This window comes from Schistocerca gregaria, unplaced genomic scaffold (genome assembly GCF_023897955.1).
Source record: "Schistocerca gregaria isolate iqSchGreg1 unplaced genomic scaffold, iqSchGreg1.2 ptg000240l, whole genome shotgun sequence".
NCBI lineage: Eukaryota > Metazoa > Arthropoda > Insecta > Orthoptera > Acrididae > Schistocerca > Schistocerca gregaria.
The window spans coordinates 2378268-2450356 of NW_026061752.1; the positions used below are offsets into that span (position 1 = coordinate 2378268).

General features: G+C 26.7%; 1 long non-coding RNA gene across 1 annotated transcript; it reads left to right on the top strand.

Annotated features, from left to right (window-relative positions):
* The first annotated feature begins 21871 nt into the window (after nt 1–21871).
* On the top strand, nt 21872–48166 carry LOC126305066 (uncharacterized). The gene is made up of 2 exons (XR_007553306.1): nt 21872–22953; nt 48080–48166. It is a non-coding gene; the product is annotated as an uncharacterized LOC126305066 (long non-coding RNA).
* The last annotated feature ends 23923 nt before the right edge of the window (nt 48167–72089 follow it).

Sequence of the window (72089 nt, forward strand, 5' to 3'; positions counted from 1 at the left end):
AAATTGAAAATGATAACAAATCTATTCTCAACATTTGAGCCATCAACTAACATCTTTAATTTATCATTAAATTGAACTAGAACATTTCTAGGACTATTATTAATCCCATCACTATTTTGACTTACACCATCACGAATTAACATTATCTGAAATAAACTAAATTTAACCTTACATAATGAATTTAAAACACTTCTTGGACCAAAATCATTTAATGGAACAACATTCATTTTCATCTCAATTTTTATTATAATATTATTTAACAATTTCATAGGATTATTCCCTTATATTTTTACCATACTAATCATATATTTACACACCTTGTACCACAAGGTACACCGCCTGCATTAATATCATTTATAGTACTAATTGAAACAATTAGTAATGTTATTCGACCAGGTACATTAGCAGTACGGTTGGCAGCAAATATAATTGCAGGACACTTATTATTATCCTTATTAGGAAACACAGGACCATCTATAGCAATAAACTTAATCTCATTACTAATTATTGGACAAATACTTCTATTAATTCTAGAATCAGCAGTAGCAATAATTCAAGCCTATGTTTTCTCAATTCTAAGAACTCTATATTCTAGAGAAGTATATTAAACCTATGTTAACAACTCACTCAAACCACCCATTCCACTTAGTAGACTATAGACCTTGACCATTAACAGGAGCAATTGGAGCAATAGTCCTAGTATCAGGACTAGCAAAATGATTCCACCTATTTAATATTAACTTATTCATAATTGGATTTGGAATTACCCTACTAACTATAATTCAATGATGACGAGATGTAGTACGAGAAGGAACATATCAAGGATTACATACAGGATTTGTATCAATTGGATTACGATGAGGAATAATTTTATTTATTGCATCAGAGGTATTATTTTTCGTTTCTTTTTTTTGAGCATTCTTTAGAAGAAGATTAGCACCAACAATTGAACTAGGAATACTATGACCTCCAATAGGAATTCAACCCTTTAACCCTATACAAATTCCATTACTTAATACAGCTTTTCTTTTAGCATCAGGAGTAACAGTAACATGAGCACATCATAGTTTAATGGAATCTAATCATACTCAAGCACTACAAGGATTATTCTTCACAGTGTTATTAGGACTATACTTTACAATACTTCAAGCATATGAATATTGCGAAGCACCTTTTACCATTGCAGATGCAGTTTATGGATCAACATTCTTTGTTGCAACAGGATTCCATGGTTTACACGTAATTATTGGAACAATCTTTTTATCAACATGTCTACTTCGACACTCAATAAATCAATTTTCACCAAGACATCACTTTGGATTTGAAGCAGCAGCATGATACTGACACTTCGTAGACGTAGTATGATTATTCTTATATATCTCTATTTATTGATGAGGTAGATAATTGTTTTTCTAGTATAAATAGTACATTTGACTTCCAATCAGAAAGCTTGATATAAAATCAAGAAAAACAATTCTAATTCTATCAACAAGAGTTTTCATTAGATTTATTATTCCAATAATTGTTATAATCCTGGCAACAACACTATCAAAAAAATTAATTAATGATCGAGAAAAAAGATGACCATTTGAATGTGGGTTTGATCCAAAAAGATCAGCACGAATACCATTCTCAATACGATTCTTCCTAATCGCAGTAATCTTTTTAATTTTTGATGTAGAAATTGCACTAATTCTACCAATTGTAATTATTTTTAAAACTTCAGACATTATAATCTGAACAGTATCAACAATATTTTTTATTCTAGTTCTATTAGGAGGACTATACCATGAATGAAACCAAGGAGCATTACAATGAGCAGAATAAAGGGTTGTAGTTAAATATAACATTTGGGTTGCATTCAAAAAGTATTGATATTATCAATCAACCTTAAATAGAATAAGAAGCGAAATATTGCAGTCAGTTTCGACCTGGAAGATTGGTATGTACTACCCTTATTCTTATTAATTGAAGCCAAAAAGAGGCGTATTACTGTTAATAATATAATTGAACTATAATAGTTCCAATTAAGGAAATGTAAAGCCAATATGAAAGCTGCTAACTTTTTATATTAGCGGTTAAACTCCGTTAACATTTCTAAAATTTATATAGTTTAAATAAAACATTACATTTTCACTGTAAAAATAATATATCTATATTTATAAATACTTAAAAGTAAAAATACTTCCTTAACATCTTCAGTGTCACGCTCTAATTATAAGCTATTTAAGTAAACGAAAAACAATATTACCAAAATAAATATTCAAAAAATAAAAGTTAAAAGATAAATCTTGAAATTAGAATCATATCAACCTTGAATATAACCAATTAAATAAATAAATAATCTATATAAACCTTGACCACCAAGTAATTCACCTCAACCATAATCAAATGACTTAGATGAATAATAACCTATTTTTAAAGGAATATATCTAATAAACTTAGTTGAAAGAAAAGGTATAAATCATATAGAACCAGCAAATCTAACAAAAGAAAGTATACTTAAAGAAAATAAATTATGAGAAAAATCAAAATTAGAAATAAGATAACCTAAATAAGCACCTAAAATAACAACTGTAATAGTTAAAAACTTTAAATAATAAGGTAAAGCAATCACATGAGGAATAGGATAAAATTAATCAAGATAAAAGACTACCACCAAAAACAGCAACAAACAATAGACCAATTATTCCAAATGAAATATAAGAACCCTTATCATCAAAAGAAAATCTAGAATAAAAATTATTATCACCAGATATTGAATAATAAAACAAACGAAAAGAATAAGAAGCAGTTAAACCAGTAGAAAAAAAATAAAGAAAAAAATTAAACAATTAATTCATCTTAAACAAACCATCTCAAGAATTAAATCCTTTGAATAAAATCCCGCTAAAAAAGGTATTCCACACAAAGATAAACTAGAAACATTAAAACAAACTGAAGTTAAAGGTATGAAATTAACAATTGATCCTATAAAACGAATATCCTGAGAATCCTTCAAATTATGAATTATTGAACCTGCACATATAAATAATAAAGCCTTAAATAAAGCATGAGCCAATAAATGAAAAAATGCAAGCTTTGGATAACCTATAGCCAAAATTCTTATTATTAAACCAAGTTGTCTTAAAGTAGAAAGAGCAATAATCTTCTTTAAATCAAACTCAAAATTAGCGCCCAATCCAGCCATAAATATAGTTATACAACCAATTAAAAGTAAAAATCAACCACAATTATAAGTATCCAATATTGGTCTAAAACGAATTAATAAATAAACACCAGCAGTAACAAGAGTAGAAGAATGAACTAAAGCAGAAACAGGAGTAGGAGCTGCTATAGCAGCAGGAAGTCATGAAGAGAAAGGAATCTGAGCTCTCTTAGTTATAGCTGCTAAAACAATTAATATAGTAATGAGCTTTATTTCAAAAAAATTAGAAATAAAATCATAATAATAAATATAATTTCAATCACCAAAATTTAACATTCATGCAATAGAAATTAAAATAGCAACATCACCAATACGATTAGAAAGTGCAGTTAATATACCAGCACTATAAGATTTTACATTTTGATAATAAATAACTAAACAATAAGAAACTAAACCTAAACCATCTCAACCTAATAAAATTCTAATTAAATTAGGACTAATAATTAAAAAACCTATAGAAAGAATAAATATTAAAACAATAATAATAAAACGATTTATATTCTTTTCACCAGATATATAATCCTCTCTATAATAAATAACCAAAGAAGAAATATATATAACAAAAGATATAAAAATAAGAGATATTCAATCCAAAATTAAAGTTATAACAACTATAGAACCATTTCAATTGAAAAGCTCTCACTCAACAAAAACTCTATAATCAATTATTAAATAATAAATACCTAAAATAAAAATTATAGTTCTCGAAATAAACAAAGAAAAAAACTCAAAGAACAAATAGAAAATAAACTCACAGCCTAAGATGAAAAACTTCATATCATTGATTCCACAAAACAATATTTTTAATTAAAATACTTAAGCAAACTAAACAAAGAAATATTCACCCTTTAAACAGAGAATATTTAAAGGCAATCAATGTAAAAGTAAAAGATGATATTCACGAAAATAACCAAGAGAACAAGTATAAACACCAGAATAAAAATTCCCATGCTGAGAATAAGAATATATATACAAAGTATAAACAGCTCTAAAAAAAGATAAAAAAATCAAAGCAAAGAATCTAAAAGAAGATCAAGATATAATTCTATTTAATAATCTAATTTCACCTACCAAATTTAAAGAAGGAGGAGCAGCCATATTTGATGATCTTAAAAGAAATCATCATAAAGCCATTCTTGGCATCAAATTAATTATACCCTTGTTAATTAATATCTTCGTCTACCTAAACGTTCATAAATAATATTAGATAAACAAAATAAACCAGAAGAACATAAACCATGACCAACCATTAGAGAAAGAGAACCTACACAACCTCATCAATTCATAGTCATCAATCCACCAATAACCATTCTTATATGAGCAACAGAAGAATATGCAATTAAAGACTTTAAATCAACCTGACGAAAACAAATAAATCTTACAATAACACCCCCAGATAAACCTAAAGACAATCAAAAATAATTAAACTTTAAACCCAAATAAGAAATAACCTTTATAACACGAAAAATACCATAACCACCTAACTTTAATAAAACACCAGCAAGAATTATTCTACCTGAAATAGGGGCCTCTACATGAGCCTTAGGAAGTCATAAATGAACCAAAAACATAGGTATCTTAACTAAAAAAGCCAAAATTATAAATACATAAAACATAAAATAATAAGAACCAAAATCAACCAATAAAGGAAAATATAAAGTATTAGAAAAATCATAAACCTTAAATAAAACTAATAATAAAGGTAATCTAGCAACCAAAGTATAAAAAATTAAATAAACACCAGCCTGCAAACGCTCAGGTTGATAACCCCAACCCAAAATTAAAAGTAAAGTAGGAACTAATCTAGCCTCAAAAAAAAATATAAAAAGAAAGAAGACTTAATCTAGCAAATGAACAATAAAGCATAATTATTAAAATCAAAACCATAAAAACAAAAAAATTAGAATGATATGAACTTAAATAAACTGAACCTCTAGCAGTGATTATTAAAGAACAAATCCAAAAACTAAGTAAAATTAAACTAAAAGAAAAATAATCAATACCAAAATAATATCTAATTATATTCAAATCAGCATATGAATAAACACAAATTATTAAAACAAAACCCGACAGAAACATTAAAGGATGAACCAACCATCAACAATTATTTAATAAACAAAGAGGGATCAAAAAAATTGTTATAAATAAATACTTTAACATAAAGATAAACCAAAAGAATTAAAAAAATCATTACCATGAGAACGAATTATTGAAACTAAAATAGAAAGACCTAAAGCACCCTCACAAACAGAAAAAACTAAAAAAATAACAGGAAAAAAATAATCATAATCAAACTCAATAAGAAAAACAATAACTAACATAAATAAAGAAAGAACAATATATTCTAATCTCAAAAGAACCATTAATAAATGTTTACGTTTAGAAGAAAAAACATAAACACCAGCAAAATAAATCAATAAAGAAGTAAAAATAGAGAATATAAACATTAGTTTTAATAGTTTAAAAAAAACGCCGGTCTTGTAAACCGGAAATAAGTCCAGCCCCCACTTTTAAAACTTCAGAGGTGGAAAAGCTTCCATCATCGGTCCCCAAAACCGGTATTTTAAATAAACTAACCCCTGAAATGATCAAAATTATAATTATATCATTATCAAATGTAATAAATATTAATTTTATTAAATTAAGACACCCAATATCAATAATGCTTTTTATTATCCTTCAAACCTTCCTAGTTGGATTAATAACAGGAACAATAATAGAAAGATATTGATTATCATATATTTTATTTTTAACATTTCTTGGTGGTATACTAGTATTATTTATTTACATTACAAGAATTGCATCAAACGAAATATTTCAGCCTAAATCAATCACTATAATTATTACATTAATAATGTGAGTATTTATCATATTAATATTAATTATTCTAGATATATCTATATTTATAGACTTTTTCAAAAACACCGAAACTATAAATATTGATAATTCAATCAATTATCAAGAAATAACAATATCTTTAGAAAAATTATATAATAGACCAACATTCATTATTACAATAATAATAATAATTTATTTATTTTTAGCACTACTAGCAGTTGTTAAAATCACCAATATTAATCAGGGACCTATTCGTAAAATAAGATAATTACTAATGAATAAACCCTTACGATTAAGACATCCTTTAATTAAAATTATTAATAACTCTTTAATTGACTTACCTGCCCCAACAAATACTTCATTTTGATGAAATTTTGGATCCCTATTAGGGTTATGTTTGGTAATTCAAATCGTAACTGGACTATTTTTAGCTATACATTACACATCAAATATTGAAATAGCATTCAGTAGTGTAGTACACATCTGCCGAGACGTAAATAATGGTTGAATTATCCGAACCTTACACGCAAATGGAGCATCTATATTTTTTATTTGTATTTACTAACATGTAGGACGGGGAATTTACTATGGATCTTATATATATATACATACCTGAATAATTGGTACAGTGATTTTATTTTTAGTTATAGCAACTGCATTTATAGGATATGTCTTACCCTGAGGCCAAATATCTTTTTGAGGTGCAACAGTAATTACTAATTTATTATCAGCAATCCCTTACTTAGGAACAGACTTAGTCCAATGAGTATGAGGAGGATTCGCTGTTGATAATGCAACATTAAATCGATTCTTCACATTCCATTTTGTATTACCATTTATTATTGCTGCTATAGCAGCAATTCATTTATTTTTTCTTCACCAAACAGGATCTAATAATCCTCTTGGACTAAATGGAGATATTGAAAAAATTCCATTCCATCCATACTTTACCTTTAAGGATTCTATTACATTTGTAATAATAACATCATTATTAATTATACTATGTTTAATTAATCCTTACCTATTAGGAGATCCAGATAACTTTGTACCTGCCAACCCATTAGTAACACCAGTTCACATTCAACCAGAATGATATTTCCTATTTGCATATGCAATTCTACGATCTATCCCTAATAAGTTAGGAGGTGTTATTGCATTATTTTTATCAATTAGAATCTTAATAATTTTACCATTTTATAATAAAACACCATTCCGAGGCATTCAATTTTACCCTATTAATCAAATTTTATTCTGAATTATCGTAGTTGTTGTATGCTTACTAACGTGAATTGGTAAACGACCTGTTGAAGAACCTTATATTATAACAGGTCAAATCTTAACAATTATTTACTTCACATATTTCTTAATTAATGTCCATGTCGCAAACGCATGAGATAAATTAATTAAGGAATAAAGTTAATTAGCTTAGGAAAAGCATATGTTTTGAAAACATAAAATTAGAAGTTTAACTCTTCTATTAACTTTTCTCAAAAAATTTCACTAAACAAATGAGATAAATAAAATCTTTAAACCAACAAAGAAAATAAAAAAATTCAAAGATAAAGGTAAAAAACTTTTTCAAGCTAAGTACATTAATTTATCATAACGGAACCGTGGTAATGTTCCACGAACCCAAATAAAACCAAAAGATATAATAGCAAGCTTTATAAAAAATATAAAAGAATAAAAATCACCGCCCAAAAAAATTAAAGCCAATAACATTCTTATGAAGACAATTCTAGTATATTCAGCTAAAAAAATTAAAGTAAAACCACCCGCACCATACTCAATATTAAATCCTGAAACTAACTCAGATTCCCCTTCAGCAAAATCAAAAGGAGTACGATTAGTTTCAGCTAAGCAAGAAGCAAAACAAGCTAAAGCTAAAGGAAAAGAAATAATAATAAATCAACAATAAAGCTGATAGTTTATAAAATCAAACATATTAAAACTACCAATTAAAATAATTAAAAACAATATAATTAAAGCTAAACTAACTTCATAAGAAATTGTTTGAGCAACAGAACGAAGAGAACCTAATAATGAATAATTTGAATTAGAAGATCAACCAGCAATTATAACAGTATAAACACCTAATCTAGTACAACATAAAAAAAATAAAAAAGAACACATATAAGTTAAATAAGGAAAAATTACTCAAACGGCTAAAGAAATCATTAAATTAAAAACAGGGGAAAAATAATAAAGTAGGTAATTAGATATAATAGGAATTGGCTGCTCCTTACAAATTAACTTAATAGCATCTCTAAATGGCTGAGGAATTCCAACAAAACCTACCTTATTTGGACCCTTTCGAATCTGAATATAACCTAAAACCTTACGCTCTAATAAAGTTAAAAAGGCAACACTAATTAAAACACAAATAACCAATAAAAGAAAATTCAAAATAAATATAAATAAATCATAAAGTATCAATACTATTTGTAGAAAAAATCTACATAAATGAATTCTAAATTCAACACATTAATCTGTCAAAATAGTAAATAAATTAATATTAATCAATATAACAAAAAATATTTTAACCATATGGTCCTTTCGTACTAATATGGATTAACAATCTTAGGATAGAAACCGACCTGGCTCACGCCGGTCTGAACTCAGATCATGTAAGAATTTAAAGGTCGAACAGACCTAATCATTGGGCTCCTGCACCCAAAATTTTTCTTAATCCAACATCGAGGTCGCAATCTGCTTTGTCGATATGAGCTCTCAAAAACAATTACGCTGTTATCCCTAAGGTAACTTAATCTTATGATCATAAATTATGGATCAAAATAACAAACATAAATAAATGATATAATAATGAAGAGTTTATCTATTCTTCATGTCACCCCAACAAAACATCATCATTAAATATAGAAAGACAAACAAAAAACTATATAAAAGTAAAATGTCAAGCTCTATAGGGTCTTCTCGTCCTAAAGAAGAATTTAAGCCTTTTGACTCAAAAGTTAAATTCAAAAATTTATTAAGAGACAGTTGATTTCTCGTCAAGCCATTCATTCCAGCCACTAATTAAGAGACTAATGATTATGCTACCTTTGCACGGTCAAAATACCGCGGCTCTTTAAAAATACGCTCAGTGAGCAGGCCAGACCTCAAAATATAAGCAAGAGGACATGTTTTTGATAAACAGGCGGAAATCAATTTTGCCTAGTTCCTTATAATAAGTTCACAAGGTAAAAATTTCATACAATAAATAAACTAATTCTATCATTATTACAAAAATTTTAAAATTAAATTAATAATCTTAATAAAAAACCTAAAATATTTATAAAATCAAAATAAAAAATAATGAACTAAAACGTAATCTTAAAGATAGCTGGTTTAAAGCTTACTATTATATTTCTATAAAATAAATTATAGGTTATTAACTTCAAAGCTTATCCCTTAAAGAATAAATAAGTTAATATTTTTACTTAAAAAATTAAATAAAAACAAATAACTTTAAAAAATTAAATTTTTTGTTAAGAAACTAGATATCTTGGGAAACGATTAACATCTCATTTCTATAAATATTTTAATAATAATTATGATACATTAACTATAAATTATTTATAAATCAACCCAAATCGAGACAAGTAAAATAAATACTAAAATTTTGATAAACCCTGATACAAAAGGTACAATAAATAAAATCTACTTAAAAAAATTTAAAATAATATTTCATAAAACACTTACATTACCAATAAACTATAATTTAAAAAATCAATTCTATAAAATATACTAAGACAAAAATACAATAAAATTATTTATATTAAATAATTAAATAAACAAAAAATAAATATAATAAAATAAATAATCAAGATATCCTGATTTGCACAGAAAAATTTTCAGTGTAAATGAAACACTTTACTAATAAGTTATATCTTGAAACTCTTCCTAGATACACTTTCCAGTACATCTACTATGTTACGACTTATCTCATCTAAATTGAAGCTACTTTAAAATAAAATAGAATAATCAATAATGAGAGCGACGGGCGATGTGTACACATCTCAGAGCCAATATCAGTTAAATTAAATAAATTAAATTACTATCAAATCCACCTTCATTAACAGTATTTCACTATCAAATCCGTTATAAACAAAAATCTATTGTAACCCACCTCCTCTTAACTATAAGCTGCACCTTGACCTGAAATATTTCATAATTATAAATCTTGAGAATTATAACTCTAAAAAGATTCTCTGATAACGGAGATATACAAACAAATAAATTAAGTAGAGTAAATCGTGTATTATCAATCATGGGGTAGGTTCCTCTGAATGGAATGAGATACCGCCTAATTCTTTGGGTTTAAAGACCTTAACTAATAGTACCCTGGTAAATATAATTAACATTTAAAATAATAGGGTATCTAATCCTAGTTTTTTATTTAAATTTCACAGATTCATAAAAAGGGCCACAAATAAATTTTAACATTTCACCTTACAAATTTATATTTCAACCCTAATAATATAAACAACTGTTTTAACCAATAATATTCACTTGTATCAATCGTATAACCGCGGCTGCTGGCACGAATTATGCCGATACTAAATCAATTGCTAAATCCAAAATCACTTGATAATTAAATCAAATTACTGCAAAAAGAACATTTAGTCTAACAAAACTTACATATAATACAAAGAAAAAGTGAATAAACAAGCAAGAATAAAACTTTTAAAAATAAAAAATAAGAAAATTTTAAATCTATTAATTCAGGAAAAAATAAAAGATTCAAATATTTAAAAAAAAAAGAAAAAAACCACAAACATTAACAAAAAAAAGAACGCCCCTATGTATGACCACAACAACTTCTCTATTATATATAATTAAAGATTAATATGGAACATGTATAGCAATAAATGTATTATATTCTTTCTTATATAATCTTTCTTTTCACTAATAAATAAAGAAAGATTAAATAATATAATAAATATATTTTATACAAGTATGTAATGTAATATAATATGTTATTAATATGAATTCTTTTTTTTATATTAAGTTAACTTTCATATATATTAGTTAAATAATCTAATTATAGATAATTTACATAATTATATTATTATAATTAATATAATTATTTATATTAATTATAATATTTTATATTTAAATTAATAATTTTATTTATTATATCCAATTATAATAATATTAAATATTAAATTACATATTATTATATATATTATATTATAATAACCTATTTTAAGCTAAAAACATAAGTAGCTATAATCCTAAGTAAATAATTGCATTAAAATAATCAATTGATAATGGTAAGATGAACTTATAATACTTTAATTTCAATTAAATGTAATATATTAATATAAATTATTTATTATATATATATATATAAAAAAAAATAAAATGAGCAGGATAAATTAATCCTAATTAAACCAAATAATACATAAAAGAATTTCAAAAAAAAACTTTCGATTTATATATTAAATAAATGAAGTGCCTGATTAAAGGGTTACCTTGAGAGGGTAAATAAAGTAAATATAATTACCTTCATTAAAATTACATAAGATAGAATTAAACTACCTCCTTTAGTATCAAAAACTAACGTGCATCATACACCTTAATGTAAAAAGGTAAGCTAAACAAGCTAATGGGTTCATACCCCATTTATAGAGGTATCAATCCTCTCCTTTTTAATGACCAACAACTCTACAAAACTTCTCTTCCTATCAACATTAATGATAGGAACGATCCTGTCCATTTCATCAAATTCCTGATTTGGGGTTTGAATAGGACTTGAGATCAACTTACTTTCATTTATTCCGCTCCTAACAAGAAATAAAAATATAATAATAAATGAATCATCAATTAAATATTTTATTGTCCAAGCAATAGCATCGACAATATTATTATTTTCAATTTTGCTGATTCAAATAAAATATCCCATGGGATGGGAAACAGAATTTATCCCATCAATAATAATTAGATCTAGACTATTATTAAAGATTGGAGCTGCACCTTTCCATTTCTGATTTCCAGAAGTTATAGGAGCATCAAGATGAAATAATTGTTTAACATTAATAACATGACAAAAAATCGCCCCAATAATGGTCTTATCTTATTGTATTCAATTAAGAACTTTTATTTGAACAATTATTATCTTAAGAATTATTATTGGGGCAATAGGAGGTTTAAATCAAACATCCTTACGACAACTTTTAGCATATTCATCAATCAGACATCTAGGTTGAATAATTAGATCATTAACAGTCAGAGAAAACATCTGAGAACTATACTTCATTATTTACTCACTATTAACATTAATTATAGTTTTATTATTTAAGCAAATAAATTTATTTTTCATAAATCAAATTTATTCAGCCAGAAATATAAAAACCGAAATTAAATTAATAATATTCTTATCTTTATTATCTTTAGGTGGACTACCAACATTCCTTGGATTCTTACCAAAATGAATTGTAATACAATCATTAATAGAAAACAATATAACAACTATTATAACTATTATAGTTGTAATAACTACAATTACACTCTACTACTATATACATATTAGATTCTCAGCTCTAATTATATCATACACAGAAAATTCGTGATCTATAAAGATAAAGTCCCAAAAAACAAGAATCATTCTTCCTATAACAGTAATAATTTCAACAATAGGATTGATTTCAACATCAACCTTAATTTCATTATACTAAGGACTTAAGTTAATCAAACTAATAACCTTCAAAGTTATAATTAAAAGAATAATCTTTTAGGCCTTAGTAAAATTTTACACCTCTAGAATTGCAGTCTAGAATCATAATTGAATATAAGACCTAAATATTATAAGAGAGAAAACATCTCATAAGTAGATTTACAGTCTACCACCTAAAATTCAGCCATCTTACCGCAAAAATGATTATTCTCAACAAACCATAAGGACATTGGTACTTTATACTTCATATTTGGAGCATGAGCAGGAATAGTAGGAACATCAATAAGAATACTTATTCGTGCTGAACTTGGCCAACCCGGATCTCTAATTGGGGATGACCAGATTTATAATGTTATTATTACAGCTCACGCATTCGTAACAATTTTCTTTATAGTAATACCTATTATAATTGGTGGATTTGGTAATTGACTTGTTCCACCAATAATTGGTGCACCAGATATAGCATTTCCACGAATAAATAATATAAGTTTTTGATTACTACCACCTTCACTAACCCTTCTTCTTACATCTTCTATAGTAGATAATGGTGCTGGTACAGGATGAACAGTTTACCCTCCTCTAGCAGGAGCTATTGCACACGGGGGTGCATCTGTAGATCTAGCTATTTTTTCACTGCACTTAGCAGGTGTATCATCTATTCTTGGTGCAGTGAATTTCATTACAACAGCAATTAATATACGATCAGAAAGTATAACTTTAGATCAAACACCTTTATTTGTATGATCTGTAGCTATTACAGCATTACTTCTCCTTCTTTCACTTCCAGTTTTAGCAGGAGCTATTACTATATTATTAACAGATCGAAATATAAATACATCATTCTTTGACCCTGCAGGAGGGGGTGACCCAATTCTATATCAACATCTATTTTGATTCTTTGGACACCCAGAAGTTTATATTTTAATTCTACCGGGGTTCGGAATTATTTCACATATTGTATGTCAAGAAAGAGGAAAAATTGAATCATTTGGAACATTAGGTATAATTTATGCTATACTATCAATTGGACTAATAGGATTTATTGTATGAGCACATCATATATTTACAGTAGGAATGGATGTTGACACACGAGCATATTTTACATCAGCAACAATAATTATTGCTGTACCTACAGGAATTAAGGTATTTAGATGATTAGCTACATTATATGGAACTAAATTCAAGTTCAATCCACCATTATTATGAGCTCTAGGATTTATTTTCCTATTTACAATTGGTGGATTAACAGGATTAGTATTAGCAAATTCATCACTTGATATTGTATTACATGATACATATTATGTAGTAGCCCACTTTCATTATGTATTATCTATAGGAGCAGTATTTGCAATTATAGGAGGTGTCATTCAATGATATCCACTATTTACAGGATTAACTATAAATAATACATGATTAAAAATCCAATTTACAATTATATTCATTGGAGTAAATTTAACATTCTTTCCTCAACACTTCCTAGGATTAGCAGGAATACCTCGACGATACTCTGACTACCCAGACGCATATACATCATGAAACGTAGTATCAAGAATTGGGTCTACAATTTCTATTGTAGGAATCATTATATTCATTGTAATTATATGAGAAAGAATGATTACAAACCGAGCAATTATATTTAGAGCTAACATAAGAAGATCAACAGAATGACTACAAAATAACCCTCCTGCAGAACATAGTTACTCAGAATTACCATTAATCTCTAGATTCTAATATGGCAGATTAGTGCAGTAGATTTAAGCTCTACAAATAAAGGTTTGACCTTTTATTAGAAAATATTTATTAATGGCAACATGATCAAATTTATCTCTTCAAGATGGAGCTTCACCATTAATGGAGCAATTATCATTCTTTCATGATCATACTATGGTCGTATTATTATTAATTACAGTAATTGTAGGTTATGCCCTAAGTTATATATTATTTATTGCCTATACTAACCGTAATATACTTCATGGACATTTAATAGAAACAATCTGAACAGCTTTACCAGCAATTACATTAATTTTTATTGCCCTTCCATCATTACGACTATTATATTTACTTGATGATTCAGTAGATGCAATAATTACAATTAAAACCATTGGACGACAATGATATTGAAGATATGAATATTCAGACTTCATAGACGTAGAATTTGACACTTATATAACACCACAACAAGACCTAGAAAATGATGGATTCCGACTACTAGATGTAGATAACCGAACAATCCTACCAATAAATACAGAAGTACGAGTATTAACAAGAGCATCAGATGTTCTACACTCATGAGCAGTTCCTGCATTAGGGGTTAAAATTGATGCAACGCCAGGTCGGTTAAATCAAGGAACATTCACAATTCTTTGGACAATGCTCAGAAATCTGTGGAGCAAACCACAGATTTATACCAATTGTAATTGAAAGAACTTCAGTAAATTTATTTATTAAGTGATTATCTAAGATAATTTAAGGAGTTAGTTAAAATAAATAACATTAGAGTGTCAATCTAAAGTAACTAAAAAAATTAGTACACCTTGAAATTCATCAGATGACTGAAAGTAAGTAATGGTCTCTTAAACCAAATAATAGTAAATTAACGACTACTTCTGATGGGGAAATTATATCCAAATCCCTCAAATATCCCCTCTTATATGATTCTCACTATTCATTATATTTTCAGCTACATTAATCTTGTTTAATCAAATAAACTTCTTCTCATTTAAACCTAACCTTATTAAAAGAGCAGAAAAAGGAACAATTGAAATAAAAAACTTAAATTGAAAATGATAACAAATCTATTCTCAACATTTGACCCATCAACTAACATCTTTAATTTATCTTTAAATTGAACTAGAACATTTCTAGGACTATTATTAATCCCATCACTATTTTGACTTACACCATCACAAATTAACATTATCTGAAATAAACTAAATTTAACCTTACATAATGAATTTAAAACACTTCTTGGACCAAAATCATTTAATGGAACAACATTCATTTTCATCTCAATTTTTATTATAATATTATTTAACAATTTCATAGGATTATTCCCTTATATTTTTACTAGAACAAGACATTTAGCATTAACATTTGCAATTGCCCTACCTATATGGCTAAGATTTATATTATTTGGATGAATTAACCATACTAATCATATATTTACACACCTTGTACCACAAGGTACACCGCCTGCATTAATATCATTTATAGTACTAATTGAAACAATTAGTAATGTTATTCGACCAGGTACATTAGCAGTACGGTTGGCAGCAAATATAATTGCAGGACACTTATTATTAACCTTATTAGGAAACACAGGACCATCTATAGCAATAAACTTAATCTCATTACTAATTATTGGACAAATACTTCTATTAATTCTAGAATCAGCAGTAGCAATAATTCAAGCCTATGTTTTCTCAATTCTAAGAACTCTATATTCTAGAGAAGTATATTAAACCTATGTTAACAACTCACTCAAACCACCCATTCCACTTAGTAGACTATAGACCTTGACCATTAACAGGAGCAATTGGAGCAATAGTCCTAGTATCAGGACTAGCAAAATGATTCCACCTATTTAATATTAACTTATTCATAATTGGATTTGGAATTACCCTACTAACTATAATTCAATGATGACGAGATGTAGTACGAGAAGGAACATATCAAGGATTACATACAGGATTTGTATCAATTGGATTACGATGAGGAATAATTTTATTTATGGCATCAGAGGTATAATTTTTCGTTTCTTTTTTTTGAGCATTCTTTAGAAGAAGATTAGCACCAACAATTGAACTAGGAATACTATGACCTCCAATAGGAATTCAACCCTTTAACCCTATACAAATTCCATTACTTAATACAGCTATTCTTTTAGCATCAGGAGTAACAGTAACATGAGCACATCATAGTTTAATGGAATCTAATCATACTCAAGCACTACAAGGATTATTCTTCACAGTGTTATTAGGACTATACTTTACAATACTTCAAGCATATGAATATTGAGAAGCACCTTTTACCATTGCAGATGCAGTTTATGGATCAACATTCTTTGTTGCAACAGGATTCCATGGTTTACACGTAATTATTGGAACAATCTTTTTATCAACATGTCTACTTCGACACTCAATAAATCAATTTTCACCAAGACATCACTTTGGATTTGAAGCAGCAGCATGATACTGACACTTCGTAGACGTAGTATGATTATTCTTATATATCTCTATTTATTGATGAGGTAGATAATTGTTTTTCTAGTATAAATAGTACATTTGACTTCCAATCAGAAAGCTTGATATAAATCAAGAAAAACAATTCTAATTCTATCAACAAGAGTTTTCATTAGATTTATTATTCCAATAATTGTTATAATCCTGGCAACAACACTATCAAAAAAATTAATTAATGATCGAGAAAGAAGATCACCATTTGAATGTGGGTTTGATCCAAAAAGATCAGCACGAATACCATTCTCAATACGATTCTTCCTAATCGCAGTAATCTTTTTAATTTTTGATGTAGAAATTGCACTAATTCTACCAATTGTAATTATTTTTAAAACTTCAGACATTATAATCTGAACAGTATCAACAATATTTTTTATTCTAGTTCTATTAGGAGGACTATACCATGAATGAAACCAAGGAGCATTACAATGAGCAGAATAAAGGGTTGTAGTTAAATATAACATTTGGGTTGCATTCAAAAAGTATTGATATTATCAATCAACCTTAAATAGAATAAGAAGCGAAATATTGCAGTCAGTTTCGACCTGGAAGATTGGTATGTACTACCCTTATTCTTATTAATTGAAGCCAAAAAGAGGCGTATTACTGTTAATAATATAATTGAACTATAATAGTTCCAATTAAGGAAATGTAAAGCCAATATGAAAGCTGCTAACTTTTTATATTAGCGGTTAAACTCCGTTAACATTTCTAAAATTTATATAGTTTAAATAAAACATTACATTTTCACTGTAAAAATAATATATCTATATTTATAAATACTTAAAAGTAAAAATACTTCCTTAACATCTTCAGTGTCACGCTCTAATTATAAGCTATTTAAGTAAACGAAAAACAATATTACCAAAATAAATATTCAAAAAATAAAAGTTAAAAGATAAATCATGAAATTAGAATCATATCAACCTTGAATATAACCAATTAAATAAATAAATAATCTATATAAACCTTGACCACCAAGTAATTCACCTCAACCATAATCAAATGACTTAGATGAATAATAACCTATTTTTAAAGGAATATATCTAATAAACTTAGTTGAAAGAAAAGGTATAAATCATATAGAACCAGCAAATCTAACAAAAGAAAGTATACTTAAAGAAAATAAATTATGAGAAAAATCAAAATTAGAAATAAGATAACCTAAATAAGCACCTAAAATAACAACTGTAATAGTTAAAAACTTTAAATAATAAGGTAAAGCAATCACATGAGGAATAGGAAAAATTAATCAAGATAAAAGACTACCACCAAAAACAGCAACAAACAATAGACCAATTATTCCAAATGAAATATAATAACCCTTATCATCAAAAGAAAATCTAGAATAAAAATTATTATCACCAGATATTGAATAATAAAACAAACGAAAAGAATAAGAAGCAGTTAAACCAGTAGAAAAAAAATAAAGAAAAAAAATTAAACAATTAATTCATCTTAAACAAACCATCTCAAGAATTAAATCCTTTGAATAAAATCCCGCTAAAAAAGGTATTCCACACAAAGATAAACTAGAAACATTAAAACAAACTGAAGTTAAAGGTATGAAATTAACAATTGATCCTATAAAACGAATATCCTGAGAATCCTTCAAATTATGAATTATTGAACCTGCACATATAAATAATAATGCCTTAAATAAAGCATGAGCCAATAAATGAAAAAATGCAAGCTTTGGATAACCTATAGCCAAAATTCTTATTATTAAACCAAGTTGTCTTAAAGTAGAAAGAGCAATAATCTTCTTTAAATCAAACTCAAAATTAGCGCCCAATCCAGCCATAAATATAGTTATACAACCAATTAAAAGTAAAAATCAACCACAATTATAAGTATCCAATATTGGTCTAAAACGAATTAATAAATAAACACCAGCAGTAACAAGAGTAGAAGAATGAACTAAAGCAGAAACAGGAGTAGGAGCTGCTATAGCAGCAGGAAGTCATGAAGAGAAAGGAATCTGAGCTCTCTTAGTTATAGCTGCTAAAACAATTAATATAGTAATGAGCTTTATTTCAAAAGAATTAGAAATAAAATCATAATAATAAATATAATTTCAACCACCAAAATTTAACATTCATGCAATAGAAATTAAAATAGCAACATCACCAATACGATTAGAAAGTGCAGTTAATATACCAGCACTATAAGATTTTACATTTTGATAATAAATAACTAAACAATAAGAAACTAAACCTAAACCATCTCAACCTAATAAAATTCTAATTAAATTAGGACTAATAATTAAAAAACCTATAGAAAGAATAAATATTAAAACAATAATAATAAAACGATTTATATTCTTTTCACCAGATATATAATCCTCTCTATAATAAATAACCAAAGAAGAAATATATATAACAAAAGATATAAAAATAAGAGATATTCAATCCAAAATTAAAGTTATAACAACTATAGAACCATTTAAATTGAAAAGCTCTCACTCAACAAAAACTCTATAATCAATTATTAAATAATAAATACCTAAAATAAAAATTATAGTTCTCGAAATAAACAAAGAAAAAAAACTCAAAGAACAAATAGAAAATAAATTCACGGCCTAAGATGAAAAACTTCATATCATTGATTCCACAAAACAATATTTTTAATTAAAATACTTAAACAAACTAAACAAAGAAATATTCACCCTTTAAACAGAGAATATTTAAAGGCAATCAATGTAAAAGTAAAAGATGATATTCACGAAAATAACCAAGAGAACAAGTATAAACACCAGAATAATAATTCCCATGCTGAGAATAAGAATATATATACAAAGTATAAACAGCTCTAAAAAAAGATAAAAAAATCAAAGCAAAGAATCTAAAAGAAGATCAAGATATAATTCTATTTAATAATCTAATTTCACCTACCAAATTTAAAGAAGGAGGAGCAGCCATATTTGATGATCTTAAAAGAAATCATCATAAAGCCATTCTTGGCATCAAATTAATTATACCCTTGTTAATTAATAATCTTCGTCTACCTAAACGTTCATAAATAATATTAGATAAACAAAATAAACCAGAAGAACATAAACCATGATCAACCATTAGAGAAAGAGAACCTACACAACCTCATCAATTCATAGTCATCAATCCACCAATAACCATTCTTATATGAGCAACAGAATAATATGCAATTAAAGACTTTAAATCAACCTGACGAAAACAAATAAATCTTACAATAACACCCCCAGATAAACCTAAAGACAATCAAAAATAATTAAACTTTAAACCCAAATAAGAAATAACCTTTATAACACGAAAAATACCATAACCACCTAACTTTAATAAAACACCAGCAAGAATTATTCTACCTGAAATAGGGGCCTCTACATGAGCCTTAGGAAGTCATAAATGAACCAAAAACATAGGTATCTTAACTAAAAAAGCCAAAATTATAAATACATAAAACATAAAATAATAAGAACCAAAATCAACCAATAAAGGAAAATATAAAGTATTAGAAAAATCATAAAACTAATAATAAAACTAATAATAAAAGTAATCTAGCAACCAAAGTATAAAAAATTAAATAAACACCAGCCTGCAAACGCTCAGGTTGATAACCCCAACCCAAAATTAAAAGTAAAGTAGGAACTAATGTAGCCTCAAAAAAAATATAAAAAGAAAGAAGACTTAATCTAGCAAATGAACAATAAAGCATAATTATTAAAATCAAAACCATAAAAACAAAAAAATTAGAATGATATGAACTTAAATAAACTGAACCTCTAGCAGTGATTATTAAAGAACAAATCCAAAAACAAAGTAAAATTAAACTAAAAGAAAAATAATCAATACCAAAATAATATCTAATTATATTCAAATCAGCATATGAATAAACACAAATTATAAAAACAAAACCCGACAGAAACATTAAAGAATGAACCAACCATCAACAATTATTTAATAAACAAAGAGGGATCAAAAAAATAGTTATAAATAAATACTTTAACATAAAGATAAACCTAAAGAATTAAAAAAATCATTACCATGAGAACGAATTATTGAAACTAAAATAGAAAGACCTAAAGCACCCTCACAAACAGAAAAAACTAAAAAAATAACAGGAAAAAAATAATCATAATCAAATTCAATAAGAAAAACAATAACTAACATAAATAAAGAAAGAACAATATATTCTAATCTCAAAAGAACCATTAATAAATGTTTACGTTTAGAAGAAAAAACATAAACACCAGCAAAATAAATCAATAAAGAAGTAAAAATAGAGAATATAAACATTAGTTTTAATAGTTTAAAAAAAACGCCAGTCTTGTAAACCGGAAATAAGTCCAGCCCCCACTTTTAAAACTTCAGAGGTGGAAAAGCTTCCATCATCGGTCCCCAAAACCGGTATTTTAAATAAACTAACCCCTGAAATGATCAAAATAATAATTATATCATTATCAAATGTAATAAATATTAATTTTATTAAATTAAGACACCCAATATCAATAATGCTTTTTATTATCCTTCAAACCTTCCTAGTTGGATTAATAACAGGAACAATAATAGAAAGATATTGATTATCATATATTTTATTTTTAACATTTCTTGGTGGTATACTAGTATTATTTATTTACATTACAAGAATTGCATCAAACGAAATATTTCAGCCTAAATCAATCACTATAATTATTACATTAATAATGTGAGTATTTATCATATTAATATTAATTATTCTAGATATATCTATATTTATAGACTTTTTCAAAAACACCGAAACTATAAATATTGATAATTCAATCAATTATCAAGAAATAACAATATCTTTAGAAAAATTATATAATAGACCAACATTCATTATTACAATAATAATAATAATTTATTTATTTTTAGCACTACTAGCAGTTGTTAAAATCACCAATATTAATCAGGGACCTATTCGTAAAATAAGATAATTACTAATGAATAAACCCTTACGATTAAGACATCCTTTAATTAAAATTATTAATAACTCTTTAATTGACTTACCTGCCCCAACAAATATTTCATTTTGATGAAATTTTGGATCCCTATTAGGGTTATGTTTGGTAATTCAAATCGTAACTGGACTATTTTTAGCTATACATTATACATCAAATATTGAAATAGCATTCAGTAGTGTAGTACACATCTGCCGAGACGTAAATAATGGTTGATTTATCCGAACCTTACACGCAAATGGAGCATCTATATTTTTTATTTGTATTTACTTACATGTAGGACGGGGAATTTACTATGGATCTTATATATATATACATACCTGAATAATTGGTACAGTGATTTTATTTTTAGTTATAGCAACTGCATTTATAGGATATGTCTTACCCTGAGGCCAAATATCTTTTTGAGGTGCAACAGTAATTACTAATTTATTATCAGCAATCCCATACTTAGGAACAGATTTAGTCCAATGAGTATGAGGAGGATTCGCTGTTGATAATGCAACATTAAATCGATTCTTCACATTCCATTTTGTATTACCATTTATTATTGCTGCTATAGCAGCAATTCATTTAATTTTTCTTCACCAAACAGGATCTAATAATCCTCTTGGACTAAATGGAGATATTGAAAAAATTCCATTCCATCCATACTTTACCTTTAAGGATTCTATTACATTTGTAATAATAACATCATTATTAATTATACTATGTTTAATTAATCCTTACCTATTAGGAGATCCAGATAACTTTGTACCTGCCAACCCATTAGTAACACCAGTTCACATTCAACCAGAATGATATTTCCTATTTGCATATGCAATTCTACGATCTATCCCTAATAAGTTAGGAGGTGTTATTGCATTATTTTTATCAATTAGAATCTTAATAATTTTACCATTTTATAATAAAACACCATTCCGAGGCATTCAATTTTACCCTATTAATCAAATTTTATTCTGAATTATAGTAGTTGTTGTATGCTTACTAACGTGAATTGGTAAACGACCTGTTGAAGAACCTTATATTATAACAGGTCAAATCTTAACAATTATTTACTTCACATATTTCTTGATTAATGTCCATGTCGCAAACGCATGAGATAAATTAATTAAGGAATAAAGTAAATTAGCTTAGGAAAAGCATATGTTTTGAAAACATAAAATTAGAAGTTTAACTCTTCTATTAACTTTTCTCAAAAAATTTCACTAAACAAATGAGATAAATAAAATCTTTAAACCAACAAAGAAAATAAAAAAATTCAAAGATAAAGGTAAAAAACTTTTTCAAGCTAAGTACATTAATTTATCATAACGGAACCGTGGTAATGTTCCACGAACCCAAATAAAACCAAAAGATATAATAGCAAGCTTAATAAAAAATATAAAAGAATAAAAATCACCGCCCAAAAAAATTAAAGCCAATAACATTCTTATGAAGACAATTCTAGTATATTCAGCTAAAAAAATTAAAGTAAAACCACCCGCACCATACTCAATATTAAATGGTTTTCAGAAATTACTGCAACCAGTCGCCTTTTATGTAGATGTATTTTATTTAACCATGACCGGTTTCGAGCTGCCTAGCAACTCATCATCAGATGGTATATACATTTAGTGCTTTTTTGTACCCATTGTGTGGGTGGCTGAGTATCTGTGGAGATAAATCTTTCTGCAGGTATATATATCTCTTTTAGGACGTATTTTTGAAACCATTGTGTCTTGTTTTTCACAATTTCACAAGTTAAAACTTTCACTAGATGTATATTACTTTTATGAGGCACTGTTGGAAACATATATCTTGTTTTTCGTAAACATCGCTGAACACACTTAGCCACAGATACGAATACAGGATTTACATATTATAAACAAGCTTGTTTATAATATGTAAATCCTGTATTCGTATCTGTGGCTAAGTGTGTTCAGCGATGTTTACGAAAAACAAGATATATGTTTCCAACAGTGCCTCATAAAAGTAATATACATCTAGTGAAAGTTTTAACTTGTGAAATTGTGAAAAACAAGACACAATGGTTTCAAAAATACGTCCTAAAAGAGATATATATACCTGCAGAAAGATTTATCTCCACAGATACTCAGCCACCCACACAATGGGTACAAAAAAGCACTAAATGTATATACCATCTGATGATGAGTTGCTAGGCAGCTCGAAACCGGTCATGGTTAAATAAAATACATCTACATAAAAGGCGACTGGTTGCAGTAATTTCTGAAAACCTTTTCACACCACAGTCGCAGTGTTCCACATCCACAATGGATAAAAGTCTCAATATTAAATCCTGAAACTAACTCAGATTCCCCTTCAGCAAAATCAAAAGGAGTACGATTAGTTTCAGCTAAGCAAGAAGCAAAACAAGCTAAAGCTAAAGGAAAAGAAATAATAATAAATCAACAATAAAGCTGATTGTTTATAAAATCAAACATATTAAAACTACCAATTAAAGTAATTAAAGACAATAAAATTAAAGCTAAACTAACTTCATAAGAAATTGTTTGAGCAACAGAACGAAGAGAACCTAATAATGAATAATTTGAATTAGAAGATCAACCAGCAATTATAACAGTATAAACACCTAATCTAGTACAACATAAAAAAAATAAAAATCCATAAGAAAAAGAACACATATAAGTTAAATAAGGAAAAATTACTCAAACGGCTAAAGAAATCATTAAATTAAAAACAGGGGAAAAATAATAAAGTAGGTAATTAGATATAATAGGAATTGGCTGCTCCTTACAAATTAACTTAATAGCATCTCTAAATGGCTGAGGAATTCCAACAAAACCTACCTTATTTGGACCCTTTCGAATCTGAATATAACCTAAAACCTTACGCTCTAATAAAGTTAAAAAGGCAACACTAATTAAAACACAAATAACCAATAAAAGAAAATTCAAAATAAATATAAATAAATCATAAAGTATCAATACTATTTGTAGAAAATATCTACATAAATGAATTCTAAATTCAACACATTAATCTGTCAAAATAGTAAATAAATTAATATTAATCAATATAACAAAAAATATTTTAACCATATGGTCCTTTCGTACTAATATGGATTAACAATCTTAGGATAGAAACCGACCTGGCTCACGCCGGTCTGAACTCAGATCATGTAAGAATTTAAAGGTCGAACAGACCTAATCATTGGGCTGCTGCACCCAAAATTTTTCTTAATCCAACATCGAGGTCGCAATCTGCTTTGTCGATATGAGCTCTCAAAAACAATTACGCTGTTATCCCTAAGGTAACTTAATCTTATGATCATAAATTATGGATCAAAATAACAAACATAAATAAATGATATAATAATGAAGAGTTTATCTATTCTTCATGTCACCCCAACAAAACATCATCATTAAATATAGAAAGACAAACAAAAAACTATATAAAAGTAAAATGTCAAACTCTATAGGGTCTTCTCGTCCTAAAGAAGAATTTAAGCCTTTTGACTCAAAAGTTAAATTCAAAAATTTATTAAGAGACAGTTGATTTCTCGTCAAGCCATTCATTCCAGCCACTAATTAAGAGACTAATGATTATGCTACCTTTGCACGGTCAAAATACCGCGGCTCTTTAAAAATACGCTCAGTGAGCAGGCCAGACCTCAAAATATAAACAAGAGGACATGTTTTTGATAAACAGGCGGAAATCAATTTTGCCTAGTTCCTTATAATAAGTTCACAAGGTAAAAATTTCATACAAATAAATATACTAATTCTATCATTATTACAAAAATTTTAAAATTAAATTAATAATCTTAATAAAAAACCTAAAATATTTATAAAATCAAAATAAAAAATAATGAACTAAAACGTAATCTTAAAGATAGCTGGTTTAAAGCTTACTATTATATTTCTATAAAATAAATTATAGGTTATTAACTTCAAAGCTTATCCCTTAAAGAATAAATAAGTTAATATTTTTACTTAAAAAATTAAATAAAAACAAATAACTTTAAAAAATTAAATTTTTTCTTAAGAAACTAGATATCTTGGGAAACGATTAACATCTCATTTCTATAAATATTTTAATAATAATTATGATACATTAACTATAAATTATTTATAAATCAACCCAAATCGAGACAAGTAAAATAAATACTAAAATTTTGATAAACCCTGATACAAAAGGTACAATAAATAAAATCTACTTAAAAAAATTTAAAATAATATTTCATAAAACACTTACATTACCAATAAACTATAATTTAAAAAATCAATTCTATAAAATATACTAAGACAAAAATACAATAAAATTATTTATATTAAATAATTAAATAAACAAAAAATAAATATAATAAAATAAATAATCAAGATATCCTGATTTGCACAGAAAAATTTTCAGTGTAAATGAAACACTTTACTAATAAGTTATATCTTGAAACTCTTCCTAGATACACTTTCTACTATGTTACGACTTATCTCATCTAAATTGAAGCTACTTTAAAATAAAATAGAATAATCAATAATGAGAGCGACGGGCGATGTGTACACATCTCAGAGCCAATATCAGTTAAATTAAATAAATTAAATTACTATCAAATCCACCTTCATTAACAGTATTTCACTATCAAATCCGTTATAAACAAAAATCTATTGTAACCCACCTCCTCTTAACTAAGCTGCACCTTGACCTGAAATATTTTATAATTATAAATCTTGAGAATTATAACTCTAAAAAGATTCTCTGATAACGGAGATATACAAACAAATAAATTAAGTAGAGTAAATCGTGTATTTTCAATCATGGGGTAGGTTCCTCTGAATGGAATGAGATACCGCTAAATTCTTTGGGTTTAAAGACCTTAACTAATAGTACCCTGGTAAATATAATTAACATTTAAAATAATAGGGTATCTAATCCTAGTTTATTATTTAAATTTCACAGATTCATAAAAAGGGCCACAAATAAATTTTAACATTTCACCTTACAAATTTATATTTCAACCCTAATAATATAAACAACTGTTTTAACCAATAATATTCACTTGTATCAATCGTATAACCGCGGCTGCTGGCACGAATTATGCCGATACTAAATCAATTGCTAAATCCAAAATCACTTGATAATTAAATCAAATTACTGCAAAAAGAACATTTAGTCTAACAAAACTTACATATAATACAAAGAAAAAGGGAATAAAAAAGCAAGAATAAAACTTTTAAAAATAAAAAATAAGAAAATTTTAAATCTATTAATTCAGGAAAAAATAAAAGATTCAAATATTTAAAGAAAAAAAAGAAAAAAACCATAAACATTAACAAAAAAAAAAGAAACGCCCCTATGTAGTTTCAATAATTCGTTCTCATGGTAATGATCTTTTTAATTCTTTTGGTTTATCTTTATGTTAAAGTATTTATTTATAACTATTTTTTTGTTCCCTCTTTGTTTATTAAATAATTGTTGATGGTTGGTTCATTCTTTAATGTTTCTGTCGGGTTTTGTTTTTATAATTTGTGTTTATTCATATGCTGATTTGAATATAATTAGATATTATTTTGGTATTGATTATTTTTCTTTTAGTTTAATTTTACTTAGTTTTTGTATTTGTTCTTTAATAATCACTGCTAGAGGTTCAGTTTATTTAAGTTCATATCATTCTAATTTTTTTGTTTTTATGGTTTTGATTTTAATAATTATGCTTTATTGTTCATTTGCTAGATTAAGTCTTCTTTCTTTTTATATTTTTTTTGAGGCTAGATTAGTTCCTACTTTACTTTTAATTTTGGGTTGGGGTTATCAACCTGAGCGTTTGCAGGCTGGTGTTTATTTAATTTTTTATACTTTGGTTGCTAGATTACCTTTATTATTAGTTTTATTTAAGGTTTATGATTTTTCTAATACTTTATATTTTCCTTTATTGGTTGATTTTGGTTCTTATTATTTTATGTTTTATGTATTTATAATTTTGGCTTTTTTAGTTAAGATACCTATGTTTTTGGTTCATTTATGACTTCCTAAGGCTCATGTAGAGGCCCCTATTTCAGGTAGAATAATTCTTGCTGGTGTTTTATTAAAGTTAGGTGGTTATGGTATTTTTCGTGTTATAAAGGTTATTTCTTATTTGGGTTTAAAGTTTAATTATTTTTGATTGTCTTTAGGTTTATCTGGGGGTGTTATTGTAAGATTTATTTGTTTTCGTCAGGTTGATTTAAAGTCTTTAATTGCATATTCTTCTGTTGCTCATATAAGAATGGTTATTGGTGGATTGATGACTATGAATTGATGAGGTTGTGTAGGTTCTCTTTCTCTAATGGTTGGTCATGGTTTATGTTCTTCTGGTTTATTTTGTTTATCTAATATTATTTATGAACGTTTAGGTAGACGAAGATTATTAATTAACAAGGGTATAATTAATTTGATGCCAAGAATGGCTTTATGATGATTTCTTTTAAGATCATCAAATATGGCTGCTCCTCCTTCTTTAAATTTGGTAGGTGAAATTAGATTATTAAATAGAATTATATCTTGATCTTCTTTTAGATTCTTTGCTTTGATTTTTTTATCTTTTTTTAGAGCTGTTTATACTTTGTATATATATTCTTATTCTCAGCATGGGAATTATTATTCTGGTGTTTATACTTGTTCTCTTGGTTATTTTCGTGAATATCATCTTTTACTTTTACATTGATTGCCTTTAAATATTCTCTGTTTAAAGGGTGAATATTTCTTTGTTTAGTTTGTTTAAGTATTTTAATTAAAAATATTGTTTTGTGGAATCAATGATATGAAGTTTTTCATCTTAGGCCGTGAATTTATTTTCTATTTGTTCTTTGAGTTTTTTTTCTTTGTTTATTTCGAGAACTATAATTTTTATTTTAGGTATTTATTATTTAATAATTGATTATAGTTTTTGTTGAGTGAGAGCTTTTCAATTTAAATGGTTCTATAGTTGTTATAACTTTAATTTTGGATTGAATATCTCTTATTTTTATATCTTTTGTTATATATATTTCTTCTTTGGTTATTTATTATAGAGAGGATTATATATCTGGTGAAAAGAATACAAATCGTTTTATTATTATTGTTTTAATATTTATTCTTTCTATAGGTTTTTTAATTATTAATCCTAATTTAATTAGAATTTTATCAAAATGTAAAATCTTATAGTGCTGGTATATTAACTGCACTTTCTAATCATATTGGTGATGTTGCTATTTTAATTTCTATTGCATGAATGTTAAATTTTGGTGGTTGAAATTATATTTATTATTATGATTTTATTTCTAATTCTTTTGAAATAAAGCTCATTACTATATTAATTGTTTTAGCAGCTATAACTAAGAGAGCTCAGATTCCTTTCTCTTCATGACTTCCTGCTGCTATAGCAGCTCCTACTCCTGTTTCTGCTTTATTTCATTCTTCTACTCTTGTTACTGCTGGTGTTTATTTATTAATTCGTTTTAGACCAATATTGGATACTTATAATTGTGGTTGATTTTTACTTTTAATTGGTTGTATAACTATATTTATGGCTGGATTGGGCGCTAATTTTGAGTTTGATTTAAAGAAGATTATTGCTCTTTCTACTTTAAGACAACTTGGTTTAATAATAAGAATTTTGGCTATAGGTTATCCAAAGCTTGCATTTTTTCATTTATTGGCTCATGCTTTATTTAAGGCATTATTATTTATATGTGCAGGTTCAATAATTCATAATTTGAAGGATTCTCAGGATATTCGTTTTATAGGATCAATTGTTAATTTCATACCTTTAACTTCAGTTTGTTTTAATGTTTCTAGTTTATCTTTGTGTGGAATACCTTTTTTAGCGGGATTTTATTCAAAGGATTTAATTCTTGAGATGGTTTGTTTAAGATGAATTAATTGTTTAATTTTTTTTCTTTATTTTTTTTCTACTGGTTTAACTGCTTCTTATTCTTTTCGTTTGTTTTATTATTCAATATCTGGTGATAATAATTTTTATTCTAGATTTTCTTTTGATGATAAGGGTTATTATATTTCATTTGGAATAATTGGTCTATTGTTTGTTGCTGTTTTTGGTGGTAGTCTTTTATCTTGATTAATTTTTCCTATTCCTCATGTGATTGCTTTACCTTATTATTTAAAGTTTTTAACTATTACAGTTGTTATTTTAGGTGCTTATTTAGGTTATCTTATTTCTAATTTTGATTTTTCTCATAATTTATTTTCTTTAAGTATACTTTCTTTTGTTAGATTTGCTGGTTCTATATGATTTATACCTTTTCTTTCAACTAAGTTTATTAGATATATTCCTTTAAAAATAGGTTATTATTCATCTAAGTCATTTGATTATGGTTGAGGTGAATTACTTGGTGGTCAAGGTTTATATAGATTATTTATTTATTTAATTGGTTATATTCAAGGTTGATAAGATTCTAATTTCAAGATTTATCTTTTAACTTTTATTTTTTGAATATTTATTTTGGTAATATTGTTTTTCGTTTACTTAAATAGCTTATAATTAGAGCGTGACACTGAAGATGTTAACGAAGTATTTTTACTTTTAAGTATTTATAAATATAGATATATTATTTTTACAGTGAAAATGTAATGTTTTATTTAAACTATATAAATTTTAGAAATGTTAACGGAGTTTAACCGCTAATATAAAAAGTTAGCAGCTTTCATATTGGCTTTACATTTCCTTAATTGGAACTATTATAGTTCAATTATATTATTAACAGTAATACGCCTCTTTTTGGCTTCAATTAATAAGAATAAGGGTAGTACATACCAATCTTCCAGGTCGAAACTGACTGCAATATTTCGCTTCTTATTCTATTTAAGGTTGATTGATAATATCAATACTTTTTGAATGCAACCCAAATGTTATATTTAACTACAACCCTTTATTCTGCTCATTGTAATGCTCCTTGGTTTCATTCATGGTATAGTCCTCCTAATAGAACTAGAATAAAAAATATTGTTGATACTGTTCAGATTATAATGTCTGAAGTTTTAAAAATAATTACAATTGGTAGAATTAGTGCAATTTCTACATCAAAAATTAAAAAGATTACTGCGATTAGGAAGAATCGTATTGAGAATGGTATTCGTGCTGATCTTTTTGGATCAAACCCACATTTAAATGGTGATCTTTTTTCTCGATCATTAATTAATTTTTTTGATAGTGTTGTTGCCAGGATTATAACAATTATTGGAATAATAAATCTAATGAAAACTCTTGTTGATAGAATTAGAATTGTTTTTCTTGATTTATATCAAGCTTTCTGATTGGAAGTCAAATGTACTATTTATACTAGAAAAACAATTATCTACCTCATCAATAAATAGAGATATATAAGAATAATCATACTACGTCTACGAAGTGTCAGTATCATGCTGCTGCTTCAAATCCAAAGTGATGTCTTGGTGAAAATTGATTTATTGAGTGTCGAAGTAGACATGTTGATAAAAAGATTGTTCCAATAATTGCGAGTAAACCATGGAATCCTGTTGCAACAAAGAATGTTGATCCATAAACTGCATCTGCAATGGTAAAAGGTGCTTCTCAATATTCATATGCTTGAAGTATTGTAAAGTATAGTCCTAATAACACTGTGAAGAATAATCCTTGTAGTGCTTGAGTATGATTAGATTCCATTAAACTATGATGTGCTCATGTTACTGTTACTCCTGATGCTAAAAGAAAAGCTGTATTAAGTAATGGAATTTGTATAGGGTTAAAGGGTTGAATTCCTATTGGAGGTCATAGTATTCCTAGTTCAATTGTTGGTGCTAATCTTCTTCTAAAGAATGCTCAAAAAAAAGAAACGAAAAATAATACCTCTGATGCCATAAATGAAATTATTCCTCATCGTAATCCAATTGATACAAATCCTGTATGTAATCCTTGATATGTTCCTTCTCGTACTACATCTCGTCATCATTGAATTATAGTTAGTAGGGTAATTCCAAATCCAATTATGAATAAGTTAATATTAAATAGGTGGAATCATTTTGCTAGTCCTGATACTAGGACTATTGCTCCAATTGCTCCTGTTAATGGTCAAGGTCTATAGTCTACTAAGTGGAATGGGTGGTTTGAGTGAGTTGTTAACATAGGTTTAATATACTTCTCTAGAATATAGAGTTCTTAGAATTGAGAAAACATAGGCTTGAATTATTGCTACTGCTGATTCTAGAATTAATAGAAGTATTTGTCCAATAATTAGTAATGAGATTAAGTTTATTGCTATAGATGGTCCTGTGTTTCCTAATAAGGTTAATAATAAGTGTCCTGCAATTATATTTGCTGCCAACCGTACTGCTAATGTACCTGGTCGAATAACATTACTAATTGTTTCAATTAGTACTATAAATGATATTAATGCAGGCGGTGTACCTTGTGGTACAAGGTGTGTAAATATATGATTAGTATGGTTAATTCATCCAAATAATATAAATCTTAGCCATATAGGTAGGGCAATTGCAAATGTTAATGCTAAATGTCTTGTTCTAGTAAAAATATAAGGGAATAATCCTATGAAATTGTTAAATAATATTATAATAAAAATTGAGATGAAAATGAATGTTGTTCCATTAAATGATTTTGGTCCAAGAAGTGTTTTAAATTCATTATGTAAGGTTAAATTTAGTTTATTTCAGATAATGTTAATTCGTGATGGTGTAAGTCAAAATAGTGATGGGATTAATAATAGTCCTAGAAATGTTCTAGTTCAATTTAATGATAAATTAAAGATGTTAGTTGATGGGTCAAATGTTGAGAATAGATTTGTTATCATTTTCAATTTAAGTTTTTTATTTCAATTGTTCCTTTTTCTGCTCTTTTAATAAGGTTAGGTTTAAATGAGAAGAAGTTTATTTGATTAAACAAGATTAATGTAGCTGAAAATATAATGAATAGTGAGAATCATATAAGAGGGGATATTTGAGGGATTTGGATATAATTTCCCCATCAGAAGTAGTCGTTAATTTACTATTATTTGGTTTAAGAGACCATTACTTACTTTCAGTCATCTGATGAATTTCAAGGTGTACTAATTTTTTTTAGTTACTTTAGATTGACACTCTAATGTTATTTATTTTAACTAACTCCTTAAATTATCTTAGATAATCACTTAATAAATAAATTTACTGAAGTTCTTTCAATTACAATTGGTATAAATCTGTGGTTTGCTCCACAGATTTCTGAGCATTGTCCAAAGAATAATCCAGGTCGATTTATTGTGAATGTTCCTTGATTTAACCGACCTGGCGTTGCATCAATTTTAACCCCTAATGCAGGAACTGCTCATGAGTGTAGAACATCTGATGCTCTTGTTAATACTCGTACTTCTGTATTTATTGGTAGGATTGTTCGGTTATCTACATCTAGTAGTCGGAATCCATCATTTTCTAGGTCTTGTTCTGGTGTTATATAAGTGTCAAATTCTACGTCTATGAAGTCTGAATATTCATATCTTCAATATCATTGTCGTCCAATGGTTTTAATTGTAATTATTGCATCTACTGAATCATCAAGTAAATATAATAGTCGTAATGATGGAAGGGCAATAAAAATTAATGTAATTGCTGGTAAAGCTGTTCAGATTGTTTCAATTAAATGTCCACGAAGTATATTACGGTTAGTATAGGCAATAAATATTATATAACTTAGGGCATAACCTACAATTACTGTAATTAATAATAATACGACCATAGTATGATCATGAAAGAATGATAATTGCTCCATTAATGGTGAAGCTCCATCTTGAAGAGATAAATTTGATCATGTTGCCATTAATAAATATTTTCTAATAAAAGGTCAAACCTTTATTTGTAGAGCTTAAATCTACTGCACTAATCTGCCATATTAGAATCTAGAGATTAATGGTAATTCTGAGTAACTATGTTCTGCAGGAGGGTTATTTTGTAGTCATTCTGTTGATCTTCTTATGTTAGCTCTAAATATAATTGCTCGGTTTGTAATCATTCTTTCTCATATAATTACAATGAATATAATGATTCCTACAATAGAAATTGTAGACCCAATTCTTGATACTACGTTTCATGATGTATATGCGTCTGGGTAGTCAGAGTATCGTCGAGGTATTCCTGCTAATCCTAGGAAGTGTTGAGGAAAGAATGTTAAATTTACTCCAATGAATATAATTGTAAATTGGATTTTTAATCATGTATTATTTATAGTTAATCCTGTAAATAGTGGATATCATTGAATGACACCTCCTATAATTGCAAATACTGCTCCTATAGATAATACATAATGAAAGTGGGCTACTACATAATATGTATCATGTAATACAATATCAAGTGATGAATTTGCTAATACTAATCCTGTTAATCCACCAATTGTAAATAGGAAAATAAATCCTAGAGCTCATAATAATGGTGGATTGAACTTGAATTTAGTTCCATATAATGTAGCTAATCATCTAAATACCTTAATTCCTGTAGGTACAGCAATAATTATTGTTGCTGATGTAAAATATGCTCGTGTGTCAACATCCACTCCTACTGTAAATATATGATGTGCTCATACAATAAATCCTATTAGTCCAATTGATAGTATAGCATAAATTATACCTAATGTTCCAAATGATTCAATTTTTCCTCTTTCTTGAAATACAATATGGGAAATAATTCCGAACCCCGGTAGAATTAAAATATAAACTTCTGGGTGTCCAAAGAATCAAAATAGATGTTGATATAGAATTGGGTCACCCCCTCCTGCAGGGTCAAAGAATGATGTATTTAAATTTCGATCTGTTAATAATATAGTAATAGCTCCTGCTAAAACTGGAAGTGATAGAAGGAGAAGTAATGCTGTAATAGCTACAGATCATACAAATAAGGGTGTTTGATCTAAAGTTATACTTTCTGATCGTATATTAATTGCTGTTGTAATGAAATTCACTGCACCAAGAATAGATGATACACCTGCTAAGTGCAGTGAAAAAATAGCTAGATCTACAGATGCACCCCCGTGTGCAATAGCTCCTGCTAGAGGAGGGTAAACTGTTCATCCTGTACCAGCACCATTATCTACTATAGAAGATGTAAGAAGAAGGGTTAGTGAAGGTGGTAGTAATCAAAAACTTATATTATTTATTCGTGGAAATGCTATATCTGGTGCACCAATTATTAGTGGAACAAGTCAATTACCAAATCCACCAATTATAATAGGTATTACTATAAAGAAAATTATTTCGAATGCGTGAGCTGTAATAATAACATTATAAATCTGGTCATCCCCAATTAGAGATCCGGGTTGGCCAAGTTCAGCACGAATAAGTATTCTTATTGATGTTCCTACTATTCCTGCTCATGCTCCAAATATGAAGTATAAAGTACCAATGTCCTTATGGTTTGTTGAGAATAATCATTTTTGTGGTAAGATGGCTGAATTTTAGGTGGTAGACTGTAAATCTACTTATGAGATGTTTTCTCTCTTATCATATTTAGGTCTTATATTCAATTATGATTCTAGAGGTGTAAAATTTTCCTAAGGCCTAAAAGATTATTCTTTTAATTATAACTATGAAGGTTATTAGTTTGATTAACTTAAGTCCTTAGTATAATGAAATTAAGGTTGATGTTGAAATCAATCCTATTGTTGAAATTATTACTGTTATAGGAAGAATGATTCTTGATTTTTGGGACTTTATCTTTATAGATCACGAATTTTCTGTGTATGATATAATTAGAGCTGAGAATCTAATACGTATATAGTAGTAGAGTGTAATTGTAGTTAATACAACTATAATAGTTATAATAGTTGTTATATTGTTTTCTATTAATGATTGTATTACAAATAAATTTATTTGCTTAAATAAAAAAACTATAATTAATCTTAATAGTGAGTAAATAATGAAGTATAGTTCTCAGATGTTTTCTCTGACTGTTAATGATCTAATTATTCAACCTAGATGTCTGATTGATGAATATGCTAAAAGTTGTCGTAAGGATGTTTGATTTAAACCTCCTATTGCCCCAATAATAATTCTTAAGATAATAATTGTTCAAATAAAAGTTCTTAATTGAATACAATAAGATAAGACCATTATTGGGGCGATTTTTGTCATGTTATTAATGTTAAACAATTATTTCATCTTGATGCTCCTATAACTTCTGGAAATCAGAAATGGAAAGGTGCAGCTCCAATCTTTAATAATAGTCTAGATCTAATTATTATTGATGGGATAAATTCTGTTTCCCATCCCATGGGATATTTTATTTGAATCAGCAAAATTGAAAATAATAATATTGTCGATGCTATTGCTTGGACAATAAAATATTTAATTGATTATTCATTTATTATTATATTTTTATTTCTTGTTAGGAGCGGAATAAATGAAAGTAAGTTGATCTCAAGTCCTATTCAAACCCCAAATCAGGAATTTGATGAAATGGACAGGATCGTTCCTATCATTAATGTTGATAGGAAGAGAAGTTTTGTAGAGTTGTTGGTCATTAAAAAGGAGAGGATTGATACCTCTATAAATGGGGTATGAACCCATTAGCTTGTTTAGCTTACCTTTTTACATTAAGGTGTATGATGCACGTTAGTTTTTGATACTAAAGGAGGTAGTTTAATTCAATCTTATGTAATTTTAATGAAGGTAATTTTATTTACTTTATTTACCCTATCAAGGTAACCCTTTAATCAGGCACTTCATTTATTTAATATATAAATTGAAAGTTTTTTTTTGAAATTCTTTTATGTATTATTTTGTTTAATTAGGATTAATTTATCCTGCTCATTTTATTTTATATATATATATATATATAATAAATAATTTATATTAATATATTACATTTAATTGAAATTAAAGAATTATAAGTTCATCTTACCATTATCAATTGATTATTTTAATGCAATTATTTACCTAGGATTATAGCTACTTATGTTTTTAGCTTAAAATTGGTTATTATAATATAATATATATAATAATATGGAATTTAATATTTAATATTATTATAATTGGATATAATAAATAAAATTATTAATTTAAATATAAAATATTATAATTAATATAAATAATTATATTAATTATAATAATATAATTATGTAAATTATCTATAATTAGATTATTTAACTAATATATATGAAAGTTAACTTAATATAAAAAAAAGAATTCATATTAATAACATATTATATTAAATTACATAATTGTATAAAATATATTTATTATATTATTTAATCTTTCTTTATTTATTAGTGAAAAGAAAGATTAAATAAGAAAGAATATAATACATTTATTGCTATACATGTTCCATATTAATCTTTAATTATATATAGTAGAGAAGTTGTTGTGGTCATACATAGGGGCGTTTCTTTTTTTTTGTTAATGTTTGTGGTTTTTTTCTTTTTTTTTCTTTAAATATTTGAATCTTTTATTTTTTCCTGAATTAATAGATTTAAAATTTTCTTATTTTTTATTTTTAAAAGTTTTCTTCTTGCTTGTTTATTCACTTTTTCTTTGTATTATATGTAAGTTTTGTTAGACTAAATGATCTTTTTGCAGTAATTTGATTTAATTATCAAGTGATTTTGGATTTAGCTATTGATTTAGTATCGGCATAATTCGTGCCAGCAGCCGCGGTTATACGATTGATACAAGTGAATATTATTGGTTAAAACAGTTGTTTATATTATTAGGGTTGAAATATAAATTTGTAAGGTGAAATGTTAAAATTTATTTGTGGCCCTTTTTATGAATCTGTGAAATTTAAATAATAAACTAGGATTAGATACCCTATTATTTTAAATGTTAATTATATTTACCAGGGTACTATTAGTTAAGGTCTTTAAACCCAAAGAATTTGGCGGTATCTCATTCCATTCAGAGGAACCTACCCCATGATTGATAATACACGATTTACTCTACTTAATTTATTTGTTTGTATATCTCCGTTATCAGAGAATCTTTTTAGAGTTATAATTCTCAAGATTTATAATTATAAAATATTTCAGGTCAAGGTGCAGCTTATAGTTAAGAGGAGGTGGGTTACAATAGATTTTTGTTTATAACGGATTTGATAGTGAAATACTGTTAATGAAGGTGGATTTCATAGTAATTTAATTTATTTAATGTAACTGATATTGGCTCTGAGATGTGTACACATCGCCCGTCACTCTCATTATTGAATATTCTATTTTATTTTAAAGTAGCTTCAATTTAGATGAGATAAGTCGTAACATAGTAGATGTACTGGAAAGTGTATCTAGGAAGAGTTTCAAGATATAACTTATTAGTAAAGTGTTTCATTTACACTGAAAATTTTTCTGTGCAAATCAGGATATCTTGATTATTTATTTTATTATATTTATTTTTTGTTTATTTAATTATTTAATATAAATAATTTTATTGTATTTTTGTCTTAGTATATTTTATAGAATTGATTTTTTAAATTATAGTTTATTGGTAATGTAAGTGTTTTATGAAATATTATTTTAAATTTTTTTAAGTAGATTTTATTTATTGTACCTTTTGTATCAGGGTTTTCAAAATTTTAGTATTTATTTTACTTGTCTCGATTTGGGTTGATTTATAAATAATTTATAGTTAATGTATCATAATTATTATTAAATTATTTATAGAAATGAGATGTTAATCGTTTCCCAAGATATCTAGTTTCTAAAGAAAAAATTTAATTTTTTAAAGTTATTTGTTTTTATTTAATTTTTTAAGTAAAAATATTAACTTATTTATTCTTTAAGGGATAAGCTTTGAAGTTAATAACCTATAATTTATTTTATAGAAATATAATAGTAAGCTTTAAACCAGCTATCTTTAAGATTACGTTTTAGTTCATTATTTTTTATTTTGATTTTATAAATATTTTAGGTTTTTTATTAAGATTATTAATTTAATTTTAAAATTTTTGTAATAATGATAGAATTAGTATATTTATTTGTATGAAATTTTAACCTTGTGAACTTATTATAAGGAACTAGGCAAAATAGATTTCCGCCTGTTTATCAAAAACATGTCCTCTTGTTTATATTTTGAGGTCTGGCCTGCTCACTGAGCGTATTTTTAAAGAGCCGCAGTATTTTGACTGTGCAAAGGTAGCATAATCATTAGTCTCTTAATTAGTGGCTGGAATGAATGGCTTGACGAGAAATCAACTGTCTCTTAATAAATTTTTGAATTTAACTTTTGAGTCAAAAGGCTTAAATTCTTCTTTAGGACGAGAAGACCCTATAGAGCTTGACATTTTACTTTTATATAGTTTTTTGTTTGTCTTTCTATATTTAATGATGATGTTTTGTTGGGGTGACATGAAGAATAGATAAACTCTTCATTATTATATCATTTATTTATGTTTGTTATTTTGATCCATAATTTATGATCATAAGATTAAGTTACCTTAGGGATAACAGCGTAATTGTTTTTGAGAGCTCATATCGACAAAGCAGATTGCGACCTCGATGTTGGATTAAGAAAAATTTTGGGTGCAGGAGCCCAATGATTAGGTCTGTTCGACCTTTAAATTCTTACATGATCTGAGTTGAGACCGGCGTGAGCCAGGTCGGTTTCTATCCTAAGATTGTTAATCCATATTAGTACGAAAGGACCATATGGTTAAAATATTTTTTGTTATATTGATTAATATTAATTTATTTACTATTTTGACAGATTAATGTGTTGAATTTAGAATTCATTTATGTAGATTTTTTCTACAAATAGTATTGATACTTTATGATTTATTTATATTTATTTTGAATTTTCTTTTATTGGTTATTTGTGTTTTAATTAGTGTTGCCTTTTTAACTTTACTAGAGCGTAAGGTTTTAGGTTATATTCAGATTCGAAAGGGTCCAAATAAGGTAGGTTTTGTTGGAATTCCTCAGCCATTTAGAGATGCTATTAAGTTAATTTGTAAGGAGCAGCCAATTCCTATTATATCTAATTACCTACTTTATTATTTTTCCCCTGTTTTTAATTTAATGATTTCTTTAGCCGTTTGAGTAATTTTTCCTTATTTAACTTATATGTGTTCTTTTTCTTATGGATTTTTATTTTTTTTATGTTGTACTAGATTAGGTGTTTATACTGTTATAATTGCTGGTTGATCTTCTAATTCAAATTATTCATTATTAGGTTCTCTTCGTTCTGTTGCTCAAACAATTTCTTATGAAGTTAGTTTAGCTTTAATTTTATTGTCTTTAATTATTTTAATTGGTAGTTTTAATATGTTTGATTTTATAAACTATCAGCTTTATTGTTGATTTATTATTATTTCTTTTCCTTTAGCTTTAGCTTGTTTTGCTTCTTGCTTAGCTGAAACTAATCGTACTCCTTTTGATTTTGCTGAAGGGGAATCTGAGTTAGTTTCAGGATTTAATATTGAGTATGGTGCAGGTGGTTTTACTTTCATTTTTTTAGCTGAATATACTAGAATTGTCTTCATAAGAATGTTATTGGCTTTAATTTTTTTGGGCGGTGATTTTTATTCTTTTATATTTTTTATTAAGCTTGCTATTATATCTTTTGGTTTTATTTGGGTTCGTGGAACATTACCACGGTTCCGTTATGATAAATTAATGTACTTAGCTTGAAAAAGTTTTTTACCTTTATCTTTGAATTTTTTTATTTTCTTTGTTGGTTTAAAGATTTTATTTATCTCATTTGTTTAGTGAAATTTTTTGAGAAAAGTTAATAGAAGAGTTAAACTTCTAATTTTATGTTTTCAAAACATATGCTTTTCCTAAGCTAATTAACTTTATTCCTTAATTAATTTATCTCATGCGTTTGCGACATGGACATTAATTAAGAAATATGTGAAGTAAATAATTGTTAAGATTTGACCTGTTATAATATAAGGTTCTTCAACAGGTCGTTTACCAATTCACGTTAGTAAGCATACAACAACTACTATAATTCAGAATAAAATTTGATTAATAGGGTAAAATTGAATGCCTCGGAATGGTGTTTTATTATAAAATGGTAAAATTATTAAGATTCTAATTGATAAAAATAATGCAATAACACCTACTAACTTATTAGGGATAGATCGTAGAATTGCATATGCAAATAGGAAATATCATTCTGGTTGAATGTGAACTGGTGTTACTAATGGGTTGGCAGGTACAAAGTTATCTGGATCTCCTAATAGGTAAGGATTAATTAAACATAGTATAATTAATAATGATGTTATTATTACAAATGTAATAGAATCCTTAAAGGTAAAGTATGGATGGAATGGAATTTTTTCAATATCTCCATTTAGTCCAAGAGGATTATTAGATCCTGTTTGGTGAAGAAAAAATAAATGAATTGCTGCTATAGCAGCAATAATAAATGGTAATACAAAATGGAATGTGAAGAATCGATTTAATGTTGCATTATCAACAGCGAATCCTCCTCATTCAAGCCTATGTTTTCTCAATTCTAAGAACTCTATATTCTAGAGAAGTATATTAAACCTATGTTAACAACTCACTCAAACCACCCATTCCACTTAGTAGACTATAGACCTTGACCATTAACAGGAGCAATTGGAGCAATAGTCCTAGTATCAGGACTAGCAAAATGATTCCACCTATTTAATATTAACTTATTCATAATTGGATTTGGAATTACCCTACTAACTATAATTCAATGATGACGAGATGTAGTACGAGAAGGAACATATCAAGGATTACATACAGGATTTGTATCAATTGGATTACGATGAGGAATAATTTTATTTATTGCATCAGAGGTATTATTTTTCGTTTCTCTTTTTTGAGCATTCTTTAGAAGAAGATTAGCACCAACAATTGAACTAGGAATACTATGACCTCCAATAGGAATTCAACCCTTTAACCCTATACAAATTCCATTACTTAATACAGCTATTCTTTTAGCATCAGGAGTAACAGTAACATGAGCACATCATAGTTTAATGGAATCTAATCATACTCAAGCACTACAAGGATTATTCTTCACAGTGTTATTAGGACTATACTTTACAATACTTCAAGCATATGAATATTGAGAAGCACCTTTTACCATTGCAGATGCAGTTTATGGATCAACATTCTTTGTTGCAACAGGATTCCATGGTTTACACGTAATTATTGGAACAATCTTTTTATCAACATGTCTACTTCGACACTCAATAAATCAATTTTCACCAAGACATCACTTTGGATTTGAAGCAGCAGCATGATACTGACACTTCGTAGACGTAGTATGATTATTCTTATATATCTCTATTTATTGATGAGGTAGATAATTGTTTTTCTAGTATAAATAGTACATTTGACTTCCAATCAGAAAGCTTGATATAAATCAAGAAAAACAATTCTAATTCTATCAACAAGAGTTTTCATTAGATTTATTATTCCAATAATTGTTATAATCCTGGCAACAACACTATCAAAAAAATTAATTAATGATCGAGAAAAAAGATGACCATTTGAATGTGGGTTTGATCCAAAAAGATCAACACGAATACCATTCTCAATACGATTCTTCCTAATCGCAGTAATCTTTTTAATTTTTGATGTAGAAATTGCACTAATTCTACCAATTGTAATTATTTTTAAAACTTCAGACATTATAATCTGAACAGTATCAACAATATTTTTTATTCTAGTTCTATTAGGAGGACTATACCATGAATGAAACCAAGGAGCATTACAATGAGCAGAATAAAGGGTTGTAGTTAAATATAACATTTGGGTTGCATTCAAAAAGTATTGATATTATCAATCAACCTTAAATAGAATAAGAAGCGAAATATTGCAGTCAGTTTCGACCTGGAAGATTGGTATGTACTACCCTTATTCTTATTAATTGAAGCCAAAAAGAGGCGTATTACTGTTAATAATATAATTGAACTATAATAGTTCCAATTAAGGAAATGTAAAGCCAATATGAAAGCTGCTAACTTTTTATATTAGCGGTTAAACTCCGTTAACATTTCTAAAATTTATATAGTTTAAATAAAACATTACATTTTCACTGTAAAAATAATATATCTATATTTATAAATACTTAAAAGTAAAAATACTTCCTTAACATCTTCAGTGTCACGCTCTAATTATAAGCTATTTAAGTAAACGAAAAACAATATTACCAAAATAAATATTCAAAAAATAAAAGTTAAAAGATAAATCTTGAAATTAGAATCATATCAACCTTGAATATAACCAATTAAATAAATAAATAATCTATATAAACCTTGACCACCAAGTAATTCACCTCAACCATAATCAAATGACTTAGATGAATAATAACCTATTTTTAAAGGAATATATCTAATAAACTTAGTTGAAAGAAAAGGTATAAATCATATAGAACCAGCAAATCTAACAAAAGAAAGTATACTTAAAGAAAATAAATTATGAGAAAAATCAAAATTAGAAATAAGATAACCTAAATAAGCACCTAAAATAACAACTGTAATAGTTAAAAACTTTAAATAATAAGGTAAAGCAATCACATGAGGAATAGGAAAAATTAATCAAGATAAAAGACTACCACCAAAAACAGCAACAAACAATAGACCAATTATTCCAAATGAAATATAATAACCCTTATCATCAAAAGAAAATCTAGAATAAAAATTATTATCACCAGATATTGAATAATAAAACAAACGAAAAGAATAAGAAGCAGTTAAACCAGTAGAAAAAAAATAAAGAAAAAAAATTAAACAATTAATTCATCTTAAACAAACCATCTCAAGAATTAAATCCTTTGAATAAAATCCCGCTAAAAAAGGTATTCCACACAAAGATAAACTAGAAACATTAAAACAAACTGAAGTTAAAGGTATGAAATTAACAATTGATCCTATAAAACGAATATCCTGAGAATCCTTCAAATTATGAATTATTGAACCTGCACATATAAATAATAATGCCTTAAATAAAGCATGAGCCAATAAATGAAAAAATGCAAGCTTTGGATAACCTATAGCCAAAATTCTTATTATTAAACCAAGTTGTCTTAAAGTAGAAAGAGCAATAATCCTCTTTAAATCAAACTCAAAATTAGCGCCCAATCCAGCCATAAATATAGTTATACAACCAATTAAAAGTAAAAATCAACCACAATTATAAGTATCCAATATTGGTCTAAAACGAATTAATAAATAAACACCAGCAGTAGAAGAATGAACTAAAGCAGAAACAGGAGTAGGAGCTGCTATAGCAGCAGGAAGTCATGAAGAGAAAGGAACCTGAGCTCTCTTAGTTATAGCTGCTAAAACAATTAATATAGTAATGAGCTTTATTTCAAAAGAATTAGAAATAAAATCATAATAATAAATATAATTTCAACCACCAAAATTTAACATTCATGCAATAGAAATTAAAATAGCAACATCACCAATACGATTAGAAAGTGCAGTTAATATAACAGCACTATAAGATTTTACATTTTGATAATAAATAACTAAACAATAAGAAACTAAACCTAAACCATCTCAACCTAATAAAATTCTAATTAAATTAGGACTAATAATTAAAAAACCTATAGAAAGAATAAATATTAAAACAATAATAATAAAACGATTTATATTCTTTTCACCAGATATATAATCCTCTCTATAATAAATAACCAAAGAAGAAATATATATAACAAAAGATATAAAAATAAGAGATATTCAATCCAAAATTAAAGTTATAACAACTATAGAACCATTTAAATTGAAAAGCTCTCACTCAACAAAAACTCTATAATCAATTATTAAATAATAAATACCTAAAATAAAAATTATAGTTCTCGAAATAAACAAAGAAAAAAAACTCAAAGAACAAATAGAAAATAAATTCACGGCCTAAGATGAAAAACTTCATATCATTGATTCCACAAAACAATATTTTTAATTAAAATACTTAAGCAAACTAAACAAAGAAATATTCACCCTTTAAACAGAGAATATTTAAAGGCAATCAATGTAAAAGTAAAAGATGATATTCACGAAAATAACCAAGAGAACAAGTATAAACACCAGAATAATAATTCCCATGCTGAGAATAAGAATATATATACAAAGTATAAACAGCTCTAAAAAAAGATAAAAAAATCAAAGCAAAGAATCTAAAAGAAGATCAAGATATAATTCTATTTAATAATCTAATTTCACCTACCAAATTTAAAGAAGGAGGAGCAGCCATATTTGATGATCTTAAAAGAAATCATCATAAAGCCATTCTTGGCATCAAATTAATTATACCCTTGTTAATTAATAATCTTCGTCTACCTAAACGTTCATAAATAATATTAGATAAACAAAATAAACCAGAAGAACATAAACCATGACCAACCATTAGAGAAAGGGAACCTACACAACCTCATCAATTCATAGTCATCAATCCACCAATAACCATTCTTATATGAGCAACAGAAGAATATGCAATTAAAGACTTTAAATCAACCTGACGAAAACAAATAAATCTTACAATAACACCCCCAGATAAACCTAAAGACAATCAAAAATAATTAAACTTTAAACCCAAATAAGAAATAACCTTTATAACACGAAAAATACCATAACCACCTAACTTTAATAAAACACCAGCAAGAATTATTCTACCTGAAATAGGGGCCTCTACATGAACCTTAGGAAGTCATAAATGGACCAAAAACATAGGTATCTTAACTAAAAAAGCCAAAATTATAAATACATAAAACATAAAATAATAAGAACCAAAATCAACCAATAAAGGAAAATATAAAGTATTAGAAAAATCATAAACCTTAAATAAAACTAATAATAAAGGTAATCTAGCAACCAAAGTATAAAAAATTAAATAAAGACCAGCCTGCAAACGCTCAGGTTGATAACCCCAACCCAAAATTAAAAGTAAAGTAGGAACTAATCTAGCCTCAAAAAAAATATAAAAAGAAAGAAGACTTAATCTAGCAAATGAACAATAAAGCATAATTATTAAAATCAAAACCATAAAAACAAAAAAATTAGAATGATATGAACTTAAATAAACTGAACCTCTAGCAGTGATTATTAAAGAACAAATCCAAAAACTAAGTAAAATTAAACTAAAAGAAAAATAATCAATACCAAAATAATATCTAATTATATTCAAATCAGCATATGAATAAACACAAATTATAAAAACAAAACCCGACAGAAACATTAAAGAATGAACCAACCATCAACAATTATTTAATAAACAAAGAGGGATCAAAAAATAGTTATAAATAAATACTTTAACATAAAGATAAACCAAAAGAATTAAAAAAATCATTACCATGAGAACGAATTATTGAAACTAAAATAGAAAGACCTAAAGCACCCTCACAAACAGAAAAAACTAAAAAAATAACAGGAAAAAAATAATCATAATCAAACTCAATAAGAAAAACAATAACTAACATAAATAAAGAAAGAACAATATATTCTAATCTCAAAAGAACCATTAATAAATGTTTACGTTTAGAAGAAAAAACATAAACACCAGCAAAATAAATCAATAAAGAAGTAAAAATAGAGAATATAAACATTAGTTTTAATAGTTTAAAAAAAACGCCGGTCTTGTAAACCGGAAATAAGTCCAGCCCCCACTTTTAAAACTTCAGAGGTGGAAAAGCTTCCATCATCGGTCCCCAAAACCGGTATTTTAAATAAACTAACCCCTGAAATGATCAAAATAATAATTATATCATTATCAAATGTAATAAATATTAATTTTATTAAATTAAGACACCCAATATCAATAATGCTTTTTATTATCCTTCAAACCTTCCTAGTTGGATTAATAACAGGAACAATAATAGAAAGATATTGATTATCATATATTTTATTTTTAACATTTCTTGGTGGTATACTAGTATTATTTATTTACATTACAAGAATTTCATCAAACGAAATATTTCAGCCTAAATCAATCACTATAATTATTACATTAATAATGTGAGTATTTATCATATTAATATTAATTATTCTAGATATATCTATATTTATAGACTTTTTCAAAAACACCGAAACTATAAATATTGATAATTCAATCAATTATCAAGAAATAACAATATCTTTAGAAAAATTATATAATAGACCAACATTCATTATTACAATAATAATTATAATTTATTTATTTTTAGCACTACTAGCAGTTGTTAAAATCACCAATATTAATCAGGGACCTATTCGTAAAATAAGATAATTACTAATGAATAAACCCTTACGATTAAGACATCCTTTAATTAAAATTATTAATAACTCTTTAATTGACTTACCTGCCCCAACAAATATTTCATTTTGATGAAATTTTGGATCCCTATTAGGGTTATGTTTGGTAATTCAAATCGTAACTGGACTATTTTTAGCTATACATTATACATCAAATATTGAAATAGCATTCAGTAGTGTAGTACACATCTGCCGAGACGTAAATAATGGTTGAATTATCCGAACCTTACACGCAAATGGAGCATCTATATTTTTTATTTGTATTTACTTACATGTAGGACGGGGATTTTACTATGGATCTTATATATATATACATACCTGAATAATTGGTACAGTGATTTTATTTTTAGTTATAGCAACTGCATTTATAGGATATGTCTTACGCTGAGGCCAAATATCTTTTTGAGGTACAACAGTAATTACTAATTTATTATCAGCAATCCCATACTTAGGAACAGATTTAGTCCAATGAGTATGAGGAGGATTCGCTGTTGATTATGCAACATTAAATCGATTCTTCACATTCCATTTTGTATTACTATTTATTATTGCTGCTATAGCAGCAATTCATTTATTTTTTCTTCACCAAACAGGATCTAATAATCCTCTTGGACTAAATGGAGATATTGAAAAAATTCCATTCCATCCATACTTTACCTTTAAGGATTCTATTACATTTGTAATAATAACATCATTATTAATTATACTATGTTTAATTAATCCTTACCTATTAGGAGATCCAGATAACTTTGTACCTGCCAACCCATTAGTAACACCAGTTCACATTCAACATGAATGATATTTCCTATTTGCATATGCAATTCTACGATCTATCCCTAATAAGTTAGTAGGTGTTATTGCATTATTTTTATCAATTAGAATCTTAATAATTTTACCATTTTATAATAAAACACCATTCCGAGGCATTCAATTTTACCCTATTAATCAAATTTTATTCTGAATTATAGTAGTTGTTGTATGCTTACTAACGTGAATTGGTAAACGACCTGTTGAAGAACCATATATTATAACAGGTCAAATCTTAACAATTATTTACTTCACATATTTCTTAATTAATGTCCATGTCGCAAACGCATGAGATAAATTAATTAAGGAATAAAGTTAATTAGCTTAGGAAAAGCATATGTTTTGAAAACATAAAATTAGAAGTTTAACTCTTCTATTAACTTTGCTCAAAAAATTTCACTAAACAAATGAGATAAATAAAATCTTTAAACCAACAAAGAAAATAAAAAAATTCAAAGATAAAGGTAAAAAACTTTTTCAAGCTAAGTACATTAATTTATCATAACGGAACCGTGGTAATGTTCCACGAACCCAAATAAAACCAAAAGATATAATAGCAAGCTTAATAAAAAATATAAAAGAATAAAAATCACCGCCCAAAAAAATTAAAGCCAATAACATTCTTATGAAGACAATTCTAGTATATTCAGCTAAAAAAATTAAAGTAAAACCATCCGCACCATACTCAATATTAAATCCTGAAACTAACTCAGATTCCCCTTCAGCAAAATCAAAAGGAGTACGATTAGTTTCAGCTAAGCAAGAAGCAAAACAAGCTAAAGCTAAAGGAAAAGAAATAATAATAAATCAACAATAAAGCTGATAGTTTATAAAATCAAACATATTTAAACTACCAATTAAAATAATTAAAGACAATAAAATTAAAGCTAAACTGACTTCATAAGGAATTGTTTGAGCAACAGAACGAAGAGAACCTAATAATGAATAATTTGAATTAGAAGATCAACCAGCAATTATAACAGTATAAACACCTAATCTAGTACAACATAAAAAAAATAAAAATCCATAAGAAAAAGAACACATATAAGTTAAATAAGGAAAAATTAGTCAAACGGCTAAAGAAATCATTAAATGAAAAACAGGGGAAAAATAATAAAGTAGGTAATTAGATATAATAGGAATTGGCTGCTCCTTACAAATTAACTTAATAGCATCTCTAAATGGCTGAGGAATTCCAACAAAACCTACCTTATTTGGACCCTTTCGAATCTGAATATAACCTAAAACCTTACGCTCTAATAAAGTTAAAAAGGCAACACTAATTAAAACACAAATAACCAATAAAAGAAAATTCAAAATAAATATAAATAAATCATAAAGTATCAATACTATTTGTAGAAAAAATCTACATAAATGAATTCTAAATTCAACACATTAATCTGTCAAAATAGTAAATAAATTAATATTAATCAATATAACAAAAAATATTTTAACCATATGGTCCTTTCGTACTAATATGGATTAACAATCTTAGGATAGAAACCGACCTGGCTCACGCCGGTCTGAACTCAGATCATGTAAGAATTTAAAGGTCGAACAGACCTAATCATTGGGCTCCTGCACCCAAAATTTTTCTTAATCCAACATCGAGGTCGCAATCTGCTTTGTCGATATGAGCTCTCAAAAACAATTACGCTGTTATCCCTAAGGTAACTTAATCTTATGATCATAAATTATGGATCAAAATAACAAACATAAATAAATGATATAATAATGAAGAGTTTATCTATTCTTCATGTCACCCCAACAAAACATCATCATTAAATATAGAAAGACAAACAAAAAACTATATAAAAGTAAAATGTCAAGCTCTATAGGGTCTTCTCGTCCTAAAGAAGAATTTAAGCCTTTTGACTCAAAAGTTAAATTCAAAAATTTATTAAGAGACAGTTGATTTCTCGTCAAGCCATTCATTCCAGCCACTAATTAAGAGACTAATGATTATGCTACCTTTGCACGGTCAAAATACCGCGGCTCTTTAAAAATACGCTCAGTGAGCAGGCCAGACCTCAAAATATAAACAAGAGGACATGTTTTTGATAAACAGGCGGAAATCAATTTTGCCTAGTTCCTTATAATAAGTTCACAAGGTAAAAATTTCATACAAATAAATATACTAATTCTATCATTATTACAAAAATTTTTAAATTAAATTAATAATCTTAATAAAAAACCTAAAATATTTATAAAATCAAAATAAAAAATAATGAACTAAAACGTAATCTTAAAGATAGCTGGTTTAAAGCTTACTATTATATTTCTATAAAATAAATTATAGGTTATTAACTTCAAAGCTTATCCCTTAAAGAATAAATAAGTTAATATTTTTACTTAAAAAATTAAATAAAAACAAATAACTTTAAAAAATTAAATTTTTTGTTAAGAAACTAGATAACTTGGGAAACGATTAACATCTCATTTCTATAAATAATTTAATAATAATTATGATACATTAACTATAAATTATTTATAAATCAACCCAAATCGAGACAAGTAAAATAAATACTAAAATTTTGATAAACCCTGATACAAAAGGTACAATAAATAAAATCTACTTAAAAAAATTTAAAATAATATTTCATAAAACACTTACATTACCAATAAACTATAATTTAAAAAATCAATTCTATAAAATATACTAAGACAAAAATACCATAAAATTATTTATATTAAATAATTAAATAAACAAAAAATAAATATAAAAAATAAATAATCAAGATATCCTGATTTGCACAGAAAAATTTTCAGTGTAAATGAAACACTTTACTAATAAGTTATATCTTGAAACTCTTCCTAGATACACTTTCCAGTACATCTACTATGTTACGACTTATCTCATCTAAATTGAAGCTACTTTAAAATAAAATAGAATAATCAATAATGAGAGCGACGGGCGATGTGTACACATCTCAGAGCCAATATCAGTTAAATTAAATAAATTAAATTACTATCAAATCCACCTTCATTAACAGTATTTCACTATCAAATCCGTTATAAACAAAAATCTATTGTAACCCACCTCCTCTTAACTATAAGCTGCACCTTGACCTGAAATATTTTATAATTATAAATCTTGAGAATTATAACTCTAAAAAGATTCTCTGATAACGGAGATATACAAACAAATAAATTAAGTAGAGTAAATCGTGTATTATCAATCATGAGGTAGGTTCCTCTGAATGGAATGAGATACCGCCAAATTCTTTGGGTTTAAAGACCTTAACTAATAGTACCCTGGTAAATATAATTAACATTTAAAATAATAGGGTATCTAATCCTAGTTTATTATTTAAATTTCACAGATTCATAAAAAGGGCCACAAATAAATTTTAACATTTCACCTTACAAATTTATATTTCAACCCTAATAATATAAACAACTGTTTTAACCAATAATATTCACTTGTATCAATCGTATAACCGCGGCTGCTGGCACGAATTATGCCGATACTAAATCAATTGCTAAATCCAAAATCACTTGATAATTAAATCAAATTACTGCAAAAAGAACATTTAGTCTAACAAAACTTACATATAATAAAAAGAAAAAGTGAATAAACAAGCAAGAATAAAACTTTTAAAAATAAAAAATAAGAAAATTTTAAATCTATTAATTCAGGAAAAAATAAAAGATTCAAATATTTAAAGAAAAAAAAAGAAAAAAACCACAAACATTAACAAAAAAAAAAGAAACGCCCCTATGTATGACCACAACAACTTCTCTATTATATATAATTAAAGATTAATATGGAACATGTATAGCAATAAATGTATTATATTCTTTCTTATTTAATCTTTCTTTTCACTAATAAATAAAGAAAGATTAAATAATATAATAAATATATTTTATACAATTATGTAATTTAATATAATATGTTATTAATATGAATTCTTTTTTTAATATTAAGTTAACTTTCATATATATTAGTTAAATAATCTAATTATAGATGATTTACATAATTATATTATTATAATTAATATAATTATTATATTAATTATAATATTTTACATTTAAATTAATAATTTTATTTATTATATCCAATTATAATAATATTAAATATTAAATTACATATTATTATATATATTATATTATAATAACCTATTTTAATCTAAAAACATAAGTAGCTATAATCCTAGGTAAATAATTGCATTAAAATAATCAATTGATAATGGTAAGATTAACTTATAATACTTTAATTTCAATTAAATGTAATATATTAATATAAATTATTTTATATATATATATATATAAAAAAAATAAAATGAGCAGGATAAATTAATCCTAATTAAACAAAATAATACATAAAAGAAATTCAAAAAAAACTTTCGATTTATATATTAAATAAATGAAGTGCCTGATTAATGGGTTACCTTGATAGGGTAAATAAAGTAAATAAAATTACTTTCATTAAAATTACATAAGATAGAATTAAACTACCTCCTTTAGTATCAAAAACTAACGTGCATCATACACCTTAATGTAAAAAGGTAAGCTAAACAAGCTAATGGGTTCATACCCCATTTATAGAGGTATCAATCCTCTCCTTTTTAATGACCAACAACTCTACAAAACTTCTCTTCCTATCAACATTAATGATAGGAAATTATCCTGTCCATTTCATCAAATTCCTGATTTGGGGTTTGAATAGGACTTGAGATCAACTTACTTTCATTTATTCCGCTCCTAACAAGAAATAAAAATATAATAATAAATGAATAATCAAATAAATATTTTATTGTCCAAGCAATAGCATCGACAATATTATTATTTTCAATTTTGCTGATTCAAATAAAATATCCCATGGGATGGGAAACAGAATTTATCCCATCAATAATAATTAGATCTAGACTATTATTAAAGATTGGAGCTGCACCTTTCCATTTCTGATTTCCAGAAGTTATAGGAGCATCAAGATGAAATAATTGTTTAACATTAATAACATGACAAAAAATCGCCCCAATAATGGTCTTATCTTATTGTATTCAATTAAGAACTTTTATTTGAACAATTATTATCTTAAGAATTATTATTGGGGCAATAGGAGGTTTAAATCAAACATCCTTACGACAACTTTTAGCATATTCATCAATCAGACATCTAGGTTGAATAATTAGATCATTAACAGTCAGAGAAAACATCTGAGAACTATACTTCATTATTTACTCACTATTAAGATTAATTATAGAGTTATTATTTAAGCAAATAAATTTATTTTTCATAAATCAAATTTATTCAGCCAGAAATATAAAAACCGAAATTAAATTAATAATATTCTTATCTTTATTATCTTTAGGTGGACTACCACCATTCCTTGGATTCTTACCAAAATGAATTGTAATACAATCATTAATAGAAAACAATATAACAACTATTATAACTATTATAGTTGTATTAACTACAATTACACTCTACTACTATATACGTATTAGATTCTCAGCTCTAATTATATCATACACAGAAAATTCGTGATCTATAAAGATAAAGTCCCAAAAATCAAGAATCATTCTTCCTATAACAGTAATAATTTCAACAATAGGATTGATTTCAACATCAACCTTAATTTCATTATACTAAGGACTTAAGTTAATCAAACTAATAACCTTCAAAGTTATAATTAAAAGAATAATCTTTTAGGCCTTAGTAAAATTTTACACCTCTAGAATTGCAGTCTAGAATCATAATTGAATATAAGACCTAAATATGATAAGAGAGAAAACATCTCATAAGTAGATTTACAGTCTACCACCTAAAATTCAGCCATCTTACCGCAAAAATGATTATTCTCAACAAACCATAAGGACATTGGTACTTTATACTTCATATTTGGAGCATGAGCAGGAATAGTAGGAACATCAATAAGAATACTTATTCGTGCTGAACTTGGCCAACCCGGATCTCTAATTGGGGATGACCAGATTTATAATGTTATTATTACAGCTCACGCATTCGTAATAATTTTCTTTATAGTAATACCTATTATAATTGGTGGATTTGGTAATTGACTTGTTCCACTAATAATTGGTGCACCAGATATAGCATTTTCACGAATAAATAATATAAGTTTTTGATTACTACCACCTTCACTAACCCTTCTTCTTACATCTTCTATAGTAGATAATGGTGCTGGTACAGGATGAACAGTTTACCCTCCTCTAGCAGGAGCTATTGCACACGGGGGTGCATCTGTAGATCTAGCTATTTTTTCACTGCACTTAGCAGGTGTATCATCTATTCTTGGTGCAGTGAATTTCATTACAACAGCAATTAATATACGATCAGAAAGTATAACTTTAGATCAAACACCTTTATTTGTATGATCTGTAGCTATTACAGCATTACTTCTCCTTCTTTCACTTCCAGTTTTAGCAGGAGCTATTACTATATTATTAACAGATCGAAATTTAAATACATCATTCTTTGACCCTGCAGGAGGGGGTGACCCAATTCTATATCAACATCTATTTTGATTCTTTGGACACCCAGAAGTTTATATTTTAATTCTACCGGGGTTCGGAATTATTTCACATATTGTATGTCAAGAAAGAGGAAAAATTGAATCATTTGGAACATTAGGTATAATTTATGCTATACTATCAATTGGACTAATAGGATTTATTGTATGAGCACATCATATATTTACAGTAGGAATGGATGTTGACACACGAGCATATTATACATCAGCAACAATAATTATTGCTGTACCTACAGGAATTAAGGTATTTAGATGATTAGCTACATTATATGGAACTAAATTCAAGTTCAATCCACCATTATTATGAGCTCTAGGATTTATTTTCCTATTTACAATTGGTGGATTAACAGGATTAGTATTAGCAAATTCATCACTTGATATTGTATTACATGATACATATTATGTAGTAGCCCACTTTCATTATGTATTATCTATAGGAGCAGTATTTGCAATTATAGGAGGTGTCATTCAATGATATCCACTATTTACAGGATTAACTATAAATAATACATGATTAAAAATCCAATTTACAATTATATTCATTGGAGTAAATTTAACATTCTTTCCTCAACACTTCCTAGGATTAGCAGGAATACCTCGACGATACTCTGACTACCCAGACGCATATACATCATGAAACGTAGTATCAAGAATTGGGTCTACAATTTCTATTGTAGGAATCATTATATTCATTGTAATTATATGAGAAAGAATGATTACAAACCGAGCAATTATATTTAGAGCTAACATAAGAAGATCAACAGAATGACTACAAAATAACCCTCCTGCAGAACATAGTTACTCAGAATTACCATTAATCTCTAGATTCTAATATGCAGATTAGTGCAGTAGATTTAAGCTCTACAAATAAAGGTTTGACCTTTTATTAGAAAATATTTATTAATGGCAACATGATCAAATTTATTTCTTCAAGATGGAGCTTCACCATTAATGGAGCAATTATCATTCTCTCATGATCATACTATGGTCGTATTATTATTAATTACAGTAATTGTAGGTTATGCCCTAAGTTATATATTATTTATTGCCTATACTAACCGTAATATACTTCATGGACATTTAATTGAAACAATCTGAACAGCTTTACCAGCAATTACATTAATTTTTATTGCCCTTCCATCATTACGACTATTATATTTACTTGATGATTCAGTAGATGCAATAATTACAATTAAAACCATTGGACGACAATGATATTGAAGATATGAATATTCAGACTTCATAGACGTAGAATTTGACACTTATATAACACCAGAACAAGACCTAGAAAATGATGGATTCCGACTACTAGATGTAGATAACCGAACAATCCTACCAATAAATACAGAAGTACGAGTATTAACAAGAGCATCAGATGTTCTACACTCATGAGCAGTTCCTGCATTAGGGGTTAAAATTGATGCAACGCCAGGTCGGTTAAATCAAGGAACATTCACAATAAATCGACCTGGATTATTCTTTGGACAATGCTCAGAAATCTGTGGAGCAAACCACAGATTTATACCAATTGTAATTGAAAGAACTTCAGTAAATTTATTTATTAAGTGATTATCTAAGATAATTTAAGGAGTTAGTTAAAATAAATAACATTAGAGTGTCAATCTAAAGTAACTAAAAAAAATTAGTACACCTTGAAATTCATCAGATGACTGAAAGTAAGTAATGGTCTCTTAAACCAAATAATAGTAAATTAACGACTACTTCTGATGGGGAAATTATATCCAAATCCCTCAAATATCCCCTCTTATATGATTCTCACTATTCATTATATTTTCAGCTACATTAATCTTGTTTAATCAAATAAACTTCTTCTCATTTAAACCTAACCTTATTAAAAGAGCAGAAAAAGGAACAATTGAAATAAAAAACTTAAATTGAAAATGATAACAAATCTATTCTCAACATTTGACCCATCGACTAACATCTTTAATTTATCATTAAATTGAACTAGAACATTTCTAGGACTATTATTAATCCCATCACTATTTTGACTTACACCATCACGAATTAACATTATCTGAAATAAACTAAATTTAACCTTACATAATGAATTTAAAACACTTCTTGGACCAAAATCATTTAATGGAACAACATTCATTTTCATCTCAATTTTTATTATAATATTATTTAACAATTTCATAGGATTATTCCCTTATATTTTTACTAGAACAAGACATTTAGCATTAACATTTGCAATTGCCCTACCTATATGGCTAAGATTTATATTATTTGGATGAATTAACCATACTAATCATATATTTACACACCTTGTACCACAAGGTACACCACCTGCATTAATATCATTTATAGTACTAATTGAAACAATTAGTAATGTTATTCGACCAGGTACATTAGCAGTATGGTTGGCAGCAAATATAATTGCAGGACACTTATTATTAACCTTATTAGGAAACACAGGACCATCTATAGCAATAAACTTAATCTCATTAATAATTATTGGACAAATACTTCTATTAATTCTAGAATCAGCAGTAGCAATAATTCAAGCCTATGTTTTCTCAATTCTAAGAACTCTATATTCTAGAGAAGTATATTAAACATATGTTAACAACTCACTCAAACCACCCATTCCACTTAGTAGACTATAGACCTTGACCATTAACAGGAGCAATTGGAGCAATAGTCCTAGTATCAGGACTAGCAAAATGATTCCACCTATTTAATATTAACTTATTCATAATTGGATTTGGAATTACCCTACTAACTATAATTCAATGATGACGAGATGTAGTACGAGAAGGAACATATCAAGGATTACATACAGGATTTGTATCAATTGGATTACGATGAGGAATAATTTTATTTATTGCATCAGAGGTATTATTTTTCGTTTCTTTTTTTTGAGCATTCTTTAGAAGAAGATTAGCACCAACAATTGAACTAGGAATACTATGACCTCCAATAGGAATTCAACCCTTTAACCCTATACAAATTCCATTACTTAATACAGCTATTCTTTTAGCATCAGGAGTAACAGTAACATGAGCACATCATAGTTTAATGGAATCTAATCATACTCAAGCACTACAAGGATTATTCTTCACAGTGTTATTAGGACTATACTTTACAATACTTCAAGCATATGAATATTGAGAAGCACCTTTTACCATTGCAGATGCAGTTTATGGATCAACATTCTTTGTTGCAACAGGATTCCATGGTTTACACGTAATTATTGGAACAATCTTTTTATCAACATGTCTACTTCGACACTCAATAAATCAATTTTCACCAAGACATCACTTTGGATTTGAAGCAGCAGCATGATACTGACACTTCGTAGATGTAGTATGATTATTCTTATATATCTCTATTTATTGATGAGGTAGATAATTGTTTTTCTAGTATAAATAGTACATTTGACTTCGAATCAGAAAGCTTGATATAAATCAAGAAAAACAATTCTAATTCTATCAACAAGAGTTTTCATTAGATTTATTATTCCAATAATTGTTATAATCCTGGCAACAACACTATCAAAAAAATTAATTAATGATCGAGAAAAAAGATCACCATTTGAATGTGGGTTTGATCCAAAAAGATCAGCACGAATACCATTCTCAATACGATTCTTCCTAATCGCAGTAATCTTTTTAATTTTTGATGTAGAAATTGCACTAATTCTACCAATTGTAATTATTTTTAAAACTTCAGACATTATAATCTGAACAGTATCAACAATATTTTTTATTCTAGTTCTATTAGGAGGACTATACCATGAATGAAACCAAGGAGCATTACAATGAGCAGAATAAAGGGTTGTAGTTAAATATAACATTTGGGTTGCATTCAAAAAGTATTGATATTATCAATCAACCTTAAATAGAATAAGAAGCGAAATATTGCAGTCAGTTTCGACCTGGAAGATTGGTATGTACTACCCTTATTCTTATTAATTGAAGCCAAAAAGAGGCGTATTACTGTTAATAATATAATTGAACTATAATAGTTCCAATTAAGGAAATGTAAAGCCAATATGAAAGCTGCTAACTTTTTATATTAGCGGTTAAACTCCGTTAACATTTCTAAAATTTATATAGTTTAAATAAAACATTACATTTTCACTGTAAAAATAATATATCTATATTTATAAATACTTAAAAGTAAAAATACTTCGTTAACATCTTCAGTGTCACGCTCTAATTATAAGCTATTTAAGTAAACGAAAAACAATATTACCAAAATAAATATTCAAAAAATAAAAGTTAAAAGATAAATCTTGAAATTAGAATCATATCAACCTTGAATATAACCAATTAAATAAATAAATAATCTATATAAACCTTGACCACCAAGTAATTCACCTCAACCATAATCAAATGACTTAGATGAATAATAACCTATTTTTAAAGGAATATATCTAATAAACTTAGTTGAAAGAAAAGGTATAAATCATATAGAACCAGCAAATCTAACAAAAGAAAGTATACTTAAAGAAAATAAATTATGAGAAAAATCAAAATTAGAAATAAGATAACCTAAATAAGCACCTAAAACAACAACTGTAATAGTTAAAAACTTTAAATAATAAGGTAAAGCAATCACATGAGGAATAGGAAAAATTAATCAAGATAAAAGACTACCACCAAAAACAGCAACAAACAATAGACCAATTATTCCAAATGAAATATAATAACCCTTATCATCAAAAGAAAATCTAGAATAAAAATTATTATCACCAGATATTGAATAATAAAACAAACGAAAAGAATAAGAAGCAGTTAAACCAGTAGAAAAAAAATAAAGAAAAAAATTAAACAATTAATTCATCTTAAACAAACCATCTCAAGAATTTAATCCTTTGAATAAAATCCCGCTAAAAAAGGTATTCCACACAAAGATAAACTAGAAACATTAAAACAAACTGAAGTTAAAGGTATGAAATTAACAATTGATCCTATAAAACGAATATCCTGTGAATCCTTCAAATTATGAATTATTGAACCTGCACATATAAATAATAATGCCTTAAATAAAGCATGAGCCAATAAATGAAAAAATGCAAGCTTTGGATAACCTATAGCCAAAATTCTTATTATTAAACCAAGTTGTCTTAAAGTAGAAAGAGCGTTAATCTTCTTTAAATCAAACTCAAAATTAGCGCCCAATCCAGCCATAAATATAGTTATACCACCAATTAAAAGTAAAAATCAACCACAATTATAAGTATCCAATATTGGTCTAAAACGAATTAATAAATAAACACCAGCAGTAACAAGAGTAGAAGAATGAACTAAAGCAGAAACAGGAGTAGGAGCTGCTATAGCAGCAGGAAGTCATGAAGAGAAACGAATCTGAGCTCTCTTAGTTATAGCTGCTAAAACAATTAATATAGTAATGAGCTTTATTTCAAAAGAATTAGAAATAAAATCATAATAATAAATATAATTTCAACCACCAAAATTTAACATTCATGCAATAGAAATTAAAATAGCAACATCACCAATACGATTAGAAAGTGCAGTTAATATACCAGCACTATAAGATTTTACATTTTGATAATAAATAACTAAACAATAAGAAACTAAACCTAAACCATCTCAACCTAATAAAATTCTAATTAAATTAGGACTAATAATTAAAAAACCTATAGAAAGAATAAATATTAAAACAATAATAATAAAACGATTTATATTCTTTTCACCAGATATATAATCCTCTCTATAATAAATAACCAAAGAAGAAATATATATAACAAAAGATATAAAAATAAGAGATATTCAATCCAAAATTAAAGTTATAACAACTATAGAACCATTTAAATTGAAAAGCTCTCACTCAACAAAAACTCTATAATCAATTATTAAATAATAAATACCTAAAATAAAAATTATAGTTCTCGAAATAAACAAAGAAAAAAAACTCAAAGAACAAATAGAAAATAAATTCACGGCCTAAGATGAAAAACTTCATATCATTGATTCCACAAAACAATATTTTTAATTAAAATACTTAAGCAAACTAAACAAAGAAATATTCACCCTTTAAACAGAGAATATTTAAAGGCAATCAATGTAAAAGTAAAAGATGATATTCACGAAAATAACCAAGAGAACAAGTATAAACACCAGAATAATAATTCCCATGCTGAGAATAAGAATATATATACAAAGTATAAACAGCTCTAAAAAAAGATAAAAAAATCAAAGCAAAGAATCTAAAAGAAGATCAAGATATAATTCTATTTAATAATCTAATTTCACCTACCAAATTTAAAGAAGGAGGAGCAGCCATATTTGATGATCTTAAAAGAAATCATCATAAAGCCATTCTTGGCATCAAATTAATTATACCCTTGTTAATTAATAATCTTCGTCTACCTAAACGTTCATAAATAATATTAGATAAACAAAATAAACCAGAAGAACATAAACCATGACCAACCATTAGAGAAAGGGAACCTACACAACCTCATCAATTCATAGTCATCAATCCACCAATAACCATTCTTATATGAGCAACAGAAGAATATGCAATTAAAGACTTTAAATCAACCTGACGAAAACAAATAAATCTTACAATAACACCCCCAGATAAACCTAAAGACAATCAAAAATAATTAAACTTTAAACCCAAATAAGAAATAACCTTTATAACACGAAAAATACCATAACCACCTAACTTTAATAAAACACCAGCAAGAATTATTCTACCTGAAATAGGGGCCTCTACATGAGCCTTAGGAAGTCATAAATGAAACAAAAACATAGGTATCTTAACTAAAAAAGCCAAAATTATAAATACATAAAACATAAAATAATAAGAACCAAAATCGTCCAATAAAGGAAAATATAAAGTATTAGAAAAATCATAAACCTTAAATAAAACTAATAATAAAGGTAATCTAGCAACCAAAGTATAAAAAATTAAATAAACACCAGCCTGCAAACGCTCAGGTTGATAACCCCAACCCAAAATTAAAAGTAAAGTAGGAACTAATCTAGCCTCAAAAAAAATATAAAAAGAAAGAAGACTTAATCTAGCAAATGAACAATAAAGCATAATTATTAAAATCAAAACCATAAAAACAAAAAAATTAGAATGATATGAACTTAAATAAACTGAACCTCTAGCAGTGATTATTAAAGAACAAATCCAAAAACTAAGTAAAATTAAACTAAAAGAAAAATAATCAATACCAAAATAATATCTAATTATATTCAAATCAGCATATGAATAAACACAAATTATAAAAACAAAACCCGACAGAAACATCAAAGAATGAACCAACCATCAACAATTATTTAATAAACAAAGAGGGATCAAAAAAATAGTTATAAATAAATACTTTAACATAAAGATAAACCAAAAGAATTAAAAAAATCATTACCATGAGAACGAATTATTGAAACTAAAATAGAAAGACCTAAAGCAGCCTCACAAACAGAAAAAACTAAAAAAATAACAGGAAAAAAATAATCATAATCAAACTCAATAAGAAAAACAATAACTAACATAAATAAAGAAAGAACAATATATTCTAATCTCAAAAGAACCATTAATAAATGTTTACGTTTAGAAGAAAAAACATAAACACCAGCAAAATAAATCAATAAAGAAGTAAAAATAGAGAATATAAACATTAGTTTTAATAGTTTAAAAAAAACGCCGGTCTTGTAAACCGGAAATAAGTCCAGCCCCCACATTTAAAACTTCAGAGGTGGAAAAGCTTCCATCATCGGTCCCCAAAACCGGTATTTTAAATAAACTAACCCCTGAAATGATCAAAATAATAATTATATCATTATCAAATGTAATAAATATTAATTTTATTAAATTAAGACACCCAATATCAATAATGCTTTTTATTATCCTTCAAACCTTCCTAGTTGGATTAATAACAGGAACAATAATAGAAAGATATTGATTATCATATATTTTATTTTTAACATTTCTTGGTGGTATACTAGTATTATTTATTTACATTACAAGAATTGCATCAAACGAAATATTTCAGCCTAAATCAATCACTATAATTATTACATTAATAATGTGAGTATTTATCATATTAATATTAATTATTCTAGATATATCTATATTTATAGACTTTTTCAAAAACACCGAAACTATAAATATTGATAATTCAATCAATTATCAAGAAATAACAATATCTTTAGAAAAATTATATAATAGACCAACATTCATTATTACAATAATAATAATAATTTATTTATTTTTAGCACTACTAGCAGTTGTTAAAATCACCAATATTAATCAGGGACCTATTCGTAAAATAAGATAATTACTAATGAATAAACCCTTACGATTAAGACATCCTTTAATTAAAATTATTAATAATTCTTTAATTGACTTACCTGCCCCAACAAATATTTCATTTTGATGAAATTTTGGATCCCTATTAAGGTTATGTTTGGTAATTCAAATCGTAACTGGACTATTTTTAGCTATACATTATACATCAAATATTGAAATAGCATTCAGTAGTGTAGTACACATCTGCCGAGACGTAAATAATGGTTGAATTATCCGAACCTTACACGCAAATGGAGCATCTATATTTTTTATTTGTATTTACTTACATGTAGGACGGGGAATTTACTATGGATCTTATATATATATACATACCTGAATAATTGGTACAGTGATTTTATTTTTAGTTATAGCAACTGCATTTATAGGATATGTCTTACCCTGAGGCCAAATATCTTTTTGAGGTACAACAGTAATTACTAATTTATTATCAGCAACTTAGGAACAGATTTAGTCCAATGAGTATGAGGAGGATTCGCTGTTGATAATGCAACATTAAATCGATTCTTCACATTCCATTTTGTATTACCATTTATTATTGCTGCTATAGCAGCAATTCATTTATTTTTTCTTCACCAAACAGGATCTAATAATCCTCTTGGACTAAATGGAGATATTGAAAAAATTCCATTCCATCCATACTTTACCTTTAAGGATTCTATTACATTTGTAATAATAACATCATTATTAATTATACTATGTTTAATTAATCCTTACCTATTAGGAGATCCAGATAACTTTGTACCTGCCAACCCATTAGTAACACCAGATAACATTCAACCAGAATGATATTTCCTATTTGCATATGCAATTCTACGATCTATCCCTAATAAGTTAGGAGGTGTTATTGCATTATTTTTATCAATTAGAATCTTAATAATTTTACCATTTTATAATAAAACACCATTCCGAGGCATTCAATTTTACCCTATTAATCAAATTTTATTCTGAATTATAGTAGTTGTTGTATGCTTACTAACGTGAATTGGTAAACGACCTGTTGAAGAACCTTATATTATAACAGGTCAAATCTTAACAATTATTTACTTCACATATTTCTTAATTAATGTCCATGTCGCAAACGCATGAGATAAATTAATTAAGGAATAAAGTTAATTAGCTTAGGAAAAGCTTATGTTTTGAAAACATAAAATTAGAAGTTTAACTCTTCTATTAACTTTTCTCAAAAAATTTCACTAAACAAATGAGATAAATAAAATCTTTAAACCAACAAAGAAAATAAAAAAATTCAAAGATAAAGGTAAAAAACTTTTTCAAGCTAAGTACATTAATTTATCATAACGGAACCGTGGTAATGTTCCACGAACGAAATAAAACCAAAAGATATAATAGCAAGCTTAATAAAAATTATAAAAGAATAAAAATCACCGCCCAAAAAAATTAAAGCCAATAACATTCTTATGAAGACAATTCTAGTATATTCAGCAAAAAAATTTAAAGTAAAACCACCCGCACCATACTCAATATTAAATCCTGAAACTAACTCAGATTCCCCTTCAGCAAAATCAAAAGGAGTACGATTAGTTTCAGCTAAGCAAGAAGCAAAACAAGCTAAAGCTAAAGGAAAAGAAATAATAATAAATCAACAATAAAGCTGATAGTTTATAAAATCAAACATATTAAAACTACCAATTAAAATAATTAAAGACAATAAAATTAAAGCTAAACTAACTTCATAAGAAATTGTTTGAGCAACAGAACGAAGAGAACCTAATAATGAATAATTTGAATTAGAAGATCAACCAGCAATTATAACAGTATAAACACCTAATCTAGTACAACATAAAAAAAATAAAAATCCATAAGAAAAAGAACACATATAAGTTAAATAAGGAAAAATTACTCAAACGGCTAAAGAAATCATTAAATTAAAAACAGGGGAAAAATAATAAAGTAGGTAATTAGATATAATAGGAATTGGCTGCTCCTTACAAATTAGCTTAGTAGCATCTCTAAATGGCTGAGAAATTCCAACAAAACCTACCTTATTTGGACCCTTTCGAATCTGAATATAACCTAAAACCTTACGCTCTAATAAAGTTAAAAAGGCAACACTAATTAAAACACAAATAACCAATAAAAGAAAATTCAAAATAAATATAAATAAATCATAAAGTATCAATACTATTTGTAGAAAAAATCTACATAAATGAATTCTAAATTCAACACATTAATCTGTCAAAATAGTAAATAAATTAATATTAATCAATATAACAAAAAATATTTTAACCATATGGTCCTTTCGTACTAATATGGATTAACAATCTTAGGATAGAAACCGACCTGGCTCACGCCGGTCTGAACTCAGATCATGTAAGAATTTAAAGGTCGAACAGACCTAATCATTGGGCTCCTGCACCCAAAATTTTTCTTAATCCAACATCGAGGTCGCAATCTGCTTTGTCGATATGAGCTCTCAAAAACAATTACGCTGTTATCCCTAAGGTAACTTAATCTTATGATCATAAATTATGGATCAAAATAACAAACATAAATAAATGATATAATAATGAAGAGTTTATCTATTCTTCATGTCACCCCAACAAAACATCATCATTAAATATAGAAAGACAAACAAAAAACTATATAAAAGTAAAATGTCAAGCTCTATAGGGTCTTCTCGTCCTAAAGAAGAATTTAAGCCTTTTGACTCAAAAGTTAAATTCAAAAATTTATTAAGAGACAGTTGATTTCTCGTCAAGCCATTCATTCCAGCCACTAATTAAGAGACTAATGATTATGCTACCTTTGCACGGTCAAAATACCGCGGCTCTTTAAAAATACGCTCAGTGAGCAGGCCAGACCTCAAAATATAAACAAGAGGACATGTTTTTGATAAACAGGCGGAAATCAATTTTGCCTAGTTCCTTATAATAAGTTCACAAGGTAAAAATTTCATACAAATAAATATACTAATTCTATCATTATTACAAAAATTTTAAAATTAAATTAATAATCTTAATAAAAAACCTAAAATATTTATAAAATCAAAATAAAAAATAATGAACTAAAACGTAATCTTAAAGATAGCTGGTTTAAAGCTTACTATTATATTTCTATAAAATAAATTATAGGTTATTAACTTCAAAGCTTATCCCTTTAAGAATAAATAAGTTAATGTTTTTACTTAAAAAATTAAATAAAAACAAATAACTTTAAAAAATTAAATTTTTTCTTAAGAAACTAGATATCTTGGGAAACGATTAACATCTCATTTCTATAAATAATTTAATAATAATTATGATACATTAACTATAAATTATTTATAAATCAACCCAAATCGAGACAAGTAAAATAAATACTAAAATTTTGATAAACCCTGATACAAAAGGTACAATAAATAAAATCTACTTAAAAAAATTTAAAATAATATTTCATAAAACACTTACATTACCAATAAACTATAATTTAAAAAATCAATTCTATAAAATATACTAAGACAAAAATACAATAAAATTATTTATATTAAATAATTAAATAAACAAAAAATAAATATAAAAAAATAAATAATCAAGATATCCTGATTTGCACAGAAAAATTTTCAGTGTAAATGAAACACTTTACTAATAAGTTATATCTTGAAACTCTTCCTAGATACACTTTCCAGTACATCTACTATGTTACGACTTATCTCATCTAAATTGAAGCTACTTTAAAATAAAATAGAATAATCAATAATGAGAGCGACGGGCGATGTGTACACATCTCAGAGCCAATATCAGTTAAATTAAATAAATTAAATTACTATCAAATCCACCTTCATTAACAGTATTTCACTATCAAATCCGTTATAAACAAAAATCTATTGTAACCCACCTCCTCTTAACTATAAGCTGCACCTTGACCTGAAATATTTTATAATTATAAATCTTGAGAATTATAACTCTAAAAAGATTCTCTGATAACGGAGATATACAAACAAATAAATTAAGTAGAGTAAATCGTGTATTATCAATCATGGGGTAGGTTCCTCTGAATGGAATGAGATACCGCCAAATTCTTTGGGTTTAAAGACCTTAACTAATAGTACCCTGGTAAATATAATTAACATTTAAAATAATAGGGTATCTAATCCTAGTTTATTATTTAAATTTCACAGATTCATAAAAAGGGCCACAAATAAATTTTAACATTTCACCTTACAAATTTATATTTCAACCCTAATAATATAAACAACTGTTTTAACCAATAATATTCACTTGTATCAATCGTATAACCGCGGCTGCTGGCACGAATTATGCCGATACTAAATCAATTGCTAAATCCAAAATCACTTGATAATTAAATCAAATTACTGCAAAAAGAACATTTAGTCTAACAAAACTTACATATAATACAAAGAAAAAGTGAATAAACAAGCAAGAATAAAACTTTTAAAAATAAAAAATAAGAAAATTTTAAATCTATTAATTCAGGAAAAAATAAAAGATTCAAATATTTAAAGAAAAAAAAAGAAAAAAACCACAAACATTAACAAAAAAAAAGAAACGCCCCTATGTATGACCACAACAACTTCTCTATTATATATATAATTAAAGATTAATATGGAACATGTATAGCAATAAATGTATTATATTCTTTCTTATTTAATCTTTCTTTTCACTAATAAATAAAGAAAGATTAAATAATATAATAAATATATTTTATACAATTATGTAATTTAATATAATATGTTATTAATATGCATTCTTTTTTTATATTAAGTTAACTTTCATATATATTAGTTAAATAATGTAATTATAGATAATTTACATAATTATATTATTATAATTAATATAATTATTTATATTAATTATAATATTTTATATTTAAATTAATAATTTTATTTATTATATTTAATTATAATAATATTAAATATTAAATTACATATTATTATATATATTATATTATAATAACCTATTTTAATCTAAAAACATAAGTAGCTATAATCCTAGGTAAATAATTGCATTAAAATAATCAATTGATAATGGTAAGATGAACTTATAATACTTTAATTTCAATTAAATGTAATATATTAATATAAATTATTTATTATATATATATATATAAAAAAAATTAAATGAGCAGGATAAATTAATCCTAATTAAACAAAATAATACATAAAAGAATTTCAAAAAAAAACTTTCGATTTATATATTAAATAAATGAAGTGCCTGATTAAAGGGTTACCTTGATAGGGTAAATAAAGTAAATAAAATTACCTTCATTAAAATTACATAAGATAGAATTAAACTACCTCCTTTAGTATCAAAAACTAACGTGCATCATACACCTTAATGTAAAAAGGTAAGCTAAACAAGCTAATGGGTTCATACCCCATTTATAGAGGTATCAATCCTCTCCTTTTTAATGACCAACAACTCTACAAAACTTCTCTTCCTATCAACATTAATGATAGGAACGATCCTGTCCATTTCATCAAATTCCTGATTTGGGGTTTGAATAGGACTTGAGATCAACTTACTTTCATTTATTCCGCTCCTAACAAGAAATAAAAATATAATAATAAATGAATCATCAATTAAATATTTTATTGTCCAAGCAATAGCATCGACAATATTATTATTTTCAATTTTGCTGATTCAAATAAAATATCCCATGGGATGGGAAACAGAATTTATCCCATCAATACTAATTAGATCTAGACTATTATTAAAGATTGGAGGTGCACCTTTCCATTTCTGATTTCCAGAAGTTATAGGAGCATCAAGATGAAATAATTGTTTAACATTAATAACATGACAAAAAATCGCCCCAATAATGGTCTTATCTTATTGTATTCAATTAAGAACTTTTATTTGAACAATTATTATCTTAAGAATTATTATAGGGGCAATAGGAGGTTTAAATCAAACATCCTTACGACAACTTTTAGCATATTCATCAATCAGACATCTAGGTTGAATAATTAGATCATTAACAGTCAGAGAAAACATCTGAGAACTATACTTCATTATTTACTCACTATTAAGATTAATTATAGTTTTATTATTTAAGCAAATAAATTTATTTTTCATAAATCAAATTTATTCAGCCAGAAATATAAAAACCGAAATTAAATTCATAATATTCTTATCTTTATTATCTTTAGGTGGACTACCACCATTCCTTGGATTCTTACCAAAATGAATTGTAATACAATCATTAATAGAAAACAATATAACAACTATTATAACTATTATAGTTGTATTAACTACAATTACACTCTACTACTATATACGTATTAGATTCTCAGCTCTAGTTATATCATACACAGAAAATTCGTGATGTATAAAGATGAAGTCCCAAAAATCAAGAATCATTCTTCCTATAACAGTAATAATTTCAACAATAGGATTGATTTCAACATCAACCTTAATTTCATTATACTAAGGACTTAAGTTAATCAAACTAATAACCTTCAAAGTTATAATTAAAAGAATAATCTTTTAGGCCTTAGTAAAATTTTACACCTCTAGAATTGCAGTCTAGAATTATAATTCAATATAAGACCTAAATATGATAAGAGAGAAAACATCTCATAAGTAGATTTACAGTCTACCACCTAAAATTCAGCCATCTTACCGCAAAAATGATTATTCTCAACAAACCATAAGGACATTGGTACTTTATACTTCATATTTGGAGCATGAGCAGGAATAGTAGGAACATCAATAAGAATACTTATTCATGCTGAACTTGGCCAACCCGGATCTCTAATTGGGGATGACCAGATTTATAATGTTATTATTACAGCTCACGCATTCGTAATAATTTTCTTTATAGTAATACCTATTATAATTGGTGGATTTATTAATTGACTTGTTCCACTAATAATTGGTGCACCAGATATAGCATTTCCATGAATAAATAATATAAGTTTTTGATTACTACCACCTTCACTAACCCTTCTTCTTACATCTTCTATAGTAGATAATGGTGCTGGTACAGGATGAACAGTTTACCCTCCTCTAGCAGGAGCTATTGCACACGGGGGTGCATCAGTAGATCTAGCTATTTTTTCACTGCACTTAGCAGGTGTATCATCTATTCTTGGTGCAGTGAATTTCATTACAACAGCAATTAATATACGATCAGAAAGTATAACTTTAGATCAAACACCTTTATTTGTATGATCTGTAGCTATTACAGCATTACTTCTCCTTCTTTCACTTCCAGTTTTAGCAGGAGCTATTACTATATTATTAACAGATCGAAATTTAAATACATCATTCTTTGACCCTGCAGGAGGGGGTGACCCAATTCTATATCAACATCTATTTTGATTCTTTGGACACCCAGAAGTTTATATTTTAATTCTACTGGGGTTCGGAATTATTTCACATATTGTATGTCAAGAAAGAGGAAAAATTGAATCATTTGGAACATTAGGTATAATTTATGCTATACTATCAATTGGACTAATAGGATTTATTGTATGAGCACATCATATATTTACAGTAGGAATGGATGTTGACACACGAGCATATTTTACATCAGCAACAATAATTATTGCTGTACCTACAGGAATTAAGGTATTTAGATGATTAGCTACATTATATGGAACTAAATTCAAGTTCAATCCACCATTATTATGAGCTCTAGGATTTATTTTCCTATTTACAATTGGTGGATTAACAGGATTAGTATTAGCAAATTCATCACTTGATATTGTATTACATGATACATATTATGTAGTAGCCCACTTTCATTATGTATTATCTATAGGAGCAGTATTTGCAATTATAGGAGGTGTCATTCAATGATATCCACTATTTACAGGATTAACTATAAATAATACATGATTAAAAATCCAATTTACAATTATATTCATTGGAGTAAATTTAACATTCTTTCCTCAACACTTCCTAGGATTAGCAGGAATACCTCGACGATACTCTGACTACCCAGACGCATATACATCATGAAACGTAGTATCCAGAATTGGGTCTACAATTTCTATTGTAGGAATCATTATATTCATTGTAATTATATGAGAAAGAATGATTACAAACCGAGCAATTATATTTAGAGCTAACATAAGAAGATCAACAGAATGACTACAAAATAACCCTCCTGCAGAACATAGTTACTCAGAATTACCATTAATCTCTAGATTCTAATATGGCAGATTAGTGCAGTAGATTTAAGCTCTACAAATAAAGGTTTGACCTTTTATTAGAAAATATTTATTAATGGCAACATGATCAAATTTATCTCTTCAAGATGGAGCTTCACCATTAATGGAGCAATTATCATTCTTTCATGATCATACTATGGTCGTATTATTATTAATTACAGTAATTGTAGGTTATGCCCTAAGTTATATATTATTTATTGCCTATACTAACCGTAATATACTTCATGGACATTTAATTGAAACAATCTGAACAGCTTTACCAGCAATTACATTAATTTTTATTGCCCTTCCATCATTACGACTATTATATTTACTTGATGATTCAGTAGATGCAATAATTACAATTAAAACCATTGGACGACAATGATATTGAAGATATGAATATTCAGACTTCATAGACGTAGAATTTGACACTTATATAACACCAGAACAAGACCTAGAAAATGATGGATTCCGACTACTAGATGTAGATAACCGAACAATCCTACCAATAAATACAGAAGTACGAGTATTAACAAGAGCATCAGATGTTCTACACTCATGAGCAGTTCCTGCATTAGGGGTTAAAATTGATGCAACGCCAGGTCGGTTAAATCAAGGAACATTCACAATAAATCGACCTGGATTATTCTTTGGACAATGCTCAGAAATCTGTGGAGCAAACCACAGATTTATACCAATTGTAATTGAAAGAACTTCAGTAAATTTATTTATTAAGTGATTATCTAAGATAATTTAAGGAGTTAGTTAAAATAAATAACATTAGAGTGTCAATCTAAAGTAACTAAAAAAAATTAGTACACCTTGAAATTCATCAGATGACTGAAAGTAAGTAATGGTCTCTTAAACCAAATAATAGTAAATTAACGACTACTTCTGATGGGGAAATTATATCCAAATCCCTCAAATATCCCCTCTTATATGATTCTCACTACTCATTATATTTTCAGCTACATTAATCTTGTTTAATCAAATAAACTTCTTCTCATTTAAACCTAACCTTATTAAAAGAGCAGAAAAAGGAACAATTGAAATAAAAAACTTAAATTGAAAATGATAACAAATCTATTCTCAACATTTGACCCATCAACTAACATCTTTAATTTATCATTAAATTGAACTAGAACATTTCTAGGACTATTATTAATCCCATCACTATTTTGACTTACACCATCACGAATTAACATTATCTGAAATAAACTAAATGTAACCTTACATAATGAATTTAAAACACTTCTTGGACCAAAATCATTTAATGGAACAACATTCATTTTCATCTCAATTTTTATTA